Here is a 72,089-nt window from a genome sequence, read left to right on the forward strand (position 1 = left end):
GACGTTTTACCTCTGTAATTATCTTGTATCTAAGCCTCTATAAACTGCCCCCTTATTTCAGTTCTTTTGACAGACTTGCATTTTAGCCAATCAGTGCTCACTCCTAGGTAACTTCACGTGCGTGAACTCAATGTTATCTATATGAAACACATGAACTAATGCCCTCTAGTGGTGAAAAACTTTAAAAATGCATTTAGATTGGAGGCGGCCTTTAAGGTCTAAGAAATTAGCATATGAGCCTCCTAGGTTTAGCTTTCAACGAAGAATACCAAGAGAACAAAGCAAAATTGGTGATAAAAGTAAATTGGAAAGTTGTTAAAAATTAAATGTCCTATTTGAATCATGAACATTTTTTTTGGACTTGACTGTCCCTTTAAGTGTTCATAAATATATATGTTAATAACTATAAGGATTTCAACTAAGATTTCTACAAAAACATAATTGGCATTTCATTTTTTGAACAAGTTGTTTATATTTTACTGTTTTCTTTCATGTGGAAGTATATTGATAAAATCCTATAATATAAAAGGCCAAGTGTGTTTGTCCGAAGCTGTCATGCGCAGTAGAGACAACACGAGGACGAACACACCTGGCCTTAGAGTCCCTACCTTATCTGCGGTGCTGGCATAAATGGGCGTGACCGGGCGTGACCGGGGGCGTGGCCATGTATGAAGAGGAGGGGCTGGACATGAAGGGGCAGGGGCGGGGCCAGGCGCGGGCGCGCACTCGAGATAGAGGGGAGAGAGATAGACAGGGGGGAGAGATAGAAAGAGGGGGAGAGAACAAAAGAGAGGGGAAAGAACAAGAGAGGGGGGAGAGAGAGCAAAATAGAGGGGGAGAGAGAAAATAAGAGGGGGAAAGAGAGAGAGCAAAAGAGAGGGGAAGAGAGAGAGAGCAAAAGAAAAGGGGGAGATAGAGCAAAAGTAGAGAGGGGGAGAGAGAGAGGGGGGAGAGAGAGAGGGGGGGAGAGAGGGGGAGAGAGAGAGAGGGGGAGAGAGACGTGGGAGAGAGAGGGGGAGAGAGAGGGGGGAGAGATGGGGGGAGAGTGAGGGGGAGAGAGGGGGGAGAGAGAGAGGAAGGAGAGAGGGGGGAGAGAAAGAGGGGGGAGAGAGAGGGGGGGAGAGAAAGGGGGAGAGAGGGGGGGAGAGGGGGGAGAGAGAGAGAGAGAGGGGGAGAGAGGGGGAGAGAGAGAGGGAGGAGGGAGAGAGGGAGGAGGGAGAGAGGGGGGGAGAGAGAGAGAGGGAGAGAGAGAGGGGGGGGGGAGAGAGAAAGGGGGGAGAGAGAGGGGGGAGAGAGGAGGGGAGAGAGAGAGGGGGAGAGAGAGAGAGAGAGGGGAGAGAGAGAGGGGGAGAGAGAGGGGGGGGGGAGAGAGAGGGGGAGAGAGAGAGGGGGGAGAGAGAGAGGGGGGGGAGAGAGAGAGGGGGGAGAGAGAGGGGGAGAGAGAGGGGGGAGAGAGAGAGGGGGGGAGAGAGAGAGGAGGGGGAGAGAGAGAGGAGGGGGAGAGGGGGGGGAGAGAGAGCAAAAGAGAGGGGGGAGAGAGAGCGCAAAAGAGAGGGGGGGAGAGTGCAAAAGAAAGGGGGGAGAAAGAGCGCAATAGAGAGGGGGGAGAAAGAGTGCAAAAGAGAGGGGGGAGAGAGAGAGCGCAAAAGAGAGGGGGGAGAGGGAGAGCGCAAAAGAGAGGGGGAGAGAGAGAGCACAAAAGGGAGGGGGAGAGAGAGAGCACAAAAGAGAGGGGGAGAGAGAGCGCAAAAGAGAGGGGGAGAGAGAGAGCTCAAAAGAGAGGGGGGAGAGAGAGAGCTCAAAAGAGAGGGAGAGAGAGCGCAAAAGAGAGGGGGGAGAGAGAGAGCGCAAAAGAGAGGAGGGAGAGAGAGAGAGAGCGAAAGAGAGGGGGAGGGAGAGAGCGCAAGGGGTGGGACCGCTGTACTGCAAAAAATGGCCCGTGTGAACAGGCTTTAGGACTAGTATTATATAAAGGGATATCACAGTATTAACTAAAAATTTGCCTGAAATGCGATTCTACTTTTAAGGGACATTATTCAGAAACAGCATTCAATAAGAAGAAGAAAAAAAAATTACTTCTATTATCAAATATGATAAATAGGCTAAGCTAAGGAGTAGGGTTGCCACATCGGCTATGTTTTCCTGGACACTTATGAGTTATACATGCTGCAGGGTAAGCAGGGTGGAACATGTATTGTGCCACTGGATATCACATGAATAGTGCTGATGAACAGCACAATACATGTTCCTCCCTGCACACCCTACAGCATGTGTAACTCATAAGTGTCCAGGAAAACATGGCCGAGGTGGCAACCCTACTAAGTAGTGTACAGGTGTCTTGAGAACTAAATGGCAGCAATATTTACAGCAACGTCTGTAGCAATGTTATAAATTGTTGCAAACACTGCTGCCATATAGTGCTAATGACTAGTGCACACTTCTGAGCCTACTTAGGTATGCTAGTCAACAAAAGGATACCAAGAGAATAAAGAGCATTACATAATAGAAGTATATTAAAAATGTTTATTCCATGCTACATCTGAATCATTACAATTTTATTTTGACTTTCATGTCACGTTAAAAATATGTATGTTTTTTTATCACTTATAATATAAAATCAGTAATTTTGTTAGAATGTCTGGGTTTTGTTGTTTTTAATAAAGTTGTTTTAATTCAACATGTATTTAAATTGATAACTACAAATACTGAATATGTTAGCACTATATAAATGTTCTCTGGGATAGTGCTCGTTTACTGCTTAAAGGTTCCTAAGGTGTCTGGCCACAATGTCATGACTGCAATGTTTATAGCAAATTATCATGGCTGAAATATCAAGAACAATGATCTTACGGTAACAAGAACTGCGGCCTGCAGGAACAATGTAGATTTTGCAATTGGTGAAGGGGATTGTGAATTAGCATTAGGGTCTTGCCCTAAAGCAACATCTGCTTCCCCATGACTCCTCTCCAGTCATGACTCCCTGTCTATGATGACCAGTGAAAACTGCTCTGCTAAAACTGATTTACCAATCCTCCCCACTTGGTGTCAGAAAGATTAATTATGACCCCTTGGTTTGGCATCAGGCAGGTCTAGCTAGTGTATGATTTCAGACTCATTCATATCTTGCTGTCTCCATTTGTGCCAGAAATAACAAAAGATGAAAGGGGTCCACATAGAGTAATCAACTTTTAAAATAGAACACATTTTCAGCAAGAAAATGGAAACTTAAAGACAGATTTGTACCACAAAGGAGCTTTGAATGTACTGGAACCTCTCAGGTTCTTTGCTAGCTGACCCATGCTAATGATGAGGAAATCCCCTGGCGTAAACACCATTGGTATCCTCAAGGGACAATCTTCTTCCACAGCAATTCATCAGCCAGTAACAAGGATCACCTTTCTGAGTGTTAGGAAGTAAAGACTACAAGTCCCATAAATCAAAAGTGTTTAAATAGTGGAATATGATTTATTTATAATTTAAAACTTTATTGCAACATGTTTCTTGTCTATATCCTAAGCCATTTCCTCAGGCAGAGTCTCTTTTTCCTTGGTCAGGCACCTAGCTGTAAAGCCGTTGTGTTACAGGTATACTCTTGAATTCATATTGGTGCTTTTATTTCAGGTGATCAAGTGTTACATTATTGTTGACATTGCTATGCACACAGGCAGAGGACAGAATAAAGGATTAATATATTTATCTTAATTTGTGATGGTAAATTCAAAACATTTATTTCATGCATACAAAACAGAAGCAATTACAAAAAAAGAAGGAAGTGAATGTTTGTGCACAACTGATCCTTAGGGACAGACTACTCATTGGGGCATATTTATCAAGCTCTGTATGGAGCTTGATGCCCCGTGTTTCTGGCGAGCCTGCAGACTCGCCAGAAACAGCAGTTATGAAACAGCGGTCACAAAGACCGCTGCTCCATAACCTGTCCGCCTGCTCTGAGCAGGCGGACAGACATCGCCGGAAATCAACCCGATCGAGTACGATCAGGTTGATTGACACCCCCCTGCTGGTGGCCCATTGGCCACGAGTCTGCAGGGGGCGGCGTTGCACCTGCAGCTCTTGTTGTTAGCTGCTGGTGCAATGCTGAATACGGCGAGCGTATTGCTCGCCGTATTCAGCGATGTCTGTCGGACCTGATCCGCTCTGTCGGATCAGGTCCGACAGACATTGATAACTAGAGGCCAATGTCTCAACAGGTATCAAAACCAAAAGAAGCTTTCTTCAGTACAGGAACATTTAATTTATATTCCTTTACTCCATGCTGTCCTGCCTTAAAGGGACATGAGGTCATATTTTTGTAAATATCCATTAGAAATGAATCACTTCATTTAAAAAGATCCGATGTGAAAAAAAAAAATTATTTATAAACTTTTAAATCGCTAAACCCCTTGAAAAGCCTGTTGAGAATGGTTTATCTTTTCACCTTATAAATATAAATGAAGACCCATATTTTTTCATGCCACTTTTTTTATTTTTTTATAATTAAACAAAAAGTGAGAACTATATATTAACTATTCACAGAAAACAAGAAGCAGTACAGAATGGAAGTCAGAAAATATATTAGAGGGATTTAATGTGACCCTAGGGCCTTAGACTGGATAACTGTACTGTACAAAATACTATTCTCATGACATAACTGGATATGCAAATTAGTGCACACTACATTTGCGTATGTTACAAGTCTGCACGTATATATAGGTTTGTAGTATGCAAGTATACACATTTTCATATACTCTAATAAAGCATTTGAAGTGTATTTATATATACTGTATGTATTAATTTTATTCAAATAAAAATAATTTAAATATATACATCAGATCTTTCCAAACTTTTCATGTTGGTGACACACTTTTTAGACCTACATCATTTCGCGACACAGTAGTTCAGTTTTACTGGCAAACAGGAGGTTAAACTAACTTGTTTTAAGAGATACGGACACATACATAAATGATATAATAACAAAATGTATTTACAAGTAACAGTAAGTATGTGCAAGAATAAAAAAAAGTTTAATAACACCAATAGCTACTTACTATTTTAATGGGATGTATGAGGTTGATGGGATGAACACAATTTCAGAATATTTGGTGTAATATTAGATAAAGACACTCACATTTCATCATCAAGCATTTTTAAGCTTCCCCTTCCTATCCATATATCAAGAGCAGGAGCAGCAATGCACTACTGGGAGCTAGTTGCAAAAAAAAAAAAAACCCACTGACTTCTGACTTCAGCTCAGCATTTAAGCTGTCGCCCTCAGAGCTCGGTGAGTCCGACTGAATACTGCCCGCGCTGCAAACACACTGCTTTACCACTCACTAACTACACATGCAGTCACGAGCCAATTTAGGAGACTACACGTGCAGTCAGGAGCCAATGTGCCGCCAATGGGAATAGTTTCAGTTCCCACTGAGCTGCACCAATAGGTTAAGATGATCTGTGACCCCCTAGGTATCAATCACGTGTCAACCATGTGATATGCGTAGCAGGCAGGCGGAAAGTCAGAAACCAAAAAAAAAAAAAGTAAAAAAAAATTAAATTTTAAAAATTTTGTACTGAAGCAGGGACACACCTACACACTGCTGCCGACACACTAGTGTGTCCCGACACACAGTTTGGAAAGCACTGATATACATCAATGTCCTATTTTGAGATTGTGGGCACAAATTTAAAAAGCTTTCTAGTGTCCATGGTACCTTTTAAATTTAAAGGGACATTAAAGAAATATTAAAGCTATTTGTCTTATTGACAATTTAATCTTTATTGCTAATAAATAACATAAAAGTATAAGAAAAAAAAATAAAAAATTTATTACATACTACAATTGCAGCCAAAAAAGAAAAACAAGTAGTATAATGGTAGGCCAGTTGCAAAGTGCCAGCAAAGATATTTTCCATGCCACCTTGGGTACAAGTGTCATAGGCTTGTGCTTGTCACTACTGTACATAGCTACATACAAGTGTAGCTAATGGGAATGCAGGGAAATGATACAGCTGGCACAATTGTCATATTAAGAAGGAAATAATTTCATTTTTTTTCACAAGCTAGGAGAACTAGAGTCCACATAATAGTGATTATAGGGGCACTGCTACCTAATTTCCTACTGTGCATTTTAAAGGTCAGATTTTGTTCATACCTTGTGGGTGTTAAACTATTTACATTCCTGGCAAGGAGGGTGATGACCCTTTGGTACATTAGTAGCTATTAGTATGGTATCTTTTTCACATTGTTACCAATTAAAGGTCGCAGGAGGTGAATACATGTCCACATTAGTCATTTCTGGGGCGACATGCTCAATAGAAAGCAGGTCGGGCTGGCCTGAGGGGCATGGGGTCATTTGTCACCTGGGACAATTCAATTTGATGGATTTGGGTCTGTGCAACCTGTTAATAAAATAAAACAGCAGTACCAGATGTGACCAAAAGGGGGGTCGGTGAGTCAATTACAACAGGACCTTCTGCATGGGAGCCCTCCTCAGGTCAAGTGTGTTACTGTAAAGATCATTGTTTATGAGTTGGCACTTGGCAGTGGGTCTTGTGGGTCTGTGTATCTGCTTTTACAAGCTGCTGTTGTGTACTGGTCATGCTGTTGTTCACTGCATTCTTGTTGTAATGTGATGGTCTGGTGAGTGCTTGTGTGTATTATACAAGACATCATTATATGCTGTGTGTGTTTGTTAGTTTTGTGTGTGCTTTTTTTACATGTGTTGTGCTGATCAGAATTAAAAAAAACTGCGCGGTAAAATTTAATGAAGTACTTATGCAGAACGATAAAGTTAATTTGAAGTGCCAGAACTGCATGCTACTTAAACGGAGCCAAGGCTTATATGGAAAAAAAAAAGGAAGAAAAAAAACAATAAGACATTCTTGGCAAATACAAATCCCTATTGGAAACAGACAAAAAGTAAAATGTAACCTTTGACGTAAAGAAAACCATGAAAGAAGGTGAAGAAAGGTGATAAGGGAAGAATCACAATTCATAGCATTCTATCGTAATTTCAATAACGTTTTTGAACATGTACCAATCCCAATATTTTTAAGAGACTCAGCAGGTCGAAAGAATAAATGGAAAAATATTGTTGGTTAGGCAGGGCTGATCTACATTTTCATTTTGCCTCTTTATTTGATTTTGTTTCCCTTCTGTTAAAGGCCCACACCTTCAGATTCTAATATAACAAAGTTTTGGTTATTCATTAGTAAAACAATGTAAAAAAAAATGATATTATTATTTTTTATTTTTTTGCCTCATTTTAGTGAACTTTCGCCATTTTTGATGTTGACATGATTACAATCAGCCATTTTATCTGCAGCATTTTTTTTAATTACAGTTTTTAGTGAAAACACTTAAAGGGACAGTATACACCAATTTTCCGTTAACTGCATGTAATAGACACTACTATAAAGAATAATATGCGCAGATACTGATATAAAAATCCAGTATAAAACCGTTTAAAAACTTACTTAGAAGCTTCCAGTTTGGCTCTGTTAAAAAGGATAGCTGGAACACCCACTAAAAGTGGTTCAATAGCAAAAAAAACAGACACTCCCCCCTCCCCCTTTCTCTGCATATGAAAAGACCCTTTACACAAACAGGAGCAAGCTGGAGTAGGTATACATTAGTATTCTCCTTTACTTTGGGGCTTGGTTAGGAGTCTGAAAATCAGCACAATGTTAAGCAAAACTATACATTTAAAAAAAAAGCAAAAAAAAGCTGTATAGGCTATATAAATGGATCATCTACAAAACATTTATGCAAAGAAAAATCTAGTGTATAATGTCCCTTTAAAGGGATATGAAACACAACATTTTTATTTCAAGATTAAGATACAGCATATTGTTTTAAAAGAACTTTCCAATTTCTTTATATTATCAGTTTTGCTTAATTTTCTTAGTATCGTTTATTGAAGGAGCAGCAATGCATTACTGGGTGCTAGCTGAACACATCTGTAAGCCAATGGCAAGAGGCATATATGCGCAGCCAAACTACAAAAAGAGGGGGGAGGTGGCGCCCAAAGGCTATCTGACAATTAATTATAGATTGAAAGTTACGTATATAATAAAGTATATAAATAAATAAATAAATAAATAAATAAGGCAAATGGCTATAGGTGTGAATTTCAAAAATGAACAATTTAATAGCACTTTAAATAATATTCACAATAATATGCAAAATTAATAAATTATCTAAAACACCGGTGTCAATAACTTTAACCTAAAAAACACAAAGGACTATCTCTCTAGATAATTCAATCCTCTTACTTAAAAATTGTAATATTGTACAATGCACTGGCAATACTAAAAATGCAACATAAATACTTAAGCTATGATTATGATACATAACATTCTGTGATTTCAAGACTCGGCGGTCTGTCTGCTTTAATCAGCTTAAATTAGAATGACCGTGATAAATAAGGTCAGTTTTGAGCTTTGGAAAGATTATAGTGATGCAATCGATTCCCTTCTAAATACAAGCGGGTTTCTAACCAATCTGTAAAAAAGACGGCTTTCTGTTAAATCATTAGTACAGCCTCTTATAGCCGACAGTATCTTTGTGGTTGCTGACAGTGTCATAGGGTTAAAACAGGTCTCGGAGCCTGTTCGTATATCAGTTGTTGGTGGGGATCCTTCCGGTCACAACTATGGTAAGTTTTGAGGTAGTTCTCACTTACCCGGTGTTCCGGTGTTTGGGGCGGTCACTTTCAACAACTCGCCTGAGATCCTACAGGACTTTGCTGTGTTGGTTGTAACGAACTGGGATAACACTGTTCCGTTTCTTCTAAGTGTGCACACTTCCGTAAGTCTCTGCTCCTACCGTCTGCTCAGTGATGCAAGTATTCACTAATACTGGCTTAAAGGTCCTGGGAGCCAAGGGGGTCCGTGTCTTCTCTGAACAAGCTGGATACTGGTATGGTCTCTACGTGTTTCAGCTCTCCAGGGAGCCTTTGTCAAGATGAATCTTGACAAAGGCTCCTTGGAGAGCTGAAACTCGTAGAGACCATACCAGTATCCAGCTTGTTCGGAGAAGACACGGACCCCCTTGGCATCTTAAAATTTGTAATTATTAATAACCTTGTTTATTTACATACAAAAAATAGCCAAATCCATAACCAACAAATACACCTCCACTTTACAGATAATGTTCTATTCAAATCCCTTAGAGAGACATACACACATACCTCTATGGTTTTGGAGCACAACTGCTTAATTGCACACGTTACATATTAGCATCACTTCTTAAAGGGATCACTCTACATACAGGCCATTTAACCAGTGGTCACTAAACCAACAAAATTGCCATTTTGTTTGGCATAAATCATGCACACGGATTTTTGGATTATGAAATCAGGAGATTAACAACTCAGATAATGATTTTGTGATGTAACAATTCCAAGTTTCAGGGGCATTAACGGACAAAGTATATTGTGATTACGTCTGGAAAAACTCGCTGACAATAACGGCTGTCATTAAGGTATTGTTATGTTAGAAAGCAAGTCGAAGATTGTGATAAACTTATATGTGTTTATCCCTAACAAAGCAATTAAACACTTAGCTTATGTCCCCCTTGGGAGCAGACGCACATTGAATCTCCTGAGCAAGGCATTGTCGTTGAACCAATAAGGAGCTCATATTTTTTAAAAAGGCCAATCAGCAGCCATGTCCTGCATAGGAGTTGCAATGTTTTGTGGCACCCCGGAGGGACATTAGCTATCATTTTAACCCTTTTTAGGGGGTTAAATGTGCACGAAACCCAACATTTTAGATAGAGCATACAATTTTAACCAATTTTCCAATTTACTTATATTAACAAATTTGTATAATTTTCTTAGTATCATTTATAGAAGGAATAGCAATGCATTACTAGGAGTTTGCTGAACAAATTGAGTGAGCCAATGAAAAGAAGCATTTATGTGCAGTCACCAATCAGCAGTTAGCACCTAATAGAGCATTGCTGCTCCTGAGCCTACCTGGGTCTGTTTTTCAACAAAGGACACCAAGAGAATAAAGCAAATTAGATTACAGAAGTAAATTGGAAAATTGTTTAAAATTGCTCGTTGTATCTGAATCACGCATGTTTACTTTTGACTTTATTGACCCTTTAAACAAGTTTTTAATTTAATTAGAATGTTCCTTTAAGTTGGTCAGTGTGTATTCTTGCTCTAACCCCTGACTGAAAAAATATGTATAGGATCTCTGAGCATATGCATCCGCCTGTCAGTATTCTGTCTGCAGATGTTTGATTGACAGTCAATTGCCAGCTCATTGGACCCCGGGGACGGCACCAGGAAAGTAAACACAATGCTGATCTTGGGGTTAAAAAAAGGCTAAAGTTAACTTTTTAACAACAACATTTATTACAAAACTGAGTTACATAGCTCCAAAATACATTTAGCTAAAATGCCCATTTAAGGCTACATGTTTCATGCTTCACAATTCTCTTATAGCTATCTAGCTTTTGATATAGCATAGTACTTTTATTAGTATTCTTTTACCTTCCACTTATTTACTCCCTGTCATATCCATTAGGGTTTCAAGGGTGTCTAAGAATGCTCTAATCATTTTCTTTGGTTCTTAGTTTAACTTTTCAGGGAGTGCCTGCAGGTCAAGGAGGGTAAAAAAAAAAGTTTGAAGTGCCCACTCATGTCTTTCTCAAATAAACTCCAATTTGCTGCAAACAGTGCTTTGCATTCAGTTGTTGCCAACACTGCCACCATGCAAAATATATAATGTTTCTAAGTATCCTTATCATTGATTTGGCCTGGCATTGTGCACGGTTATTCAACCAAGATGTTGGGCCAAACCTATCGTTATGGATAATACACAGTGGATGCTCTGTAATGGGTGATTTAATTTGATATCTATCTATATCTACAGATGTGGACGAAAAGTATTGATACCCTTATATTTAAAAGTATTGTTATCCTTGCATTTTAATGAAAAGTATTGAAATTAAAATATGTTTGGTCATCCTTAAATTGTGCAATTGTGCACAATGTATGTAGAAAATTCTTGTTTACTCTATAAATACATTCTAAAATGACCTGGATCAGGGCCAACCTTAGCATTTGTGGGGGCCCTGGGCAGGAAAAAATTTGTGGGGTCCCTCTCCCCAGTGCTTTTATTCCCCTCCCTTGTATGCCATGGCCCTTCTATGACCGACTCCTGTGCCAACATTCAATGATACCTATATAAAGAATAACACAAAATGTTTGACCTCCTAATACCATAAACTCTTCTCATAAACTAAATACAACATATACATTGCACCATCTCATAGCCTCACCTCTCACATTGCAGGGGCCTGACGTGGATAATACTACTGATACCCTTTAGAAATTACAGTAAAGAATTGTTTTGTGGTGATACTTCAAGCAGACTATTCTCCTTTAATTAGTATCACAGGTCTCTTTAATCTTATAATCACTTATTCAGCCAGTTTAAATAGAGAAAAGTACTATGCTGTTGTGTGTATCGCACTGAACATGGAAAAGAGAAGGGAAAACAGAGAGTTATCTAAGGAGGTTATAAAGAAGGTAATAGCCAAACATGGTCTATTTAGGCTATAAGATCATTTCTAAAAAGTTTGATGTTCCTGTGAACACTGTTGTTGATATTATTAAGAAGTGTAAGGAACATGACACCGTAGCCAGGAGGAGAAAGAAACAAGGACAACTTAAAAACAGATCCAAGCCGACAAAGCTCAAGGTGCAACAGTTGAGAGTCATACCATCCATTGCTGTCTGATTGAAATGGGGCTCCATGAAGAAGACTTAGGAAGACCCGACTTCTAAGAATGAAACACATAAAATCTCAGTGATGTTTTTGGGTTGCTTTGCTTCCACTGGTACTAAGTGCCTAGAATCTGTACAGGACACAATGAAATCAGAAGACTATCAAGGTATCATAGAGCTAAACATCCTGCTCAATGTCAGAAAGCTGCGTCTCAGATGCACAGGGCCGCCATCAGGGGTTGACAGGGGTGACTCCTGTCAGGGGCCCAATGGGCTAGGGGGGCCCCATGAGGCAAGAACTAAAAAAAAAAAAATATATTTTTGTTTTACATTTTGGCAGCCACCAGTGGGTACTACAGCAGAGTGCTAATTGAGCATGGGAAATGTTATTACAAGGAGTAAAGTATTAGCATTTGAGAGGATTTCTGAGTGTGCACAAAACTACTATGCACAGTGTGAGACAAACTTGGCACTTTGTTTGTAGAGTGAGTCAGACACAAGGAGTAAAGTATTAGCATTTGAGAGGATTTCTGAGTGTGCACAAAACTACTATGCACAGTGTGAGACAAACTTGGCACTTTGTTTGTAGAGTGAGTCAGACGGCTGATCACTTTCATTTGCAGAGTAGATAGGAATTACTTAGCAAATGTTTTTTATGTCTTTGTGCAATTTAAGATTGTAACTTCAGTGTGGTAGTAGTTGTATGGTGGGGCAAGGGGTCCATAAAAACACATTTTTTTTAGCAGCAGTGTATTTATGATTATTTGACAATGCTGTAGAAATTCTATATTTAAAACCATGCAGAAATGTTTCCTCCTCAATACACAAATTATATGTATTACATTCAAGTTTACTGCCCCTTTATGCAAGGACATTCCAGATACAAGGAGGCATTTTATCTAAGATTTTTACATCTGCATAACATGTTATACTCTCAGACTAAGGCCTAGATTTAGAGTTTTGTCGGTAACGACCCGCGTAGCTAACGCCGGGTTTTTTCTGGCCGCACCATAAAAATAACTCTGGTATTGAGAGTCCACAAAAAGGCTGCGTTAGGCTCCAAAAAAGGAGCGTAGAGCATTTTTAACGCAGCTTCAACTCTCGATACCAGAGTTTCTTACGCAAGCGCCAGCCTCAAAAACGTGCTTGTGCACGATTCCCCCATAGGAAACAATGGGGCTGTTTGAGCTGAAAAAAAAACCTAACACCTGCAAAAAAGCCGCGTTCAGCTCCTAACACAGCCCCATTGTTTGCTATGGGGAAACACTTCCTACGTCTGCACCTAACACCCTAACATGTACCCCGAGTCTAAACACCCCTAGCCTTACACTTATTAACCCCTAATCTGCCGCCCCCGCTATCGCTGACCCCTGCATATTATTTTTAACCCCTAATCTGCCGCTCCGTAAACCGTCGGGAGAAGAGGATGTTCCGTGTCGGAGGTCTGCAAGATGGATCCGGAAGAAAGAAGATTGAAGATGCCGTTGATAGAAGACTTCATCCGGATCATGGACCTCTTCAGCTCCCGCTTGGATGAAGACTTCATCCGGATCATGGACCTCTTCAGCTCCCGCTTGGATAAAGACTTCAGCCGGATCATGGACCTCTTCAGCCCCCCGCTTGGGCTTGGATCAGGACATCGGAGGAGCTCTTCAGGACGGATCGGTGAACCTGGTAGGGTGAAGACAAGGTAGGAAGATCTTCAGGGGCTTAGTGTTAGGTTTATTTAAGGGGGGTTTGGGTTAGATTAGGGGTATGTGGGTGGTGGGTTGTAATGTTGGGGGGGGTGTATTGTATGTTTTTTTTTACAGGCAAAAGAGCTGAATTTCTTGGGGCATGCCCTGCAAAGGGCCCTGTTCAGGGCTGGTAAGGTAAAAGAGCTTTGAAATGTAGTAATTTAGAATAGGGTAGGGCATTTTGTTATTTTGGGGGTCTTTGTTATTTTATTAGGGGGCTTAGAGTAGGTGTAATTAGTTTAAAATTGTTGTAATATTTTTCTTATGTTTGTAAATATTTTTTTATTTTTGTAACTTAGTTCTTTTTTATTTTTGTACTTTAGATAGTTTATTTCATTGTAGTTATTTGTAGGTATTGTATTTAATTTATTAATCCTAAAATAGCTACAATGTAATTATTCGTTATATTGTAGCTATATTAGGGTTTATTTTACAGGTAAGTATTTAGCTTTAAATAGGAATAATTTATTTAATAAGAGTTAATTCATTTCGTTAGATTAAAATTATATTTAATTTAGGGGGGTGTTAGTGTTAGGGTTAGACTTAGCTTTAGGGGTTAATACATTTATTAGAATAGCGGTGAGCTCCGGTCGGCAGATTAGGGGTTAATAATTGAAGTTAGGTGTTGGCGATGTTAGGGAGGGCAGATTAGGGGTTAATACTATTTATTATAGGGTTAGTGATGCGGATTAGGGGTTAATAACTTTATTATAGTAGCGGTGCGGTCCGCTCGGCAGATTAGGGGTTAATAAGTGTAGGCAGGTGGAGGCGACGTTGTGGGGGGCAGATTAGGGGTTAATAAATATAATATAGGGGTCGGCGGTGTTAGGGGCAGCAGATTAGGGGTACATAGCTATAATGTAGGTGGCAGCGCTTTGCGGTCGGCAGATTAGGGGTTAATTATTGTAGGTAGCTGGCGGCGACGTTGTGGGGGGCAGATTAGAGGTTAATAAATATAATACAGGGGTCGGCGGTGTTAGGGGCAGCAGATTAGGGGTACATAAGTATAACGTAGGTGGCGGTCGGCAGATTAGGGGTTAAAAAAATTTAATCGAGTGGCGGCGATGTGGGGGGGCCTCAGTTTAGGGGTACATAGGTAGTTTATGGGAGTTAGTGTACTTTAGAGTACAGTAGTTAAGAGCTTTATGAACCGGCGTTAGCCCAGAAAGCTCTTAACTACTGACTTTTTTCCTGCGGCTGGAGTTTTGTCGTTAGATGTCTAACGCTCACTTCAGACACGACTCTAAATACCGGAGTTAGAAAGATCCCATTGAAAAGATAGGATACGCAAGTGACGTAAGGGGATCTGCGGTATGGAAAAGTCGCGGCTGAAAAGTGAGCGTTAGACCCTATTTTGAGTGACTCCAAATACCGGAGTTAGCCTAAAACCAGCGTTAGGAGCCTCTAACGCTGGTTTTCACGGCTAACGCCAAACTCCAAATCTAGGCCTTAGATTGCTCATTGTTGGAAATGAGACAGGTTAACTTAAAACTGTTCAGTTTACTCTACAGCTGACTTAATTTTGAAATGCATACCAACAAGCTTAAATCCTGCATTTAACCAGATCTAATGGTATGAGTACCACAGCTTATGGTTCCACCAAGACCATATAGAGTACAGCATTTTCAAAATCCATAAGTACATCTGACAGATGGGAACATTTGTACACTATATTTGAAGTGGTGCTTTTCTTCATCTAGCCATCTACCCAGATCATTAATGTACAATTTTGAATTCACAGAATTATTTTTGTTTGCACATTTACAAATATGATTCTTTAAAAAGTGATCTCTGCATTTTTTTTTATAATGCATGTCACACACTGTTGATTTAGGGGATGCAAGGTGCATAAATGTTTCTTCCTGTGAGTGTTTCTTTTGGTGTCTGTGTTTATGTCTTTGTGCTTTGGTTTGTGTCTCTATGAGTGTGTATGTATTTTTTTTATGTTGGTATCTCTGGGAGGGTGGGTGTTTATGTATTTGTGCATTTTCTGTGGATGTCTGTGAGGGTGTGTGCATATGTCTTTGAGCTTTTTCTATGGGTGTCTCTGTGAGGGTGGGCATGTGTTTGTCTTTGTGTATTTTCTCTGGATGCCTCTGTGAGGGTGGGTGTGTATGTCTGTGTTTTCTGTGGATGACTCTGTGAGGGTGTGTGTGTGTGTGTGTGTGTATGTCTGTGTTTTCTGTGGAGGTCTCTGTGAGGGTGTGTATTTTCTGTGGGTGTCTCTGTGAGGGTGTGTGTATGTCTTTGTGTTTTCTGTGGATGTCTCAGTGAGGGTGTGTATGTATGTCTTTATGTGTTTTCTGTGGGTGTCTCTCTGTGTGTGTGTATGTCTTTGTGGGTTTTCTGAGGCTGTCTCTGTTGGTGTTTCCTTGGGTGTATGTGCAAGTTTGAGTTTGTGTGTGTGTGTCCTTTGTCTGTTGCTTTTTAGGACATTTTGACCTTACTACTGATTATGCACATCTTTCTACAGACTTTGAGACTAATGAGACCTTTCCGGAAGTCACCAATCTACCATTTAACCTTTAAATTATTGTTTACGCAGTTCAGGGCCCTTCCTTTCAGCCACTGCATGCTGTTGTCATCATTTAGTTGGCATCTTCCTTTACAAAAAGATAATAAGAACTCCATATTTTGTTTTCTAAATCTCCTTTTTTTTTTACAAAACTGTAGTTTACCTCATTACTTTTCAGTTCAATGTAAACAAGTGCTAAGTGTCTGTTTGGGTGTATGTGTCTGAGTTTCTTTGCGAGTGTATATATGTGAATCCTTATGTGTGCATGTGTGTGTGTGTTTCAGTGTATGTTACTACCTTTACAACATTTCCAAGTTTAAATAGACACTTAAGAATAAAGTGCATATACGTTTTAGTCACTTGGTCAAAAATTGCACATGTCAAAGGAGGGGGGGGGCCCTGATCAATGGTTAAGTCAGGGGCCCCAAAATTTCTAGTGGCGGCCCTGCAGATGCAGGTCATGGGTCCTCCAGCATGATAAGGACCTGAAACATACCTCAAAAAGCACCCAAGAATGGATTAGAAGAAAACATTTGACTATTCACAAGTAGCTTTCTAAGAGTCCAGGGCCTAGATTTGGAGTTTGGCGTTAGCCGTGAAAACCAGCGTTAGAGGCTCCTAACGCTGGTTTTAGGCTACCGCCGGTATTTGGAGTCACTCAAAATAGGGTCTAACGCTCACTTTTCAGCCGCGACTTTTCCATACCGCAGATCCCCTTACGTCAATTGCGTATCCTATCTTTTCAATGGGATTTTTCTAACTCGGGTATTTAGAGTCGTTTCTGAAGTGAGCGTTAGACATCTAACGACAAAACTCCAGCCGCAGGAAAAAAGTCAGTAGTTAAGAGCTTTCTGGCTAACGCCGGTTTATAAAGCTCTTAACTACTGTGCTCTAAAGTACACTAACACCCATAAACTACCTATGTACCCCTAAACCGAGGTCCCCCCACATCGCCGACACTCGAATAATTTTTTTAACCCCTAATCTGCCGACCGCCACCTACGTTATCCTTATGTACCCCTAATCTGCTGCCCCTAACACCGCCGACCCCTGTATTATATTTATTAACCCCTAATCTGCCCCCCTCAACGTCGCCTCCACCTGCCTACACTTATTAACCCCTAATCTGCCGACCGGACCTGAGCGCTACTATAATAAAGTTATTAACCCCTAATCCGCCTCACTAACCCTATAATAAATAGTATTAACCCCTAATCTGCCCTCCCTAACATCGCCGACACCTAACTTCAATTATTAACCCCTAATCTGCCGACCGGAGCTCACCGCTATTCTAATAAATGGATTAACCCCTAAAGCTAAGTCTAACCCTAACACTAACACCCCCCTAAGTTAAATATAATTTTAATCTAACGAAATTAATTAACTCTTATTAAATAAATTATTCCTAATTAAAGCTAAATACTTACCTGTAAAATAAATCCTAATATAGCTACAATATAAATTATAATTATATTATAGCTATTTTAGGATTAATATTTATTTTACAGGTAACTTTGTATTTATTTTAACCAGGTACAATAGCTAAAATAGTTAAAATAATTACAAATTTACCTGTAAAAGAAATCCTAACCTAAGTTACAATTAAACCTAACACTATACTATCAATAAATTAATTAAATAAACTACCTACAATTAACCTAGCACTACACTATCAATACATTAATTAAATACAATTCCTACAAATAAATACAATTAAATAAACTTGCTAAAGTACAAAAAATAAAAAAGAACTAAGTTACAAAAAATAAAAAAATATTTACAAACATAAGAAAAATATTACAACAATTTTAAACTAATTACACCTACTCTAAGCCCCCTAATAAAATAACAAAGCCCCCCAAAATAAAAAAATGCCCTACCCTATTCTAAATAACTAAAGTTCAAAGCTCTTTTACCTTACCAGCCCTGAACAGGGCCCTTTGCGGGGCATGCCCCAAGAAGTTCAGCTCTTTTGCCTGTTAAAAAAAACATACAATACCCAAGCCCCCCAACATTACAACCCACCACCCACATACCCCTAATCTAACCCAAACCCCCCTTAAATAAACCTAACACTAAGCCCCTGAAGATCTTCCTACCTTATCTTCACCATACCAGGTTCACCGATCCGTCCTGAAGATCTCCTCCGATGTCCTGATCCAAGCCCAAGCGGGGGGCTGAAGAGGTCCATGATCCGGATGAAGTCTTCATCCAAGCGGGAGCTGAAGAGGTCCATGATCCGGATGAAGTCTTCTATCAACGGCATCTTCAATCTTCTTTCTTCCAGATCCATCTTGCAGACCTCCGACGCGGAACATCCTGCTGGCCCGACGGACTAACGACGAATGACGGTTCCTTTAAGGGACGTCATCCAAGATGGCGTCCCTCGAATTCCGATTGGCTGATAGGATTCTATCAGCCAATCGGAATTAAGGTAGGAATATTCTGATTGGCTGATGGAATCAGCCAATCAGAATCAAGTTCAATCCGATTGGCTGATCCAATCAGCCAATCAGATTGAGCTCGCATTCTATTGGCTGATCGGAACAGCCAATAGATTGCGAGCTCAATCTGATTGGCTGATTGAATCAGCCAATCGGATTGAACTTGAATCTGATTGGCTGATTCCATCAGCCAATCAAAATTTTCCTACCTTAATTCTGATTGGCTGATAGAATCCTATCAGCCAAACGGAATTCGAGGGATGCCATCTTGGATGACGTCCCTTAAAGGAACCGTCATTCGTCGTTAGTCCGTCGGGCCAGCAGGATGTTCCGCGTCGGAGGTCTGCAAGATGGATCCGGAAGAAAGAAGATTGAAGATGAGGTGATAGAAGACTTCATCCGGATCATGGACCTCTTCAGCTCCCGCTTGGATGAAGACTTCATCCGGATCATGGACCTCTTCAGCTCCCGCTTGGATGAAGACTTCATCTGGATCATGGACCTCTTCAGCCCAGCGCTTGGGCTTGGATCAGGACATCGGAGGAGCTCTTCAGGACGGATCGGTGAACCTGGTATGGTGAAGATAAGGTAGGAAGATCTTCAGGGGCTTAGTGTTAGGTTTATTTAAGGGGGGTTTGGGTTAGATTAGGGGTATGTGGGTGGTGGGTTGTAATGTTGGGGGGCTTGGGTATTGCATGTTTTTTTTTACAGGCAAAAGAGCTGAACTTCTTGGGGCATGCCCCGCAAAGGGCCCTGTTCAGGGCTGGTAAGGTAAAAGAGCTTTGAACTTTAGTTATTTAGAATAGGGTAGGGCATTTTTTTATTTTGGGGGGCTTTGTTATTTTATTAGGGGGCTTAGAGTAGGTGTAATTAGTTTAGAATTGTTGTAATATTTTTCTTATGTTTGTAAATATTTTTTTATTTTTTGTAACTTAGTTCTTTTTTATTTTTTGTACTTTAGCAAGTTTATTTAATTGTATTTATTTGTAGGAATTGTATTTAATTAATTTATTGATAGTGTAGTGTTAGGTTAATTGTAGGTAGTTTATTTAATTAATTTATTGATAGTATAGTGTTAGGTTTAATTGTAACTTAGGTTAGGATTTCTTTTACAGGTAAATTTGTAATTTTTTTAACTATTTAATAGCTATTGTACCTGGTTAAAATAAATACAAAGTTACCTGTGAAATAAATATTAATCCTAAAATAGCTATAATATAATTATAATTTATATTGTAGCTATATTAGGATTTATTTTACAGGTAAGTATTTAGCTTTAATTAGGAATAATTTATTTAATAAGAGTTAATTAATTTCGTTAGATTACAATTATATTTAATTTAGGGGGGTGTTAGTGTTAGGGTTAGACTTAGCTTTAGGGGTTAATCCATTTATTAGAATAGCGGTGAGCTCCAGTCGGCAGATTAGGGGTTAATAATTGAAGTTAGGTGTCGGCGATGTTAGGGAGGGCAGATTAGGGGTTAATACTATTTATTATAGGGTTAGTGAGGCGGATTAGGGGTTAATAACTTTATTATAGTAGCGCTCAGGTCCGGTCGGCAGATTAGGGGTTAATAAGTGTAGGCAGGTGGAGGCGACGTTGTGGGGGGCAGATTAGGGGTTAATAAATATAATATAGGGGTCGGCGATGTTAGGGCAGCAGATTAGGCGTACATAGGGATAATGTAAGTAGCGGCGGTTTACGGAGCGGCAGATTAGGGGTTAATAATAATATGCAGGGGTCGGCAATAGCGGGGCGGCAGATTAGGGGTTAATAAGTGTAAGGTTAGGGGTGTTTAGACTCGGGGTACATGTTAGAGTGTTAGGTGCAGACGTAGGAAGTGTTACCGCATAGCAAACAATGGGGCTGCGTTAGGAGCTGAACGCAGCTTTTTTGCAGGTGTTAGGTTTTTTTTCAGCTCAAACAGCCCCATTGTTTCCTATGGGAGAATCGTGCACGAGCACGTTTTTGAGGCTGGCCGCGTCCGTAAGCAACTCTGGTATCGAGAGTTGAAGCTGCGTTAAAAATGCTCTACGCTCCTTTTTTGGAGCCTAACACAGCCTTTATGTGGACTCTCAATACCAGAGTTATTTTTATGGTGCGGCTAGAAAAAAGCCGGCGTTAGTTTTTCGGGTCGTTACCGACAAAACTCCAAATCTACGCGCAGGTCTGAATCCCATCAAACATCTGTGGAAAGAGCTGAAACTCGCAGATGGGAAAAGGCACCCATCAAACCTAAGTGAACTGGAGCAGTTTGCTTGAGAAGAGTGAGGCAAAACCCTAGTCGCAAAGTGTAGAAATCTTATTCAGAGATACAGAAAGCACTTGATTGCAGTTATTGTCTCCAAGGCTGTGCTACAAAATTTTTGTCCGTGGCATTTTCATTTGTTTTACTGTTTAAAGTAATATGTGAAATCATAAATCAAAAGTGAACTTTTGGTTCTATTACATTTGAAATAAAGAATGGTGGATACCAAATACATTTGTCAATTTCTACTTAGTTCAGAGAAAAATATGCATTTTCCTAAAAAAGTTGAAGGGTACCAACACTTTTGGCCACATCTAAATATATCCTCCAATGGAAAACACTGGTAGTTCATGTTTTGTGTATAATGGTATACAGATAATATATGTCACTAAACTCACATCAAAGGCAATTTTTATGTATTTGTTTTTATATAAAATAAAATACAGATGCTGTAAAATTATCAGTTAAGTCCTGTTCTTCAGGTTATTTAAGAATATGTACACATTTTTAAACTTGGAGGCTTTTTTTAATGGGACGCTTTGTCATATTGCTGATATATATTTTATATTATTTCATTATTATCTTATATTATTACATAATTAGAGACCTTTCAATATAACTGGTATCTGGTAAAATCCATTATGATTATTAGATGGATTTGAAAAAGAAGCTTAAAAACAAAACAGAAATGCACTGATAAGGACAGTTAGTGCTCTCAGTGCCACATCATGTGCCATAGGCACTTTGTTTCTTATGCCCCCTCCCCCTTTGTATACATGAGAAGAGAAGGCGCCACTTAACAGCAGTTACCTTTCTTACCATTGGACTCGCTCCAACTTAAGTTATTTTGGTCTGGATCATGTGACCTCTCTGACCAATAAGAGCAGAGTGCTGTCATTGAGGTTGGAGCAAATGTCCTTAGAAGAGAAGTCAGTAATTATTTTTGCACCAGTCCAAATGAACTTACAACAATTTTTTCTTATTTATTAAAAATACATTCTTCAACCTCAAAATTATTTTATTCTTTTGATTTATGTGGGCCCCTTAAGGTTTGTGAGCTCTATGCCCTATAAATGTACATTCAGTAGTTTTGTGAGGTCATGAATGGGGAAGATAGCGGCTGCCAGCAGCATTTGGCTATTTACGGCACTTTCACATGAAGAAATCCAGCTCTGAAAACAGCCAACTGCCACTGGTGGCCACTATCTTCACCATTTGTGACCTCACAAAACTGCTGAATGCACATCCCTACTAGGCACTGTGCATAAGTAGATCCTGAGTGCTCTATCTGAATATGTGTGGAATTAGGTTCTACTGAGTTAGACATCATTCAGAATGGGATAATCACATATCAGAAAGGTCTTTTTTTTGTAATTAAAATACAGTTACCAGCTCCTTATAGTCTTACTTCATTCCCACACTTCCTACAATGTCACCTTTCTATAGACTCCTGCATTAAGGGGTGGAACTTTCCACTAATATAATAGTCCTGTAGTAAAGAAAATGGACTTTTCCCTCTATTTCAAAATAAGTGGAAAATATATTTTTAAGGTTTCAATGAGTTGCCCAGTAGATGCCTATGACCCCTATATAGGCTATACATTATGCCTTATCTAAATAAATAATTCAATACAACACAAGGATGGGTGTAAAGGCCGCAGCCCGCATTTATTTAAATAATTTTAAATAACATTCATAAATTCAACAATTATATTAATCATAAACTTCTAACTTTAAAACATAAGGTGCAAGAGCACCGAGATGTACCTTCCCCCGGTTTACAACCAGGTACATCCCCCCAAAACTCTCCCGCCTCTTTAGGGAGGTACCAGCTTACTTAACCTCCAGATCTAAATCACCCCGCCATACCAACAAAACCCCAGCCTGCTGCGACAAATTCAACAAACAGGGAGGGAGGGAGGGAAATTTTCCCTTGCGTTTGTATAAGCTTGTTATAATTATATTTCTTGTTTGTTTGTTCACTATGGGAAGTGAAACATACAGGATTTCTTATAGCAATTATTATAGGAATTGACAAAAAATATGTATAGTGTTACAGGTTGGTTAACAGAATAAGACTTTTGCTAGGTTAACCTATCTGTGTTAATATTTGCCAGCTAGATAGTTTTATCCTACAAACACTGTAGTCTGCAGTAAACTAATTAGGCAGGGTTAAAGTTCAGGTTCATGCAATAATACTGTCCAGATAATCAGTGAGATATTGATCAAAGTAGATACTGAAGCGAATGTAATATAAGGTATCAAGTAATAGTATTGGTAAACATACGACCTGATAATCAGTTCTGGAAACAGAGGTGTGCAAAGTTATATGAGAGACCGCGGAGGTTTGCGGCTTGCAGCGTGGAGCTGTGTGAGAATGGCTCCAGGCGGTAGCTGATGACGTCAGCGGGTAGCAGCCGATACTGGTCTGAGACAAGCCGAAAGTACAAGCTGCGGTTAGTAGCGAGAGCGAGAGTGCCGCTCTGAGATGCTGGGGAAATTTAGGTGGAGCCGGATTGGCTCAGTTTCACACACAGTTCACTGAGAATTGCAGATAATCCAGCATAGAAGAGAGGCAAAGGTGTGTCTTAAATAGGCAGGTGCATTCATTAAAGGGGCAGTGAGCAGAGAAAAAAGGAAGGATCTGACATATCCCCCCCCCAAGAACACCCACAGCGAGGGTTCTAAGGACAAGGTCTTTCCGGATTTCTACGGTGGAAAAGTGAAACACACCTGGGGGCCGTGACTGAAGTAGCAGGTTCCCATGAGTCTTCAGAATGATCATACCCTTTCCATCGTACTAGATATTCCAAAACACCCCTTCGCCTCCTGGAGTCAAGAATAGCTTCTATCTCATATTCCAAATCCTGGGAAAGAACATGTGTAACGGAATCCACGGTAAATCTGTCGGAAAGACAGGGTTTAACCAGGGAGACATGGAAAGTCGGGTGCAACTTATATGAGTGAGGCAGTTGTAGAGTGACAGTAGCTGGATTCCTAACGGCAATTATAGGAAAAGGACCTATAAATAGCTTACTCATTTTCTTGGAGGGTGTATGTAAGCGCAAATTTTTTGTTGACAACCAGACTAGTTGTCCAACCTGGTAGACAGGTTGAGGCTTATGCCGCAAGTCATAATAACGTTTATGGGATGCTTGTGCATGTTTTATGTTGTCTCGAGCAACTGACAAGGTCTGGGAGATGTCATTCACAGTGTCGTTGACTTTAGGACAGGGAGATGGTGTATAAGGAAGGAAGCTGATTCTGGGATGGAGTCCATGATTGAGAAAGAAAGGGCTAAAGCCAGTTGAAGAATTCTTAGCGTTGTTGTAGGCGAATTCTGCCAGAGCTAGATGGTCAGCCCATTGATCCTGTTGGTTGGAGCAAAAGCAGCGAAGGTACTGCTCCAACCACTGATTGGTGCGCTCTGCCTGTCCATTCGTTTGTGGATGATATGAAGTTGTGAGCTTTTGAGTTACTTGTAGAGTATTACATAAATGTCTCCAAAAGCGAGAGGTGAATTGTGATCCTCTGTCCGAAAGGAGTACCATAGGCAACCCATGTAATCTAACAACGTTCCTGATAAACAAGTCGCAAGTTTGTTGTGCAGTGGGTACTCCTATAGCTGGTATGAAATGCGCCATCTTTGTTAGTAAATCAACTACTACAAAAATGGAGGTGTAGGACAAAGATTTTGGTAGATCGACAATAAAATCCATTGCGAGATGAGTCCAAGGAGTTTCTGGAACTGGATATGGTTGTAGAAGTCCCATTGGAGATTGATGTGATGGTTTACACGTGGCACAAATACCACAATTTGAAATATAGTCTTCTACAGAGGAAAGCATAGTTGGCCACCAGTAATTACGCTTAAGTAGCTCTAGAGTTTTTTGTATGCCTAAGTGTCCCGTGAGTGGGGAATCATGATGAGCTCGTAAAAGAGAAATTCTATACTGAGGTGGTATGTATAGATGTTTACCATGGTAATATAAACCATCTGGATTTCTTTGCAGAAGATGAGTTGGTTTTGTGGAATCCTGATTTTGAGCTTTCTGGAACTGAGGATCTTTATGAACGAGTAGACCTAAAAAGTTTGATGAGGGTATAACTGTAGACGGGGTTTCCACATTGAGCGGTCTAATGTCTTTGCGGGAGAGGGCGTCAGCTTTGCCGTTTCGACTACCAGGTCTGTAGGTGATGAGATAATTGAATCGTGAGAAATAGAGATTCCAGCGGAGTTGTCTGGAGGAGAGAGTCCTACTTTGTTGTAAATATTGTAAATTTTTGTGATCTGTAATAACGATAATAGGGTGTAAAGCTCCCTCTAATAGATGTCGCCATTGCTCAAATGCAGTTTTGATGGCCAGTAATTCCTTTTCCCCTATGGGGTAATTTCGTTCAGCTGGTAGCATGAGCCTGGAAAGATAGGCGACAGGATGCATCACATCAGTAAGTGATTGTTTCTGTGACAACACTGCCCCCAGAGCATAATCTGACGCATCAACCTCTACAATAAATTGTAAATCTGGGTCTGGGAATTTAAGAATAGGTGCCGTGGTGAAGTCAGTTTTCAACTGTTGGAAGACTCTCTGACAGTCAGATGTCCAGTTAAAAGTGTTTGTGTGTTTTGTTAAATCAGTAAGTGGTTTAGCAGTCTGGGCGAAATTACGAATAAACTTTCGATAGAAATTCGCAAAACCAAGGAATCTTTGTACTTGTTTGCGATTTTTTGGGGTAGGCCACTGAGTGATAGCATGGATTTTAGAGTCATCCATCTTAATACCAGTGTTCGATATAATGTAACCCAAGAAAGTGACTTGACTGCAATGAAATTCACACTTTTCTAGTTTAGCGTATAACTTATGTTGACGAAGTCTTGCTAACACTGTTCTCACGTGGGTCACATGTTGTTGTATAGTATCAGAATAGATCAAGATGTCGTCAAGATAAACTACTATAAAGGTGTCCAAGATGTCTTTAAAAATGTCATTTATGAAACATTGGAATGTAGCTGGAGCGTTACATAACCCAAAAGGCATAACGGTATATTCATACAAGCCATAACGAGTTCTGAAAGCTGTTAACCATTCGTCTCCAGCTCTCATTCTTATAAGATTGTAAGCACCCCTGAGGTCCAATTTTGTGAAGACTTTGGCAGTGCGCAATCTTTCTATCAATTCAGGGATGAGGGGTAATGGGTAGCGATTTTTCTTGGTACGTTTGTTTAACTCCCTGTAGTCAATAATTGGTCTGAGTGACTGATCTTTGTTTTTAACAAAAAATATACCTGCGCCAGCAGGTGAGGTGGAAGGTCTAATAAACCCTTTTGCTAGATTTTCCTGTAGATATAATTTTAGGTGATCTAATTCGGGTTTAGATAGGGGGTATATGTGACCCACTGGTATTGTGGAGCCAGGTAAGAGGTCTATAGGACAGTCGTAGGTCCTGTGTGGCGGAAGTGTCTGTGCATCAGTCTTGTTAAATACGTCTTGGAAATCAGTATATTCGGATGGCAACTGAGAAGTAGATGAGAGAAGAATGTTATTGAGAGGGAAACAAGTTTGAGAGCAGTAGGAAGACGTTAGGTCTACAGTCAATTTGTGCCAGTCAAAGATAGGTTTATGGAGTTGTAACCAAGTAAGACCTAATATAACAGGATATAGAGGACTAGGTATAATGTCAAAGCTGATAGATTCTCTATGTCCTGTGGAGGTGCACATAAGTAAGGGAGTGGTTTCAAGAGTTACTGGACCATAGGATAATGAAGACCCATCAACCAAATTTATAGAAACAGGAGACATTTTTGCTTGTGAGGGTATTTTATTTCTATTTACAAAATCACAATCAATGTAATTTCCTGAAGCGCCTGTATCAATAATCGCATCAATCTTTAGGCAATGTAGATCCCACTGTAAAGTAAAAGACATAGAAATATGTGGTTGTTTTGGTCTGTTTAGTGAAAGACTAAGAAATGTTGAAGAAGTCTTACCGTTTTTTGTCTTTTTTAAGAGAGGACAAGCTGTCAGGTCATGCTCAGGGGCAGCGCAGTACATACACAGACGATGAGTGCGTCTTCTGCCCTTCTCCTCAGGTGATAAAGGACCTCTGATAAATCCAATATCCATTGGAGTCTCATTATCCCTAGAGGGTACTGGTGGAGTATTCTGTCTCTTGTATGAGGTTGGGGTGTTTGCCCTCTCTTGTTTGCGTTCCCTTATACGCCTATCAATTGTAGTACAATGTGTGAAGAGATCCTCCAAATGCTCTGGTACACCAGTACGGGAGAGCTCATCTTTGATGTCTTCTGAAAGCCCAATCCTGAACTGATGTCTAAGCGAGGGTTCATTCCACTTTGATTCAATTGCATAGATTTTAAATTGTGATATATAATTTTCTACAGGTTGTCTGCCCTGTCTCAAGGCCCTGAGAGAGGATTCGGCAGATTCCTGTTTAAAAGGATCTTCATATAGTGAGGATAGAGCCTTTAGAAAATCCTGTATAGAGTTTAGAATGGGATTCTGATTTTCAAACAAACTATCCGCCCAGACACGGGGTTCACCCCTTAAATAAGAGATAGTAGTCAACACCTTAATTCTATCAGTGCTATAAGTTCTGGGTTTTAGTTCAAACATCAAAAGACAAGCATTTCTAAATTCCTTAAACATTGCTCTATTACCACTAAATTTGTCAGGAAAAGACACCTGTGGTTCAGGATGTGCTTCTGAATGTGCAGTTTTAGCAGTATACATATCTCTAAGGCAATCTTTGAGCACCTGATTTTCAGTTTGCACATCTCTGAGAGTTAAATTTACAGAATCCATACGTTGAGTTAAAGTGGCAATTTGGTTTGCAATTTCTGTCATATCCATAGTGCTATACCTGTATTTAGAGGCTGGATTATACTGTTATAATTATATTTCTTGTTTGTTTGTTCACTATGGGAAGTGAAACATACAGGATTTCTTATAGCAATTATTATAGGAATTGACAAAAAATATGTATAGTGTTACAGGTTGGTTAACAGAATAAGACTTTTGCTAGGTTAACCTATCTGTGTTAATATTTGCCAGCTAGATAGTTTTATCCTACAAACACTGTAGTCTGCAGTAAACTAATTAGGCAGGGTTAAAGTTCAGGTTCATGCAATAATACTGTCCAGATAATCAGTGAGATATTGATCAAAGTAGATACTGAAGCGAATGTAATATAAGGTATCAAGTAATAGTATTGGTAAACATACGACCTGATAATCAGTTCTGGAAACAGAGGTGTGCAAAGTTATATGAGAGACCGCGGAGGTTTGCGGCTTGCAGCGTGGAGCTGTGTGAGAATGGCTCCAGGCGGTAGCTGATGACGTCAGCGGGTAGCAGCCGATACTGGTCTGAGACAAGCCGAAAGTACAAGCTGCGGTTAGTAGCGAGAGCGAGAGTGCCGCTCTGAGATGCTGGGGAAATTTAGGTGGAGCCGGATTGGCTCAGTTTCACACACAGTTCACTGAGAATTGCAGATAATCCAGCATAGAAGAGAGGCAAAGGTGTGTCTTAAATAGGCAGGTGCATTCATTAAAGGGGCAGTGAGCAGAGAAAAAAGGAAGGATCTGACAAAGCTACAGAGGACTGGAATATTCCCGCCCAAGCACCAAGTAACCGTTACTTGGCTCCGCCCCCAACATTAGACGGCTCCATTCGCCAGAATAGGGGTCACATTCCCCTCCGTCAAATTCTTTCCTCCAGGGAGTCCTGACCCCTATATAGGCTATACATTATGCCTTATCCAAATAAATAATTCAATACAACACAAGGATGGGTGTAAAGGCCGCAGCCCGCATTTATTTAAATAATTTTAAATAACATTCATAAATTCAACAATTATATTAATCATAAACTTCTAACTTTAAAACATAAGGTGCAAGAGCACCGAGATGTACCTTCCCCCGGTTTACAACCAGGTACATCCCCCCAAAACTCTCCCGCCTCTTTAGGGAGGTACCAGCTTACTTAACCTCCAGATCTAAATCACCCCGCCACAGCACACCACTGCGTGCCTACCCCACACGGGCTAAGGCCTTTAACACTGCTTCTTTGATGTTAAAGTTAAAGAGGTGGAGCCCCACCTCATTCAAATGCACACCATCCTTTAAAAAGAAACAACGCCCAGTCTCCCCTTCGAATTCAACATGGCGAATGCCAAACCCCCCAATCCTACAAACAAAACTACTAATTGATCTATTCACCTTTTTTCTAGAGGCCTCCAGCTTCTTCACATCCCATGCTGCTCTCCAGACTGACCTGGGTTCAATGTCAGACCATACTATTACCATATCAGGGAACAACTCCCGCAACCTAACCAAATCCCTCTTAATTCTGTCCAGCAAATCCTTCTGTGATAGAAAACCTAAATCGTTCCCACCTGCATGTACAATTAGAATCGCTGGAGGCCGAAATAGCCTAGCATAATCAACAATCTTTTTTAACAATTGGTCCCACCTCAATCCTCTAGTCCCAAACCACCTCAACTTCACTGTCTCCTCATTCATCTTCAGCTGTGTTCCCTGATCTGTACTTGCCGCTGCCTTCCGGGCCCAATAAATGTAAGAATGCCCCACAATCCAACAATGTACTGGACCTGTCAAGACAAAATAAAAAACCTAAACTCTCATATCAGGCCTGACATAAGACTTAAAACAACCAGACTTCCAGCCACCAATTCTCTTAATCACACTCTCACCCAAACCTAAATTGGCCGCCTCCGTCGCCGCCCCAATTCGAAAAGAATGAGTACCAAACTCCTCAGCCACATAGCCCAAACTTGTCAACACCTTTCTAAACACAGCCAAAAACTGAAAGCGCGAGAGACTTGAACCATCTTGATGCACAAATAAAGGCAAAAAACCAACTGGGCGCACCTCCAAAAAGGCCTCCAATACCAACACTGGACAACAACTCCCTTTAGTCTCATTAATCCGGATCCACCTCCCCACCCCTTTTTGATCCGTCTTCGATTTCCTCAACCACACCCACAACACCTTATCCTTGATAGATACATCTCGTGCCCACAAACCTCCTTAATCATGCCTATTAGCTCCAACTAATTCTGATATACGAAAAGCACCAAAAAAGGCCAACACAAAAGCAGCCCGAAATAAAAGAAATTCAAACTTAGATGAACATACAACTCTTAGAGAACCTAATATCTGTCTTAAGGTATCAAATACCACCGGACGTCTCCTATCATTACACACCTGACCTTTACATAAACCTCTTACAGCCAACCGAATGACAAACAACTTTGTCAAATCCTGCATTCTCAACAACTTAAAAAGGAAACTCATAGCTGCAATAGACTTTTGAACTTTTGACTTAGACCATCCCGAATTTCCCCATTCACCCACCCATGCTAAGAAATCACTATCCCACCCCTCATTGGCAGACCTCATTCTTCTTCCAGACACATATTGAAACCAATGCCTCCACACAGATATATATGCCACCCAGGTACCTTGAGCTAGTGCTCCCCTGGCAAAACGGATTAGATCCAGGATTTCAGATCCCACAGCTCTGGCGGACATCCAACACCCTCCTTCTCCGCATCTGGAGCCACTTCCCAGAACCTTTCCCACTGAAAGCGAGAAAGAGCATCAGCAATGACATTCTGGTAACCTGGAACATGAACAGCACGAAATAAAACATTCATTTGCATACAGTCCAACACAAACAACCTCAAAAGTCGCACCACAGGCAACGAGCTAGATGTAAGTCTATTAATTGCGAATACAACTCCCAAGTTATCTGTGTGGAAAACCACCTTTTTGTTCCTAAGCAGATCTTTCCACACTTTTACTGCGACCACCAACGGGAACAATTCAAGAAAGACCAAATTCTTATTGAGGCCAGCTTGTTTCCACTCCACCGGCCATAAACCTGCAGACCAATGCCCCTGAAAAAAGGCGCCATACCCCACGGAGCCAGCTGCATCAGTATACAAATGAAGATCATAATTCGAGACTGCCAAACCTTGCATTATCTCGCAGCCATTAAATTTTTCCAGAAAAACCAACCAGATTTTTAAATCCTCTTTTAGCTCCTTACCCAACCGAATCCAATGGGATGGGTTCTTCACACCAACTGTCGCTAAAGACAACTTCCTACAGAAAACTCTCCCAACCGGAATAATCCTGCAGGCAAAATTTAGCTTGCCTACTAGGGATTGAACTTCTTTAAGCATGAGTTTTTTCTTTTTAAAACAGCTCTGAATGCAATTTTTTAAGTCAAACACCTTGTCCAAAGGCAAACGGCATTCCATACTTACAGAATCAATTTCAATGCCCAAAAAACTCAAAACTGTCTGAGGGCCTTCAGTCTTTTCATGAGCTATAGGAATGCCAAAATCAGATGCCACATTAAAGAAGTGTTCCATCAGTTGCGCACAATCTTCAACCCCTGCCTTGCCTACAAAAAGGAAGTCGTCAAGGTAATGCACCACTGACTTCAAACCTGAAACTTGCCTAACGACCCATTCCACAAAAGTGCTAAACTTTTCAAAATACGCACATGATATGGAACAACCCATTGGCAGACACAAGTCCACGTAAAAGGCCCCATCAAAATAACAGCCCAATAAGTGATGACAAACCGGATGTACAGGTAAAAGCCGAAAGGCTGCTTCCACGTCCACCTTCCCCAACAAAGCACCCACACCCGCTGCCGACACCAATCTAACCGCCTGATCAAATGATGCATACCTAACCGCAGACTCATCAGGATCAATACCGTCATTTACCGACGAACCTTTCGGGAAAGACAGATGGTGGATCAGACGAAACTGACCAGCCACTTTTTTGGGGACCACCCCCAGTGGAGAAACCCTCAAATTCTTAAATGGCGGGTGACTGAAAGGCCCTGCCATTCTACCCAATGCAACTTCCTTGACCAATTTACCTCGGACAACCTCCGGAAATTCTTTAGCAGACTTTAAATTCCCCGAAATTTGACAAGCCACCCTTTCCTCAAAAGGAATCCAAAAACCAGAACTGAACCCCGTTAATAACAACTCTGCATCCCTCTCTTTCCCCCTCACCTTAGCGTAACGCTCTAGCCAAGGAACCATCCTTCTTACCTTCACCGGGGTCTTGGCCCTTAAAAGCAACCTCTCCTGCCTTTCCACTGCCACCTTTCTTGAAACATTTGGTCCAAGGGTGGGTTCCCTCACAACCGGAACAAGCATGCTTGTATTTGCATCCGGTACCGAACTTACATACTCCTTCATTGTACTGAAAGCACAATCCTTTCCTAATGGCCACTGCCGCACCTCCTCCAGAGACTCCCCCGGATGGGCTGTTACCCCCAGCATTTCCTCCCCCGAAACCACGAAAGGACCCACGCATCGGAGTCATCAACTCTAACCATATCCCCATATCCCGGTCATCCCAACGCATCTCCGGTCTTACAGCCAGGCGCTGACGAAATTGTTCATCATACCGCCACCACGCCAATCCCCCGTAAGTGCGGTAAGCCCCTGATATCTCGTCATAATAGCAAAAAAGAGCTGAACACTGATCTGAAAATTTTTCACCAATTACAGCCGCTAAAATACAAAATGCTCTCGACCAATTTGAAAGTGTTTTGGGTATTTTACGGTAACGTTTCTTGCGTTCATCCTCTTCTTTTTTCTCCTTATCCTTTGTGTCCTCCTTGATCTCCATCATCTGTTCAAGTGGTAATAATGAAAACAGCTCTAAATATTCCCGTTTCCATATTTTTTCTTTTATATCTTGCGTCAAATGAATCCCCAGCGGACCGATTGAGCATAAGCATGGTCTTCTCATCGCGCTCTCTGGAACTTTCACGATGTCCCCCGAAGAAGTCATGTCTTTTTTCTGCCCTTTGGTCCCTTCAATTACTTGACCGCTGTCACCCGAACCCGACACCCCTACTGCAGCAAGAACCACACTTCCCGTCTCTGGAACCACTCCTGGTACAGGAGCCCCACTTCCCGAACCCCCACTCCATGCTAACGCAACATTCCCTCCCTGAGCTTCCGGTTGCTTCTCAAATTTTGCCAATAAATCCTTTAAACCGCTCACCAAAGCCTGCTGCGCATTTCCTCCAACATGCTCACTACCATGCACACTCACAATTCTTGTAGCACCCTCACCTGTGGGCCTGGGCGCCGTAGCTGGCTGAGCTGCTCCAGATTCCCTCGCCTGTTCTGCTCCAATCACCGCTGGTTGAGGCCTAATTACATGTTCCCGAGTCCTCTGCGCCCTCCGTCTGTGCGAAGATGACCTAGATCTTCTCCTCCTCCCATTCCTTTCCGCAGTTCTTTCCAACCTTCCCCATGTAGGAGAACGCCTTTCCTGACGATGCCGCACTCTCTCTTTAGGCGACCGGGATCTACCACGACGCCGTACATCACCAGACCTCCTAGGACTGTGGCGCTCACGGGTATCCCTACCGTGAGGCCGTATCTGTGGAGAGGAGACAGTGAAAGGCCTATTATGACATCCCTCCCTATCACTCCTAACACTCGCTACCCCAGACATAGCCACTGAGTCTCCCACACCTTGTTTCCCCATCAAACCTGGTGATAAAGCCCTTATTAACTGTTCCAAAGTGGCCAGGTCCCCTACCTGCCGTTGAACCACCGGTCCCGCTGAGGTGCCTTCCCCGGGATCTTCCATATCCAAATCACTGTATGTATAATCAAAACACAATGCATCTCCCTCCATGTCATGCCCTGACGGAACAACAGAAATATCTGTCCCACCGCCCACCTGGGCCCTTCCTTCCTGAACTAAACCTGCAGGAGATAAACACAATACATCAATTCCCCTATTTTCCTTTTTTCCCTTACCTTTACCAGATTGCTTTCCCCCCCTCAAATTGCTTTTACCCTTTCCCCTCATGCAAACCCCTTTTACATTATAACTTTTTCCTTCACTGTTTAATTGCCCCACACTACCTCTCCCCACCCCACAGCCCGCTTCAATTTGAACCTTACCTGATCTATTACCTTTTACTGACTTCCTCACACTTTTTAACCCCCTCCTAGAAACTCCCTGTACAGACTGACTCTCCTTAATACTCCCTATAACCCCTTCATTAACATCCAAACCTTTAAAAACAGCCTTTTTTGCAGCCCCCACTTTATCCCTCTCCAAAGCTAATATTGTGCCTTCACTATCCCCTTCAACCAGCTCCCGCATTTCATGTGAGGCAACAGGATTTAAGTCCTTTGCCGCAGACCTCTCCTGACAAGTGCGAATGGTTAAAGGATCCCTAACCAATTCAAATACTCCTGATGTTCCTAAATTCTGCCCTGACAACGACATTTCACCCATATGATCAAGGCCCAGCCCACTCCCTTCAATTGTCCTACCTGCCGTAGAACCGGTCCGGTTAGCCGCCTCCTCAGATTGCACTCCTTCCAACGACCTCCGTACCGGCCTTTCACGACTTCTCCTCTGTTCAACCGCCACAGCTTTGGACCCTCCCCCCCGCCGGGGGGCACCGACACTGCTGTTCCCGATTTCTGGTGACAAGCGAACCGGAGGCCTAGACCGCCTCCGCGACCTGCCGTCACTGGTCCCTTCTGAAGTGGCTCCCGGGAGATTGGCCGCCACCAAATAATCCCGGAGCCATGCTGTCCCGCGTGCTGCCGCCATCCTGTTCACCTCTTCCAATAGTAATTCCATTCTCTAAGGCCTATCCAAACGCAAGGTACAAAATTTTCCCTTGCGTTTGTATAAGCTACAGAGGACTGGAATATTCCCGCCCAAGCACCAAGTAACCGTTACTTGGCTCCGCCCCCAACATTAGACGGCTCCATTCGCCAGAATAGGGGTCACATTCCCCTCCGTCAAATTCTTTCCTCCAGGGAGTCCGGATTAAGTTAACTTTGGGTAACTATGGGTTAAAAAAAACACATACAACTTGTTTTATCAAATGCTTTTGTTAGCATAGAATAAAGTTTCCTAATTTTAAATTTCCCAGAGTGCTACTCTTCAGTTTCCCATTTTGTGTCCCAAGATATTTATTTAATGTGACTGACCCAAAAGAACACATTGACAGCAGATGAAAAGGATGTGAGAAAGTTAAATAAGTAGGAGGAACAAAAAAGTTAATAGGGAAGCATAGCAAAAGTGAAAGAAAGAAGAGGAAATACTACAAAGCTGTCCAACCTTTTCACATGAGAAGCTGCATAATTATTCTTTTTTTGTCCACTTGTTGGGTCTGACAAACAAATTTATTTTAGTGTGTACTACTTGTATGTAAATATGCTTCAAATGAACAATTATTTAGTTAGCTACTTACCATTGTTTTGGTTTGCACAAACACTAGTACTTGCCAGCCAACGTTGGTACAATTATCCTTCTTATTGTACTGATCTACAATGACCTGCACACAGAATCCCCTCCCCTCAAGTTGAGGGCCAGATCAGTGGCGTCACTAGGGTTGGTGTCACCCGGTTCGGTAAGTTATGGTGTCACCCCCCCCCCCCCCAGAAAGCAGACACACACAAAAACACAGGCAAACACACATACAAACACTCAGACACACTTAAAAACATACTCAGATGCACACACAAACACTCGGAAACACACTCAGACACACACACAAAAACACACACACAAAAACACTGAGACACACACACACACAAAAACACACACACAAAAACACTGAGACACACACACACACACAAAAACTCAGACACACACATACAAAATATGTAAACTGCACTGCATTAATTATAAAGCGCATGCCTAGAGCTGCTCTCTGGCTCATCAAATGAAAGATAAACAGAGCACTCTAAAAATAAATCACTAAAGAAAAGTTTTAGGTGCAAACTATGAAAATTCTGCTCTCTGACTCTGTTCCAAGTCTGTCAGTGCACAGCCCCGGGCCGCGTGCCTACCGCTTCTTATGGCCAATCACCTCTGCACTCTGCCCACCCCCAGACCCCCGCCCGCCCTCCTACCTGTTCAGTGTGCACTTAGTGTACTGTAACCGTAATGGTCTGGTGGGCATCATACGTGGCTCCTTCACTTTAAAGACAGTGTCAAACAGTCATGCGCCAGATACTAAAGCTTGGGCATATATACCCCCCCCCTCCTTAGGTTGGACAATTCTAATGTAAAGGAACATGAGAAAATATTGATGATGATTCTGTGTCTTTCTTCATTCCTGCACAGAGACAGAAGACAGGGGTTTGACAGTGACTGACTTAGTCAATAAAGTGCTGCCCCTTGTCAAGTACTGCCTGGGTCCCTTGGACCCACTTGGTCCCATGGTTGAGCCGGCCCTGCTTAGGGGTTAAGAGATTCACAATGAAAATGAAAACTAAACTGTTCTTTTTAAAAGGATATTCCAATGCAAAAATTATATTTGCATTATTAACACTAGCTAACTATATAACATCCTGCTCACGAGCCACAGTGATAACCAGTGATTGATGAATCTGGAAACTGCCACTCATGATTGGTTCACGGTCTATGTTCTGCTCAGGTACTGCAATGTTTGCAGCTACTAATTGGGACTTTACCTATGTGTTTAACCAATATATATATATATATATATATATATATATATATATTTTTTTTTTAAATTGGAATGTCCCTTTAAAAATGTAGGTGCTTTTTTCTTTTCAATTGTAGCTTTGTAAAACATTATAAGATTATAGTAATCTGATTAGGGCACGTGCAGAACTTCGGATCATTTACCTATACATTTACTTGTAAGTCTACAGTCAATGTTCTCTTGTGAAGAGGTTGTTTTATCTGCATGGAGGACTAATGCTTGGTAAGTATTTCTATCACTTGTGTGCTCTGAGATAGTACTAACTTCAGAAGCTGTTATCATTACTTCTTCTCAGATCTTCTGCTTTTCCCTTTTATGGCTTCATTGTCCTCTGAATTAACTGGAGGGCAATTATGAAGCACTTGGAGACAACGTATACAAACATAGTTCCCTTTCTCACATAAGAGTTTATTCTAATACATTAGAAGAGGCGTGTGACGTTTTTTGAATGGGTTTTTATGGTATTTTCAAATGCAAGACAATAAAATCCAACAGAAAAACGTTTATTGTTTTGTTTTGTTTTTTGCATAACTGTGCACCAGTTGTCTCATGCTTTGAGACACCTTGATAGCACCATTAGAAACAAGCTTTTTGGAGCATATATTTGCATGACTTTTTGACTTTTCTATTTCAGGAGCCTTAGCCTATTGAAAGCTAATTTGGGCCTCTTTAAAAAGTTATATTTTTCAATTTTTGTTTATGAAACAATTAAACATTGTGGTAAATCTTTTTTTTTTTTAAAGTATTTTTTATTGAGGTTGTATGCAGAATACAGAATGAATGCAGTCTCATAACACAAAAAATAACAGAAGTAGATAATACTTACAAATATCTTTTTTAACCAAAGTACAGTATTGCGATGCATTTTGAAGAACCTCTATTTTATATTATTTCTACTCTTGATTCCTCTTATGATATTAGAGGTCACTTTTGGACCTATGAAAAGTAGAAAAAACTAAAAAGAGAGGATTGGCTTATGGAATGGTCACTTTTGAACCTAGGAATGGGGAGTGTCAGCAGGCAAAAGCTGCTCTGTAAGAGAGTAGGGAAGGGGGTCGGGCTCTGATAATCTAATAATACTTTACTCAATATTAGAGGCAGGATGGAGTATTTACCCATATTATTCCTAAGTAGAGGGCATATGCATATATAGGACCATGCCCAATTATGTGGGTAAGTAGGAAGTTTAAATGGGAGGTTAATAGGGCAGAGGGGTATGCAAACTATTAAAACTCTTAATGAGAATAAGTAGTAGTTGTGTCATTGTGTAAAGAGAGATACGCTTCTTCAACCTCCGCTGAGCCTGGATCGCCCTGGTCTTCCATATAGTGTCGTCGCCATCAAGAAATTTCTTCGGTATCCTACGATTCCTGGTTGACATCTTCTGCTCGATACAAACACGTCCTCCTGTGGAAACAAGAAAAAGCCGAGACCTGCTGCCTGTGCCCGAAGCGGTATACCTGACATTTTCTGTGACAGTGTTCGGGTTTGTTTGGAGACACACGAGGCCAACAGAGGTGCTTACCGATTGGTGGACAGGGAGTGACGTTCGTTCACGGAGGTGTGTCAGTCGGGCTACTCACAATAGTCCCGACCTGTGTTTTGAGGCACGTCATCCGTGCCGCCAGTCTTGTGAGTATCTGGATCAGCGGGGTTATCTGGCAGTGAGGGGTTCCTATTTTTACATCACGATACTGTTTTATGGTTTGGGCGCCTCTCTTCTCTTCCTCTCTTAATGAGAATAAGTCTTTCTTTATGGTTGTGTGTAGTATATAACATTAAAAAAACCATAAATAGCAGATCATAGAATTCACTAGGGGCTTCTAAGGGGAGTTACCGTATTGCAGCAGATTGCAAGAGATATATGTCTCAAACTTCTAAATCTATATTATCAAACTTACAAGGAAGGGGACCTTTAATGTAAGGAGTATTAACAGCTGCATGGCACAAAGACATCTCGATGTTACCACTGAGGGTTAAATTTACCAAATGAGATACTCATCCAGGGTATACGAAGCATACATTGGGCAATGTTAGTCTTAAATTAGGTGCTGAAATCCAGGGACTGTGGGGTAATATATAATTGCGGACATTTCCTTAAATAATAATAGCCTCATGCTGGAACGCAAGCACCACAACCCATAGAGGGTGGGACCCCTCTAAATACATACCAAGGTATAAACCACCATTTTAACACCATAAATCAAAAACATATGGAGATTACATACATAACAAATTTTGCCTGTAAAGGACAGTGAAGGGCTAATGTACAAAAGGCATGACACAGCACAACAGAGTTTGTATCTACGGTTCCCACAATCTTAGGGCACGTGTGTGATATCTCTTAGTTATTAATATGAGCCATGTATCATCCCACTGTAAGAGTTCCCCTAAAATAAAGAGACCGATTAGTAGCTGGGATCTAAGGGAGTCTCAGCAAGTTAGTTTTAATGATGCGTCATAAAAATAATGGATTTGTGAAGGGATTTGGAGAAGATATCTGTAAACTCCGAAACTTTATAAATGTTGTATGCCGTATATTCAACTATAGTTATGTATACCCTTTACAGTTACCACAATATTCCCTTCATGAAAGATTTATATGAGGAAACATATCTTTATGGTATGCGGTTGTCTGCATTGCCGCCATATAACAAAAACAAGTCAGACTTATAAACTTAAAAGTTAACGTTCAAAAGTTCAGTTAATTGTATATTTGTTTTATACAGTAAAGTCCCCTCTGGAGTTAACCTATACCAGAACGATTCAGGTCTGAACCTCTGCAATGACGGTCCTCCATATTGCTGTTATCCAGCCTTAACCTACTGCAAGACAGATCGTCATCTCCGTTAACATTAGCGTCCATAATCCACAAAGGCATCAGGGAGATCTTCGCCGTGGACAGACCCATGTGGACAAATGCTATAGTCTCTTCTCGCTCATCTGAAGACTCCGGTCCTGAGCCATTCTGAAGCTCCGTGTGCCCCGCGAGGGAGCCGGCCGCATCCCCGACCAGGACAGATCTGCACCACATAGCATACTCTGTCGAGCTTGAGTGAGCTGAAGGAGATAATGCAGGTTCCAGTGAAGATGCCGGCCAAATGAATTAATACTGGCTAATTCAGGTCCTGAGTGCTATCATAAGCTCATCTTGACACAGTTCATGACTACTAGAAAAATAATAGTAGATTTCCGTAGGTAGATTGTAAAATAGAAGCTGTATATCTAGCAAAATAAAGGAATAGCCCCAGGAGCTTCATGAAAAGCGATCGATCATGGCTTTTTTATTATGAATACATTAATACGGTTGGAGAGGGACACACAACTACAAACATGACAAGAAAATGTTGATTTATTTGGGACAGAGATGCAAACTGTTGAAAAAAAAGAAGAAAATTTACTACAAAAAAAAATAAAAACGACAAAATATGACTGAATTCATCATTTTAAACCATGAAAGTTGTACACAATTTTTAATATGATTATTAGATAGTTTATTTATGATTGTGATGAAGCGTACGTATGTTTAAAAACGTGTGCACAATAATTCAGCCTTCTATAAAACTATTCAGTTGTACATATCACTGGGGTTTACCAGTTATGCAAGAAGTTACTAGTCAGGTAACAAATGTACTAGTCCTCTCATTGTTAAATACAGGGAAAAGACAAATCATCTGACAACATTTCTTATAAAAATGTGGAAATTTCAAGCCCTGTCACACGTTTTTTTAGTTTTTCGCTTGTTTACCCAGTCCAGCTGTAAGATATCTAGCTTATACCATATAAACATAAATACCATTCCAAGTAGCCAGAAAGGTCACAATATTAGCATGACATTCCCATCAGTAAACATAATCTAGAAGCAATGAATATGTGCCAAAACTTCTGTATATGCTATCTCTTATATATTAGAAAAGGAAAAACAGAAGTGTGTTTGTGGAGAATACAGTGGATATTATATGAGTACAGTTAAAGGAGGCCATACTAGCAAGTGTATGAAAAAATAATAATATGAATCACCTGTTCTTGACAGGATTGCTTAGATTTTTGGATTCCTTACATCTAGGGAAGTATCTATATGTTGACTTTTCATGCATTTACCTGCATTTTATTGTACAGCAAACACACTACTGAGTGATCACCTTTGCATCAGTAGAAACAACACACACGTGGAGAAATGCAGTAGGTTGCTCTCTATGTTTTTTGCGAGAGTGGGATTTTCCATTAAAAGTTCTCATCCCTTTACTTAGTTATGTGGCAAAAAGAGACAATCTGATATTCTTTTAAAAGAGGGAGAGTTCAGAGACTGTGTACATATAAATGTGTGGCTAAAAAAAATAGGTTTCTTCCTGCTTTGATATTTTGTTTTTTCCTATGAAGTGATTACCCTCTGCTGGTCACTGTGTGTATTGCAAAATGTGTGCGTATTGTTTAAATAGTATGCATGTGAATATGTCCTGGACATTGAAGAATCGTGAATCAGAACTTTGTGTGTGTGTGTGTGTGTGTGTGTGTATATATATATATATATATATATAGTGAAGTTATATATCAAAATAACAAGAGTATTGCATTGAGCAATGATACTTTTTTATTGGACTAACTATATACATTAAGGTGACCACCCAGCAGGTATTTTACAGACATGGGTGGCTGGTATTTTTAAAGTTTAGGTGAAAGTTAAAAATAAAGAATAAATATAGAAATAAATATGTATCCAGAAAAAAATCATACCTTTATTCGATTCACTGCCTGAGGAGTGCCTTTGAACTAGCATCTTGTATTAGTACTATCTGAGCAGGACTTACTCTTTGCTGACTGTGCAGTATATGCTTAAAGGGACATCAAACACTTCAAGATATTAAAGGGACATTAAATCCAAAAAAATTCTTTCATGATTCAGATAGAGGATACAATTTTTAAAAAATTTCCAATTTACTTCTATTATCATTTTTTTTTCATTCTCATGTTATTCTTTGTTGAAGAGATACCTAGGTAGCGTGCACATGCCTGAATCCCTTCTCAACAGGAAATAGTGCTGCCATCTAGTGCCCCTGCTAATGTATAACATTGTTGCAAAACTGCTGCTATATAGTGCTGCAGACACGTGCACTCGAGCTTACATTTCTGCTTTTCCACAAAGGATAACAAGAAAACTAAGAACATTTCATAAAAGAAGTAAATTAGAAAGTTTTTTAAAATGTTATGTTCTATTTGAATCATGAAAGAAAAAAAAATGTTTTTTGTCCCTTTAATATAAATTCTTTAACTACATGTAGCAAAACAACTTTGCAATATATTTTCATTATTTTTACTTTGATTTAATTCTGAAATTGTATAAGTTCAGACACAGCGATATTCCAAAAAGTCATTGGTTGCACACTCTAGTAAGCCATTTATAACCATTCCTAATTGGTCTCAGCAGAAAAGGTAACCTAAGTTACAATATGGCGACATCCACTGATTTATGAACATTAGAATGTTATCTTATTTGAACAAACATATTTTTTTAAAAATATATGTACAAAATATTCTCAGGCTAATCTTTGCTTTGAATAAAACATTCAAGCAATGGTTTATTTAGTGTTCAATGTCCCTTTAAGTGAAAATTTAAAGCACTTATATTTTATGATTCAATTTTAGGCTGCATATGGTGTTATATCTTTTTTTGTTTGTTTGTTTTTTTAAGCTTTTCTGTGTAATTCAGGTATTTGGAATTGTGAGATGCACACTGTTCATCTATATTTTTGTAGCAATAAGAAATTTTTATTTTTGTTTTAAAAGAGTGCTGAAGCCCCTGTCTTTTTTTTGAGAAATTAGATAATTGAAGACTTTTCTCTCTTTTATTTTCTAAGAGAATTAAATAAAGATGCTATCATGGTCATACTTCTTCAAAGTGTATTGGAATTTATTTATAAACAATTGGTAATTTAAACCCTTGACGCCGTTAGGACGTTCCATGCATGCAGTCCTTAAAGCGCTGTGCTTAAACGCTTTTAGAATACAGAAAAGATCTGACAGCGCTCAACCTGCTTCCTCACTTCTCCTGGATAAAAGGGTATCTAGCTTACCCTGATAAGACTACAGAAAATATTAATAAATAATCCGAGAGCGTCAACTAGAGGCAGAGGAAAATTCTAACAGAAAATTCTAACAGAAAATTTATTAACAGTCAAACATTTATTTAAACATATAGTAAAAACATGGATCCATGTAACATATACTGAAATCAAATACAGTTAAAAAATACAATAATCAATACAGTTAAAAAATATAGTTAAAAAACAATGGTCAACGAATTTGTATCACCAATTACGGGGATAATAAAATAAGAGTCACAATAAATGATCTCTTAAGGAGAAAGAGAAAGTTCTGAAAAAAAGTCCAAAGGAATAATTGTGCAATTCCCAGGTGTAAATATCAAATCCAAAAAATCCAGTGAAAAAAGGGAAGGTGATAAAAAATCCAATAAATAATCCAATAAAAAAAAAAAAAAAAAAAATTATATATTTATGTACACATTTCAATATTGCTCATCATATTATTTATACACCCCAATATGACAACCCCGCATGAACCTTATATTTGTTGAACATGTTTATGTGGGATTTCCGGTATTATATACAGCACCAATGCCCCTATTACGAATATCGCTATCTGTCAAACCACTATAGTAATACCGTAACCGGAAGTGCAAATAACCGGAAGTAAACAAATATGACGTCACTTCCGGTCCTACGCTCACGAGTTGAGAAACAGAGCGATCGACAATATACATCTTTAAGGATTTAGCGTGATAGGACTTTTCTTTCCTAAACAACGGAATAATTTTGACCAGTAAGAAAAATACTGATCAACTAGGTAGGTAGAAATATCACCCTAAAACGGAAGCATAACAGTTAGAGAACTTCCGGTTCCTTTGGCGCCAAAATTGACTTTCGGCGCCAAAACGACGATAATTCATTTGCTGTTGACATATACAAATAGAGCCACCAATACTCACCTTAAGTTAGTCTTGAGAAAGGCCTTTTATAGAGGCCGAAACGCGTTGACAAATCTGGTGAGCATTATTTCATTATTTTTCATATGCTAAAACGTTATTGCACTATGTTGTTTTTTAAATTACAGGGATAATCGAAGTTTACATTGAAAAGACAAAGCAAAGTCATCTAGCACACAAAAGTCTATTACCATCACCTATATGGAGACATTCATAAGGAGGATCATTCACTAGTAACCACTATTTTATTAACTCAGTTTCACTTGGATTTTACTTAATTAAGACTTTATATTGAATTTTTTACACATATAACTTTTTTATATATATATTTTTTACCTTTTCCCATTTTTTTGGATTTTTTACACACATTTTTTTCACACTCTTTTACACAGTTTTAGGGGATCCCCAGTTCATATTACACTTTTTTATATATACACTTGGAGTATAACATTTTTTTTATTGGATTATTTATTGGATTTTTTATCATCTTCCCTTTTTTCACTGGATTTTTTGGATTTGATACTTAAAACGCTTTTAGGACAGCATGGAAAGTCCTAACTTTTGCGGCGTCCTGCTTTATTCTGGAAACAAATGGCGGTTGATCCAACTGGGGGAAGTGCCTAACAACGTAGGTAGTCCCCCAGGAGCCAATCAGCGGGGTTTTAGAAGCACAGCATCACAGTAACAATCATGTGCTTCATTTTTTTTTATTACTACTCAAATTTAGACGGATGGGTCTATGCTGTTTAATTATTTATGCTACTTTATATATATATATATATATATATATTTATTTTTACTATTTTTTTATTAGGAAACTTTATTAGGAAACTATCCCTTTAAGAGGAGACTCTTAAAGGGATAGTCAAGTCCAAAAAAACTTTCATGTTTCAAATAGGGCATGTAATTTTAAACAACTTTCCAATTTACTTTTATCACCATTTTTGCTTCGTACTCTTTGTATTCTTAGTTGAAAGCTAAACCTAGGAAGGCTCATATGATCACATTTCTAAGCCCTTGAAGGCCGCCTCTTATCGCATGCTTTTTTATTTGCTTTTCACAACAGGGGAGAGCTAGTTTATGTAAACCATATAGATAACATTGTGATCACGCCCGTGGATTGTGCCAGACACTGCACTAATTGGCTAAAATGAAAGTCAATAGATAATAAATAAAACATCATGTGATCAGGGGGCTGTCAGAAGAGGCTTAGATACAAGTTAATCACAGAGGTAAAAAGTGTATTATTATAACTGTGTTGGTTATGCAAAACAGGATTGGCTAATAAAGGGATTATCTATCTTTTAAAACAACAAACATTCTGGTGTTGACTGTCCCTTTAAAGTTCGTATTTTAGAAATTTTAAATAATGCAAAATGAGGAACCCTAAAATGTGTGTTTGAGATCTTTATCTGTATAGAAAATTACAAAATGTGTATCCCCCCCCCCCAATATTTTGGCAGTCTTTTTATATTTACACTTTTTGAGTCACCAGCTTCTACTGAGCTTTTGCAAGAATTCACAGAATATACGTATATGCATTTGTGATTGGCTGATCTACTACTCAATTGCAAGCCAGACTAAGTGCTTTTGCATTGCCTATTTATCAAGCATGTTTTGATTATGCAAATCTACTGTATTGACTGGTCCTTTAAATACTTTTAAAATGTTACATATCCATAATAGAATTTTATTTTTAGTAAAATGCCCCTTTAATAAAATGGATGAAGCAAAAATGGGACAACCTTTTTATAATTTATTCTCATATTTTGTGGTTAAGAGGATGTATTATTTAAAATGGAATAGGGGTTATTATCACTATACAATTTCTGTGTTTTATTATTGTTAAATAATTCCTGGTAGTGTTTGTGTTATAATTATTTCCATGGTAATTTGAGACATAATTCATGTAATTTTCTTTTCTTTTGATTTAGGAATAGTTATGTTTGTACCCGTATTCTTATAAAGAAAATAAAAATGAAAGCTTAGTAAGGAATTACTGTTTAAATGGAGGTTATTTGAACTATTTGATTTTTGACCTTCTTAAGTGTGAGAATGCTTACCCAAAATGGGTCTGGAGAAGTTAACACAAATAGTGTGTCACATCTGATAGTGTAATTTGATGTTTCTACATGGTGGCACTATGCCCTTTGCTGTTTAGCATGGTGTGAATGTGCTTTGTCTAAAGCAAAAACATCATAGCGAGACTGGATTTTATTGATACACCCTGGTGAATTTTACAAGTTTCTCCTCACCACCGACACTAACTTTGCCTTTTTTGTGAATGTGAACAAGTGTACAGGAGAGCAAAATGCAGTAAAAAAGAAACAACATTTCCTCAGTTAGTACCTTAATGTGACCATAGAGAATTACTGTTAATCTGTTTTGGAACAGATGTGAGTTAATATATAAACAAAGTCTATGACCACTGTGGTAGGTTTCTTATGTTAAAGGGCAGTGTTGTTATTTCGTAGCTCACTATTTTCACAGATGTTATTCGTAAACAAAGTCCATAACTGCTGTTGTCGGTCTCTAGTGCTCAAAATCAGCATTGCATTTTGACAGCTCATCTTTATATAAACATATAGGGCTAGGTTACAAGTGGCACGCTAACGTTTGCGCACAAGATTTTTTTTTTTCTCTAATTATCATCTCTCCCTTCTCGCTCTTAACTCTAAAGTCTGTCTCTGCCCCTGTTTACCTTCTCAGAAGTAACAGTCTAAGTACTAATGGGGTCCCTAACAGCCCCAGAGGAATAACATATCCTTGCATTTTCATGTATATAATATCTCTTTAGATAAGAGTTTTAGCACATAGCCTAAAATGTATGTTTGTCAGTGCTGCAATAGGAATGTACATTCTGCAAATACAATGTGCCAACTTTGCTACTTACAACATGCCACCAGACTTCAGACTCAACATTCACTAACTAACTTTCACTCGCCACCATTAAATTTCCACTCGCCAATGGCTAGTGGAAATTTTGAGCCTTGTGCTTATATATATATATATATATATATATATATATATATGTTAATATGTGTATATACACATATGAACACATAAATATATATGTATATACATATATATTTATATTTGCTGCCCATCACTACGCTACTTTCTCCCTTCGCTGCTCTAGTTCTCATGTTCGCAAAAAGGGGCCAATTTATCATGGCCCGAATGGGGCCAAATACCTCTGTTTCCGCGCAAGCCTTTAGGCTCGCCGGAAACAGGAGTTAAGAAGCAGTGGTTTAAGACTGCTGCTCTTTAACTCGCCCGCTGCCTCTGAGGCTACGGACATCAATTTGCCCGATCCCATACGATCGGGTTGATTGACACCCCCTGCTAGCGGCCGCGAGTCTGCAGGGGGAGGCATTGCACAAGCAGTTCACCAGAACCGCTTGTACAATGTTAAAGGCATTCAGCAATGTCTGGCGGACATGATACGCTACAGCATATAATTAAATAAATTAGTACTGCCTTTCTACTAGATGTGTGCAATAGAAAATGAGCATTGGAAGGACTGTAAAATTAAGCTTAGATCACATTTGCTAGTGATTAGGACATAAGGAAAACATGTCTCTGATTAAGCTGCTGTATGCCAGGAAAACTCAGCAGTGAGGAGGATGTGGCAATTCTGAGATTTGGAAGGTGAGAAACATAACTTGTCTATTATATAATTTGATTAATTTTCTTGGTATCCTTTGTTAAATAAGTAGTAATGCACTACTGGTAGCTAGCTGAATACACTGGGTGAGCTAATGGGTGAGCTAATAAGGTGTGCCACAGATATGTGCATCCACCAATCAGCAGCTCCTGAGTCGCATTTGGCGGTGAAATGGTGGCATGAAATATACCAAAATGGGCCTAGATCAATACTTAGGTTGGCTACTACACTTCACTAACTAATAATAATATATTAAAACTTAATGAAGTAAATATGGCACCTAGTTAGAGCCGTCACCCATCCTAGTATGGCCAGGGCAGTCATGGAATCAGAAGGTAAAATTAAACTTAAAAGTAATTTTAACTTATTTTCAGTCACTATGCAGATATATTATTTTCAATGTTTAAAATACACAGTATATTGCAGATGCTTTTCTTTACAGTTTAACCTAAACCTTTAATATCATTATGTGTTTATGCATATTTAAACCTGTGTAAAATAAAATATTTTAGTACAAACATGTGAAGTACCAAAATTGATGGGCAAAAGGTAGCAACCCTACAAATAGTACACCTATTGTTATGTCACCTTATAAACACTTTACCTTTTGCCCATTCTTTGCCAAATGTCAGACTGTTCATTATGACATAAGTGTCAGGGTATAAAGGCCAGAGTTTAGTGAGACAAGAAAGAGTACCGAGGAGAACAAGGAGAAGGAGAGGCCAAACACAGAGAACAATCAGCAGGAGTCAGTCTCTCTTATGATCGCTCCCAGCATCTCCAGGCCACCCAAAGAGAGCAACAGAGACGCTTAGGTTCCATGCAAAAGAGGAATCAGTAAAGGCAAAATCTTTCTTCTGGTGGTAGTGAAGACACCCAGCTTCTTTCAAGCAGTGACCCTCAAGAAAGTCCATCTGAGCCTCTGCAAGAGAATAGTTCCAGGAAGACATATGCTCCAATTGCATAATGGAATAAGATATTGGAGACCTGCAGATGGGCACTCCCTGTTTCCAATGACTTTGTCCCACAGGAAGGCGTTGAAGGTAGAATATATTCGAGACCCCCTCACATGGAATGGCAATATTTATATACTCATTTTATAGGTTGAACTTAATGGACTTTTGTCTTCTTTCAACCTCATCTACAATGTTATGAATTATAATGAGTCTTGTCATACCCGAGGACACATCACTCCCTGTCGCCATGTATTTGATACTTCCTGCAGTTCAAGATGGGTGTAAAAGAATCAGACTTGTCCGCTTTGAGGTAGAATAATTCCTCGGAACAATGACTTTGTCCCACGGGAAGACGTAGAAGGAAGATTTATATATTCTGGACCATCGTAACCCTCACACAGTATGGCAATATTTATATACTCATTTTATAGATTGAACAATAGACTTCTGTCTTCTTTTAACATTATCTTCTATGTTATGTATTATAATGAGTCTTGTCATACCCGAGGACACAGATGAAGTTAATAAGGCAACAGTTTCCAGGATTTATTTGCTTTCTTTGGACCATTGGATGTTCTCACTGCAGCCCCTGCCCTCAGTGTGATAAGAACAGAGACTTTTTATAAACTTAAAGGGACATGAAACCCAATTTTTTTCTTTCATCATTTAGAAAGAGCATGCAATTTTAAACTAATTTCTAATTTACTTCTATTATCTAATTTGCTTCATTATCTTGATATCCTTTGCTGAAAAGCATATCTAGATAGGCTCAGTAGCTGCTGATTGGCGGCTGCACATAGATGCCGCCTGTGATTGGTGCATTGATATTTCTTCTACAAAGGATATCTAAAGACTGAAGCAAATTAGATAATAGAAGTAAATGAGAATGTTGTATAAATTGGAATTCTCTATCTGAATTATGAAAGAAGCATTTTGGGTTGAATGTCACTTTAAGTTTCATTCTGCCAGTTCTGAGCATGAGCAAATCTGACTCCCTTGTTTAGTCTTTTTAGTCTAAACCCACTCTGGAAGTTTTATGACATAATGCTAGATAAGACAACAGCCTCCTTGTAGGGGTGTGACAAGAAGTAATGGGCACTGCACAAATGAAATGTAAAAAACAAATTAAAGGTAAAATACCTTTATTTTGATGCATAATACATATTGCAATGATTTATATTAAGACATAAGCCACTGCTTAGTGCTGTTTTATTACCACCATGAAACAGACGTTGCTTTTGTGTAAAATTGAGACCAAAAAGCTAATTCTACAACCTTCAATTGCTGTAAATCAGACAGCTGGTTTAGGCAATTTGCAGCATAGTGATAACATAGGTTACCGATTTTGAGCTAGATTACAAGTGGAGCGGTATTTAGTGCTCACGTTCGAGCACTAATACCGATGAAAATAAACTTGTAACATGCACAGAATCACATACGTATTACAAGTTGAAAGCAATTTTTTTTAGCGTAATTAAAAAACCTGAAGTGTGCTAACCGCTGAACTTTGAATACTGCAACAAATTTTCTTCTACCTAGACTTCAATGAGGCTCTATAAAGGAATACAAACTAACACCTATCACTTGTGCGCTAACCTGATCGCATTTGAAGGGACACTAAACACTAAATGCATTTCATGCACCTCACTTTATTCTTCGGTGCCGCCATTATGGAACTTAGGTTACACTGCAGGAATCTGAAGGAGAGTTTCTGCACCTGTAGTGTGCTAACCGCACTGAAATGGAGGGAAAACTCAATATGGCAGCACCCATGACTGGAGGGAGGCGGGGGAATAGCCTCAATACTAAGCTTATAAAATGTGTTTAGTGTTTAATTTCCTTTATTTTACATTCTAATCCTCTTCACATAGAACTTTTCTACTTATTGTTAGATATTTCTATATGTATTTGATGTTTTGCTGTGAAATAAATACTTATATATCTATATGAATATATAGATGATGTATAGGTGTATACAGAAATATATATTACAGGGCTCAAAATTTCGAGGCCTAAGTTACTTGCCAGGACAAATTGTTATTCGCCACTTCTAATCCCACCCCCACCCATTACTTCACCTCCTCTTTGCATATGTTCAGCCGTTGTGAAACATTTTGCAATATTGTTTTTATTTTATACCATAACAAATTAAATAACGCTACATACAGTAATACATTAACAAAAATAAGTAGGGGTTCTTGGGAAGACAACAGCTGGATAGAAAAAGGAAGTTGTTGAACTAAGAGAATGCAGAGAGTGCTGACAGTTATGGAAGGTTATAGCAGACATGGAGATATTTTTTTTTAATATAATTATTTACTCTCCCTTCTCGCTCTTAACTATCTTAACGCCCTCCTCTCTTCCATCTCTCTTTTTAACCTCTCCCTTCTTTCTCATGCCATATCTTCTCTTTACCCACTTTCTTTCCTCTCTCTCATATCTTTTCACTCTTTTTTTCTCCATTCTCTCTTAAAGGTACAGTAAACACCAGAATTTTTGTTCTTTTAAAAGATAGATAATCCCTTTATTATCCATTCCCTAGTTTCGCATAACCAACATAGTTATATTTAGATATTTTTTTCCTCTGTGATTATCTTGTATCTAAGCCTCTGCAAACTGCCCCTTTATTTCAGTTCTTTTGACAGACTTGCAGTTTAGCCAATCAGTGCTGGCTCCCAGGTAACTTCACGTGCAGGAGCACAGTGTTATCTATATGAAACACATGAACTAACACCCTCTAGTGGTGAAAAACTGTTAAAATGCATTCTGAAAAGAGGTGGCCTTCAAGGTCTAAGAAATTAGCATATGGACCTCCTAGATTAAGCTTTCAACTAAGAATACCAAGAGAACAAAGCAAAATTGGTGATAAAAGTAAATTGGAAAATTGTTTAAAATGACATGCCCTATCTGAATAGACTGTCCCTTTAACTCTACCTGCTTCTCAACTTTCACTTTTTCTCTACAGTCTCTCTCTGCCCCTGTTTACCTTCTCAGAAGTAACAGTCTAAGTACTAATGGGGTCCCTACAGTCCTAGAGCAATAACATATCCTTGCATTTTCATGTATATAATATCCCTACAGATAAAAAAAAAAAAAAAAAAAAAAAAATATTTTGTCGTGGTCTCCGCAATGTATTTCCACTTGTCTTCGGAAACCAGTTAAAGTCTTGTGCACTTCTTCAGTATCTCAATTGCCAGAGGAGTACCGAGAGTTCCAAGACATTTTTGACAAGGTGCGTGCCGGTACGTTGCCTCCTCACCGGTCTTACGATTGTGCCATAGACCTGCAACATGGAGCCATTCCTCCTCGGGGCCGGGTTTACCCTTTGTCTGTTGTGGAGAATTGTGCTATGGAGGAGTATGTTGCTGATGCTCTGTAACGGGGGATCATCCACAAATCATACTCTCCTGCAGGGGCTGGCTTCTTCTTTGTAAAGAAGAAGGGTGGCGAGTTAAGACCATGCATCGATTATAGGGGTCTTAATCATCTTAACATTAAGAATTCTTACCCTATTCCGCTCATTACGGAACTCTTTGACCGCCTTAAGGGAGCTATGGTCTTTACTAAACTTGTTTTGAGAGGAGCGTACAATCTCGTTAGGATCAAGGAGGGCCACGAATGGAAAACAGCATTTAACACCAGGAGCTGGCATTATGAGTATCTTGTAATGCCCTTTGGCCTATGTAATGCTCCTGCTGTTTTCCAGGAATTTATAAATGATGTCCTACGAGATATGTTGCAACAGTGTGTTGTGGTGTACTTAGACGACATCCTCATACACTCACCCACACTTGAGGCTCATCGTTCTGATGTTACACGGGTTCTTCAGAGACTATGTGAGAACGGACTGTTTTGTAAACTCGAGAAGTGTGAGTTCCATCAGACTCAAGTAACCTTCCTAGGTTATGTTATCTCAGTTGCAGGGTTCTCCATGGATCCTGACAAGTTATCTGCAGTTCTGCAGTGGCCTCGCCCAGTTGGTCTTCGGTCTATTCAACGTTTTTTGGGGTTCGCCAATTACAATATAAAGTTTATTAAAAACTTTTCTTCCTTGGTCAAACCTATTACAGATATGACCCGTAAAGAGAATGATCCACTCCATTGGTCACCTACTGCTATTAAGGCCTTTGATAGTCTTAAAACTGCCTTTGCTGCCGCTCCAGTTCTGGCTCATCCTAACTCTGTCCTGCCTTTCGTTCTTGAGGTCGATGCATCTGAGACTGGAGTAGGTGCCCTCTTGTCTCAACGTCCTACGCCTGACGGTTCCTTGCATCCGTGTGGTTTCTTCTCTAAGAAAGTGTCTCCAGCGGAGAGCAATTATGAAATTGGCAACAGGGAATTACTGGCTATAATTTTGGCACTCAAGGAATGGAGGCATCTTCTCGAGGGTACTAGCGTGCCAGTGCTCATTCTTACTGACCACAAGAATTTAACTTATCTTTCTGAAGCAAAACGTTTGTCACCCCGACAGGCCAGGTGGGCGCTATTTTTGTCTCGATTTAATTTTGTGGTCTCCTACCTGCCTGGTAGTAAGAATGTTAGGGCTGATGCCCTCTCTCGACAATTTTCGCCTCTGTCCAAGGAGGAGTCTGTACCTACTCCAGTTATACCTTCTGAACATATTTTGGCTACCATACGTATTAATTTGACTTCTCCATGGGGGAGGAGATCCTGGCTGCACAAAACCAATGCACCTCCTGAGAAACCTAGTGTTAAGTATTTTGTTGCTGAGAATCTTCAAACTAAACTTTTTCACACTTACCACTATCCTAAAGCCACAGGTCACCCATGCAAGAACCAAATAATTTGGTCTGTCACTTAACAATTCTGGTGGCCAGGTCTTCGTTCTGATATTGCTGCGTATGTTGTCTCCTGCTCAGTTTGTGCACAGAATAAGACTCCTCTACGTCTTCCTGTGGGTCTTCTTCAACCTATTGCTAATGGTGAGCATACTTGGACACATCTTTCCATGGACTTCATTGTCGAGTTCCCTGTTTCCAATGGCAATACTGTTATCTTTATGGTGGTTGACCGTTTTTCTAAAATGTCACATTGCATTCCCTTGAAGAAGTTGCCTACCGCTCAGGAGCTTGCTTTAATTTTTGCCCAGGAGGTCTTCCATTTACATAGGTTACCCAAGGAGATAGTGTTGGACCGGGGTAGCCAGTTTGTCTACAGATTTTGGCATTCCTTTTGTGCTCAAATGGGGATCCAGCTTTCCTTCTCCTCGGCATATCACCCTCAATCCAATGGGGCTGCGGAACGGTCTAATCAAGCTCTGGAACAGTTCCTCCGTTGCTATGTCTCAGATCACCACAATAATTGGTCTGAACTGTTAGCTTGGGCCAAGTTTGCTTGTAATAGTGCTATTAATGCTTCCTCCAAGTTATCCCCGTTCATGGGGAATTATGGGTTTCAACCATCCTTGTTGCCCGATTCATTCATGTCTCAGGGTATTCCGGCATTGGAGGAGCATCTCTGGCAACTCCGTTCCACGTGGGTGCAGATTCAGGATTGCCTTCATCATTCTATGCAGCGCCAAAAGTTCCAGGCTGATCGTAGGCGTCTGCCCGCGCCTTCCTACCAGGTTGGTGAGAGAGTTTGGTTGTCCTCCCGCAACTTGAACCTTCGTGTGCCTTCCAATAAACTGGCTCCCCGTTATGTTGGTCCTTTTCGAATACTCTGACGGGTCAATCCTGTGGCTTACGCTCTTGACCTTCCTCCTGCAATGCGCATCTCCAATGTTTTTCATGTCTCCCTCTTGAAACCATTGGTTTGTAATTGGTTTACCACTGTGTTGCCTTGTCCCCATCCAATCTTTGTTGACAACCATGAGGAGTATGAGGTCAGCAGCATTATTGACTCTCATATGTCCAGGGGCCGCATACAGTATTTTGTTCACTGGAGGGGCTACGGTCCGGAGGAGCGTTCATGGGTTCCCTCCTCTGATGTTCATGCTCCCACCCTCCTCCATGCCCGTTTCCCCAATAAGCCTTTTGTCCTCCTGCGGGGGAGGGGTCGTTGAGGGGAGGGTACTGTCAGGGTTTTTACCTGTTATGTCATTTTACTCACCTCTCTTGCAGACTATGGTGCATTGTGGGGGATGCTGCTCATTTCCTGCACTTCCTTTTATGACCAGACTGGTGTGCATCATCCATGTGAGACAGGATGCAGTCTCAGAATTGTGATGTCATCACTTATTATTTAAAGGGCCTCTGTTCAGTATGCTTTGCCTTTGTGTTGTCTCAGACCTGTTTGTGAGAGCTCCTGTATATTACCTGACTATCTGATGTCCCTCCGGGTTCCCTGATCCCTGGCTTGTTCCTGACTCTGCTGTTTTCCTTGTTCCTGATTCCGACTCGTCTGACTACTTGCTTTGTCTCCTGACTCGGCTCATCTGACTACCAGCTCTGGTTTTTGATTCCTGGCTTGTTATTTGACTTATGGACTTTTTATTATTTTTTGTTATTAATAAAGGTGTGATTATTTTTGCACTTCTCGTCTCAGTCTGATTCCTGGCACCCTGACAACCACAAGAGGTTGCTGTGTCCAGGTGTCAGTTGCCGGTTAGAACCAAACACAACGGCTACGCTTCTTGCCGTTCCTGCGTCTGAGTAACAGTCACATGAAATTTCACAAAATACGGATCCTCAAATGGACCACAATTAGAGCAACGCGCTTCTGCTATTACGCCTTTCTCAAGCTCTATCTCACACTCGCATCCCAAAGCCTTTTATAGGGCTATTCGTTGTTCAATTATTTAATTGAAGTTTATGTAATTTAGTTTTGGGGTTCAAGATTTATAGGTTTGGATATGTCAACACAATCACTTTAAATTAAATGCATAAATAATCGTTATAATAGATGTGAAACAGTTAACAAATTGTTTTAACCTTATATAAGGAAATGGTAGCGGTATGTTCACAATTTTAATTGAAGAATACAAAGTTGAGTTCAATTTATACTTTAAAGGGATATACTGGGTTATTATACTTAGACAGTTTATTTGTGTATTATAATTTGCTTATCCCATTGTGGTTTATTTTACCCATTTCATCATATTTCATTAATACCTATGATAGCTAGTATAGGGTGTTTGAACTTATTGTGATATATTGTATATATTTCCTTTACACATATTTTTATGTTTTTTCAATAGTTGGTGTTGACCAGAGGCTGCAACAATATATAGGGGCTGATAATACAAATATTGCTAGTGTTAATTTTGGATAATGTAACTTCGCATTAAACCTCCAATAGTTATCGTTTTTGTTATTCGCTTACACCTAGATTTAGAGTCCTGCGTTAGCTGTCAAAAGCAGCGTTAAGGGGTCCTAACGCTGCTTTTTACCGGCCGCTGGTATTTAGAGTCAGGCAGTAAAGGGTCTACCGCTCACTTCCCTACCGCGATTCCAGGCTACCGCAGATCCCCTTACGCAAATTGCGTATCCTATCTTTTCAATGGGATCTGCCTAACGCCAGTATTTGGAGTCTTGGGAGAAGTGAGCGGTAGAGCCTCTACCGACAAGACTCCTAATGACAAAAAAGTCAGTAGTTAAGAGCTTTATGGGCTAACGCGTGAATATAAAGCTCTTAACTACTGTGCTCTAAAGTACACTAACACCCATAAACTACCTATGTACCCCTAAACCGAGGCCCCCCCCACATCGCTGCCATTATAAAAAAAATTCTTAACCCCTAATCTGCTGACCGGACGCCGCCGCCACCTACATTATCCCTATGAACCCCTAACCTGCTGCCCCTAACACCGCTGACCCCTATATTATATTTATTAACCCCTAATCTGCCCCCCCCAACGTCACTGCTACTTTACCTACACTTATTAACCCCTAATATGCCGACCGGACCTTGCTGACACTATAATAAATGTATTAACCCCTAAACCGCCGCACTCCTGCCTCACAAACACTATAATAAATAGTATTAACCCCTAATCTGCCCTCCCTAACATCGCCGCCACCTACCTACAATTATTAACCCCTAATCTCTCGCCCGCAACGTCGCCGCTACTATAATAAATTTATTAACCCCTAAACCTAAGTCTAACCCTAACCCTAACACCCCCCTAAGTTAAATGTAATTTAAACGAAACGAAATAATATTCCTATTAATAACTAATTTAATCCTATTTAAAACTAAATACTTACATATAAAATAAACCCTAATATAGCTACAATATAAATAATAATTACATTGTAGCTATTTTAGGATTTATATTTATTTTACAGGCAACTTTGTATTTATTTTAACTAGGTACAATAGCTATTAAATAGTTAAGAACTATTTAATAGCTACCTAGTTAAAATAAATACAAAATTACCTGTAAAATAAATCCTAACCTAAGTTACAATTAAACCTAACACTACACTATCATTAAATTAATTAAATAAATTACCTACAATTACCTAAAATAAAATACAATAAAATAAACTATTCTATAATACAAAAAGACAAAAACTAAATTGCAAAAAATAAAAAAAGAATTACAAGCAGTTTAAACTAATTACACCTAATCTAAGCCCCCTAATAAAATAAAAAAGCCCCCCAAAATAAAAAATTCCCTACCCTATTCTAAAATACAAAAGTAATCAGCTCTTTTACCAGCCCTTAAAAAGGTTTTTTGCGGGGCATTGCCCCAAAGTAATCAGCTCTTTTACCTGAAAATAAAAATACAATAGCCCCCCAACATTACAACCCACCACCCACATACCCCTACTCTAACCCACCCAAACCCCCTTAAATAAACCTATTGCTAACCCCCTGAAGATCATCCTACCTTGAGTCGTCTTCACTCAGCCGAGCCAAATTCTTCATCCCAGGTGCGCAGAAGAGGTCCTTCATCCGGTAGAAGTCTTCATCCAAGTGGGGCAAGAAGAGGTACTCCATCCGGTAGAAGTGTTCATCCAGGCGGCGTCTTCAATCTTCATCCATCCGGAGCGGAGTGGAGCCATCCTCTTCAACCGACGGACTAACGACGAATGAAGGTTCCTTTAAGGGACGTCATCCAAGATGGCATCCCTTCAATTCCGATTGGCTGATAGAATTCTATCAGCCAATCGGAATTAAGGTAATCTAATTGGCTGATGCAATCAGCCAATCAGATTGGATCAGCCAATCGGATTGAACTTCAATCAGCCAATCGTATTGAACTCGCATTCTATTGGCTGTTCCGATCAGCCAATCAGAATTGAAGGGACGCCATCTTGGATGACGTCCCTTAAAGGAACCTTCATTTGTCGTTAGTCCGTCGGTTGAAGAGGATGGCTCCGCATCGGCTCCTTTGAAGATGGCTCCGCTCCACTCCGGATGGATGAAGATTGAAGACACCGCCTGGATGAACACTTCTACCAGATGGAGGACCTCTTCTTGCCCCGCTTGGATGAAGACTTCTACCGGATGAAGGACCTCCTCTGCGCACCTTGGATGAAGAATTTGGCTCGGCTGAGTGAAGACGACTCAAGGTAGGATGATCTTCAGGGGGTTAGCGATAGGTTTATTTAAGGGGGGTTTGGGTGGGTTAGAGTAGGGGTATGTGGGTGGTAGGTTGTAATGTTGGGGGGTATTGTATTTTTATTTTCAGGTAAAAGAGCTGATTACTTTGGGGCAATGCCTCGCAAAAAGCCCTTTTAAGGGATGGTAAAAGAGCTGATTACTTTTGTATTTTAGAATAGGGTAGGGAATTTTTTATTTTGGGGGGCTTTTTTATTTTATTAGGGGGCTTAGATTAGGTGTAATTAGTTTAAACTGCTTGTAATTCTTTTTTTATTTTTTGTAATTTAGTTTTTGTTTTTTTGTATTATAGAATAGTTTATTTTATTGTATTTTATTTTAGGTAATTGTAGGCAATTTATTTAATTAATTCAATGATAGTGTAGTGTTAGGTTAAATTGTAAATTTGGTTAGGATTTATTTTACAGGTAATTTTGTATTTATTTTAACTAGGTAGCTATTAAATAGTTCTTAACTATTTAATAGCTATTGTACCTAGTTAAAATAAATACAAAGTTGCCTGTAAAATAAATATAAATCCTAAAATAGCTACAATGTAATTATTATTTATATTGTAGCTATATTAGGGTTTATTTTATAGGTGAGTATTTAGTTTTAAATAGGATTGATTTAATTATTAATAGGAATATTATTTCATTTCATTTAAATTATATTTAACTTAGGGGGGTGTTAGGGTTAGGGTTAGACTTAGGTTTAGGGGTTAATAAATTTATTATAGTAGCGGCGACGTTGCGGGCAGGAGATTAGGGGTTAATAATTGTAGGTAGGTGGCTGCGATGTTAGAGAGGGCAGATTAGGGGTTAATACTATTTATTATAGTGTTTGCGAGGCGGGAGTGTGGCGGTTTAGGGGTTAATACATTATTATAGTGGCGGCGAGGTCCGGTCGACAGATTAGGGGTTAATAAGTGTAGGTAAGGTAGCGGCGACGTTGGGGGGGGGCAGATTAGGGGTTAATAAATATAATATAGGGGTCGGCGGTGTTAGGGGAAGCAGATTAGGGGTTCATAGGGATAATGTAGGTTGTGGCGGTGTCCGGAGCGGCAGATTAGGGGTTAATAATATAATTCAGGTGTCAGCGATAGCGGGGCGGCAGATTAGGGTTAATAAGTGTAACGTTAGGGGTGTTTAGACTCGGGGTTCCTGTTAGAGTGTTAGGTGCAGACATAAAATGTATTTCCCCATAGGAAACAATGGGGCTGCGTTAGGAGCTGAACGCTGCTTTTTTGCAGGTGTTAGGTTTTTTTCAGCCCAAACTGCCCCATTGTTTCCTATGGGGATATCGTGCACGAGCACGTTTTCCCAGCTTACTGCTACCGTAAGCAACGCTGGTATTGAGGGTTGAAGTGGAGCTAAATTAGGCTCAACGCACCCTTTTTTGAGCCTAATGCAGCCCCTCAGACAACTCTAAATACCAGCGTTGTTTGAAGGGTGCGCTGGGAAAAAACCAGCGTTAGCTACACGGGTTTTTACCGACAAAACTCTAAATCTAGCGGTTAATATTTTTATTTTTAGTTCTTCTAACTTTTTTAATGATATTTCATTAGATATTTTATAACTTAAATTAACTATACATTATATCCTTAGTTCAAAGAAAATCTATTCAACAATATATAAATAATTATGGATGACTGAAACCTAAAAATATTCAGAATTAGACTATTAGAGATGTTATTTTATTTTGAATGTTTTTTTTACAGATATTTATTTTAAATTAAATAATTACTCTGTAAGGAAGCAGTTTAGCTCAAACTCTTGATTGAGTCATTTAGGAGTAAGGGTCTTCATTTCAAAAATCCATTTACTTTCTAATTTAAGCAAACTATTATGTATATCTATACCCCTCCAATTTTGTGTCACCTTAGCAATTCCGGTGTATTTTAAATGTTTGGTTTTGCTTTATTGCAACTTACAAAATGTCTTGGAATTGGGAGTTCCCTATATCTTTCCTGGTCATGATTTTCAATTGACAGAAGATGTTCCCTAATTCTATCCCTAAGGGGCCTTTCCGACTCATCTATATATTGCAGGCCACATTTACATTCTAAAAGATAGACTACATTTTTATCCGAGCATCTGATTTGTTGTTTAATTTTGTAACCTTTTCTTGTAACACTAGACCTTATTTATTTTGTTTTTTTCTGCGTGTTTACACGCTTTGCATGTAAGGCATGGGAAAAAACCTTTTATAGCTTTACCCATAATGTCTTGGTCTTTCCTTAGTTTCTTTCTGATCTCTGTAGGGGCCAGAATAGATTTTAGGTGCTGAGATTTCTTATAAATTATATTAGGGTATTAAGGCAATAGTTCCCCTATCCTTTCATCGCTTTTTAGGATTGGCCAATGTTTTCTTATGATTTTTTTCTATTAGATAGTTGTTTTGACTATATTTAGTGATGAAGGGGATAAAGAGTTCTTTATTCTCAAATCTTTTTGATGGCTCCCTCTTTTTGGTTAAAAGTTCTGTTCTATCTTTTAATTTTATTTCATCTCTAATGGTTATAATTTCATTTTCTTTATACCCTCTGGCTAAAAATGTATTCATCAAAACTTCAGATTGTATATCAAAATCCTGATCATTACTATAATTTTTTCGAATCCGCAATAACTGTCCTTTAGGTATATTATTTTTCCACTTTTGGTGGTGGCAGCTAGTCTGATGTATATAGTTATTGACGTCTACGGCCTTAAAGTGTGTTCTGGTATTAATAGTATTATTGGAGATGTATAATTCTAAATCCAAGAAGTTTATTTTCTCATTGCTGATTTCGCTAGTAAATTTTAAATTTTTATTATTGGTATTCATTTCTGTTAAAAATTCTGTAAAATCTGATTGACTTCCTTTCCAAACAAATACTATATCATCGATATAGCGTCTGTAAAGGACCAGATTTGCCGCAAGTATGCTAGATTCTAAAAAATCTTTTTCCCACAGTCCCAAAAAAAGGTTTGCATAACTTGGGGCAAATCTGGTCCCCATTGCTGTTCCACAGTTCTGTATATAAAATTCATTACTATAACTGAAGTAATTGTGTGTTAATATAAAATTAATACACTCTAAAAAAAATAATCTCAGGCATCTAAGCAGCTACAGCCCCCCCCCCCCTCGAAACCCACTGTTGGAAAGGTTCTAAAAAAAATTCTACTGTCTCTAGTCCATCTTTATGTAATATGCACGTATATAAAGATGCTATGTCACAGGTTGCAAACCAATAATTTTCTTCCCATTTTATATTCTTTATCAATTTTAATAATTCCGTAGAGTCTTTTAAAAATGAAGGTAAATTCTTAACATATTTCTTTAAATATACATCGATATATTCGGAGATATTTGAAGTAATGGAATTGATTCCTGATACTATTGGTCTTCCTGGTGGTGCAACTACTGATTTATGAATCTTCGGAAGCCAATATAGTAATGGTATTTTAGGTGTTGCTATTAGTAAATAGTCTCTTTCTTTCTTGTGTAATATGCCCTCTGTACTTGCTTTATCTAAAATCTATTTTAATTGTGCATTAAATTGTGTTGTAGGGTTTTTTGTTAATTTACTATAAGTATCAATATCCCCCAGTATGGTTTCACACATATTGTTATAGTCTACATGATTGAGAACGACTATACCCCCCCTTTGTCCGCTGGCTTCAGCACTATATTTTCATTTTGTTCATATTTGTTCCAAATAGTTTTGAGTTGGTTTCCTGTTAGATTATTACGTACATTATTGATTTTTCATCTTTAATATTTTCTATGTCCCTAGTTATTAGCCTTTCGAATGTTTAAATTCCATGACCCTTATCATGTTTTGGATAACTCAACTTTGTATTCTGCAATTAAGATTGTGAACATACCGCTACCATTTCCTTTTATAAGGTTAAAACAATTTGTTAACTGTTTCACATCTATTATAACGATTATTTATGCATTTAATTTAAAGTGATTGTGTTGACATATCCAAACCTATAAATCTTGAACCCCAACACTAAATTACATAAACTTCAATTAAATAATTGAACAACGAATAGCCCTATAAAAGGCTTTGGGATGCGAGTGTGAGATAGAGCTTGAGAAAGGCGTAATAGCCGAAACGCGTTGCTCTAATTGTGGTCCATTTGAGGATCCGTATTTGTGAAATTTCACGTGACTGTTACTCAGACGCAGGAACAGCAAGAAGCATGGCCATTAATGCTCTCACTTCCCAGGACCTGCACTAACTTTAGTGCAGGTCCTAGGCACCGGAACTCAGGCAAGAAGAGGATTAGGTTAGAGTGCTCTCCAGAGCACGTTATGGTAAGTAACCCCTGAAAAAAATTAAAGCAAATTAATACAGCCGTTTTTTGTCAGTATTTTTATTTTCTTTCATTTTTTTGTAAATGAATGTGTATTCGTTTCGTCATAAATACACATCTCTAATATATATATATATTTATATAGTTGGTACAGTCTCATAAAATGGGACATTTGACTTTTGGCTTCCTGTCCCTGCCTTTGAAGTCTGTCCCTTGTTCATTGCTAACAGTATGCTTACTCTGTAGTTTTGTTTATTTGTTATATTCTGTTACATTAAAATGTAGAAGTGTGTTTATAGGTGTAAGGAAAGGGGAAGCCATTAGATGTGATATATTATACCAGGGAGGGCAGGAGGCTAGGGGTGAGGAAACAAATCATCTCAATAGTGTAGCAGTTATTATTATTATCAGTTATTTGTAGAGCGCTAATAGATTCCGTAACGCTATAAACATAGGCAACATGCAAGGTAACATTTATAGGGATCAAGAGGGTAGAGGGCCTTGCTGAGAGTTGCCCTGTTGTAGTCAGCTCTCATGAAGGTGATCTACAAACAGCTGGGCTCATAGGCTTACATGCCAAGGGGGTTCAGGGGGATAACAAAGGAGGAGAGTAATAATAACAATTTAGAACATATTTAATTTCCCCATGTATATATTGAGGCTTTGCTTGTATATACATGGGGGCTTAACCCCTTAACGACCGTCATACCCTGTACGACTTTGTTCGTTATGCCCTTAAGGACCAGCGACTGTACGTCGCTGCAGTCCTGGGCTTCTTGCTGCTCTGAGTGGGGCACTGCAGAAATAGATGTGCAGATGCAGAGAGGGCCACTCTGTGGCCCTCTCTGCATCGGCCAGTGGTGGTGCCGATCGTTGGTGGGTAGGAGCAATTGTACGGAGGCGGGTGGGCGGCCCATCGCTGGCAAACTTCCGTCCAGCTGTGTGGAAACACTTGCTGGTGGGTGGGGGGCATGTGCGCCCGCCCGCGATCTGCACATATGTGCATTAAAATGTAATGGGAGAGGGTGGTTGGAGAGGGAGGGGGAAAATAATGTTGGGAAAGGGATCTGGGAGGGGGGGTAGGCAGCTACACTACAGAAAAAAATATATAGATAAAAAAATTGGGCACAATTTATTGAAAAGCAGGTACTGGCAGACAGCTGCCAGTACCCAAAATGGCAGGAAATAGTGAGAGGGGGGAGAGTTAGAGAGCTCTTTGGGGGGGATCAGGGAGGTTGGGGGCTAAGGGGGGATCCTACACAGCAGAATGTATTTTGTTTTTTAAAAAAATAAAAAAGTAGAAAAAGCCTTTTATTTTAGTACTGGCAGACTTTCTGCCAGTACTTAAGATGGCGGGGACAATTGTGGGGTGGGGGGTATGGAAGAGAGTAGTTTGGGAAAGATCAGGGGGTGGGATGTGTCAGGTGGGAGGCTGATCTCTACACTAAAATTAATCCCACACGCTCCCTACAAAATCCCTAATTAACCCCTTCACTGCTGGGCATAATACACGTGTGGTGCGCAGTGGCATTTAGCGGCCTTCTAATTAACAAAAAGCAACGCCAGATCCAGATATTTCTGAACAAAGGGGATCCCAGAGAAACATTTACAACCATTTGTGCCATAATTGCTCAAGCTGTTTGTAAATAATTACAGTGAGAAACCTAAAGTTTGTGAAAAAATAAATGATTTTTTTCATTTGATCGCATTTGGCGGTGAAATGGTGGCATGAAATATACCAAAATGGGCCTAGATCAATACTTTGGGTTGTCTACTACACTACACTAAGCTAAAATTAGCCCTACAAGCTCCCTAATTAACCCCTTCACTGGTGGGCATAATACACGTGTGGTGCGCAGCGGAATTTAGCGGCCTTCTAATTACCAAAAAGCAATGCCAGATCCAGATATTTCTGAACAAAGGGGATCCCAGAGAAGCATTTACAACCATTTGTGCCATAATTGCTCAAGCTGTTTGTAAATAATTACAGTGAGAAACCTTAAGTTTGTAAAAAAATTAACGATTTTTTTTATTTGATCGCATTTGGCAGTAAAATTGTGGCATGAAAAATACCAAAATGGGCCTAGATCAATACTTTGGGTTGTCTACTAAAAATATATATATATATGTGAAGGGATATTCAGGAATTCCTGACAGATATTAGTGTTCCAATGTAACTATCGCTAATTTTGAAAAAAAAAAAATGGTTTGGAAATAGCAAAGTGCTACTTGTACTTATTGCCCTATAACTTGCAAAAAAAAAAACAAAGAACATGCCCTTGTTCCTAAAGGGACATTCCAGTCAAAATTTAAATGTACATATATTTATTACATCTTTGAATAGAAACATATTTGCAATATACATGTATTGGCAAAAATGCTTCTAGTAAAAGTTATCACTGTTTTAGTGTTAACATTTTATTCTGCATAGATAGATATTGTCACTGCACCCACATTTTAAAAAATGCAGCTGTGCAGATCATCAGTGGGGATTGTATCATGTCAGCAATTAACAAATTGAGTCATTACCAGATGGTACAAGCACCTTAGGCTCTCTCAGCAAGTGCTGTGTTTAAAATGCTGGTGCACGGTGCATACTTAAATACACTTTTGGAACAGCTATAGCTTTTATTAGAAGCATTTTTGCTAATGCATGTATATTACATAAATGCTTCTGTTCAATACCGTAATAATACCTATGTGGTTTCTATTTTGGCTGGAATATCCCTTTAAGCAGACATCCCAACCTGCAAAAACTAATTTCAGGGAGGTGGCTTCACTCGCTACTGCGCCGCCACCCCCCCCCTCCCAGTTATATATTGGACACTTTGAAACCTAAATAAGATAGAGACTTATCATTAAAGTAGCTTCCCACTAAAGTCACATTAAAAAAAACAGTAGCTTTATTGCACAACCACATACAACAAACCTATTTTCCAGTGATTGTATGCTTGTTGAATGCTTAAATATTTTAGAATACGAAGTTTAATTACGTGCAGTAAATAAGGTAGTATTTGTGTTTTTATTTTATTAAAATCAGTGGAGGCTTTTTGGTTACTGATGCTTTGAGGGTTCTATAACATCCCAGCAACTAAAGGTTTTCCTTAAAGAAACACTTTTCCAGATTTGGGCCACATTGGATCATGGTACTTGGAGTTTCAGGGAGATTGCATTCCATTTGCTGGCATCAGGGAGCTGCTATTACAATCAGGGAGACTCCCTGAACTTCAGGGAGAGTTGGAATGTCTGCCTTAAGGGAAGGAAATTGAAAAATGGTTTGGTCCCTAAGGGGTTAATACATCAGGCTCTTTATGTGCTGGTGCTGGAATTCACAAAACATACAACAAATTCAAAATTATTGAGGCATTTCTGGGTCTATTAACGTACTGCCCACACAGCAGCAGATATAAAAACATGAATAGTTATCTCATAAAATGTCACCTACTTGTGCAGACCTTCAAACATTTGTGGCTTGGTATCAGGGACTCAGGAGGTTGATGGGGGCCAGTTGCTGTTTTATGGGATTAGCTATGTTGGGATGGGATGGGATAGTGGGTGGTTAGGAATGGGATTGTGGGTGTATCTGGATGGTCGGTGGGTGTGTCTGGGTAGTTTGTGGTTACTTGTGGGTGCTTCATGGGTGGGGCTAAGTGACATTCTGCAAATAGGGACATATGACTGTCTCAGAGGGACAGCGGGATATATGACTGTCTCAAAGGGACAGCGGGACATATGACTGTCTCAGAGGGACAGCAGGACAGAGCTCAGAATTAGGGACTGTCCCTCTCAAGTAGGAACAGTTGTGAGGTCTTTGTTATTGCAGGTTGTGACAGGATTTAGCAGGATTGGGGAAGTCCACACTATAGCACCCCTTATTTATTTTACTTCTTCACTAAAAGTATTATAATGCAGATACTGACCACTGGGCACATTATATATAAAGAGGGCAAAATAATAGTATACTGTGTAAGCTGAATAAAAATATAAAACTAATAATAATATATTAAAATTTACTGAAGCAAATATGGCACCTAGTTAGAGCCGTCACCCATCCTAGTATGGCCAGGACAGTCATGGAATCAGAAGGTAAAATGAAACTTAAAAGTAATTTTAACTTATTTTCAATCACTATGCAGATATATTATTTTCAATGTTTAAAATGCACAGTATATTGCAGATGTTTTTCTTTACAGTTTAACTTAAACCTTTAATATGTTTATGTGTTTATGCATATTTCAAACTGTGTAACATAAAATATTTTAGTACAAACATGTGAAGTACCAAAATTGATGGGCAAAAGGTAGCAACCCTACAAATAGTACACCTATTGTTATGTCACCTTATAAACACTTTACCTTTTGCCCATTCTTTGCCAAATGTCAGTCTGTTCATTATGACATAAGTGTCAGGGTATAAAGGCCAGAGTTTAGTGAGGCAAGAAAGAGTACCGAGGAGAACAAGGAGAAGGAGAGGCCAAACACAGAGAACAATCAGCAGGAGTCAGTCTCTCTTATGATCGCTCCCAGCATCTCCAGGCCACCCAAAGAGAGCAACAGAGACGCATAAGTTCCATGCAAAAGAGGAATCAGTAAAGGCGAAATCTTTCTTCTGGTGGTAGTGAAGACACCCAGCTTCTATCAAGCAGTGACCCTCAAGAAAGTCCATCTGAGCCTCTGCAGGAGAATAGTTCCAGGAAGACATATGCTCCAATTGCTTAATGGAATGAGATATTGAAGACCTGCAGATGGGCATTCCCTGTTTCCAATGACTTTGTCCCACAGGAAGGCGTTGAAGGGAGAATATATTCTAGACCCCCTCACATGGTATGGCAATATTTATATACTCATTTTATAGGTTGAACTTAATGGACTTCTGTCTTCTTTCAACCTCATCTACTATGTTATGAATTATAATGAGTCTTGTCATACCTAAGGACACATCACTCCCTGTCGCCATGTATTTGATTCTTCCTGCAGTTCAAGATGAGTGTAAAAGAATCAGACTTGTCCGCTTTGCTGTAGAATAATTCCTCTGAACAATGACTTTGTCCCATGGGAAGACGTAGAAGGAAGATTTATATATTCTGGACCATCGTAACCCTCACACAGTATGGCAATATTTATATACTCATTTTATAGATTGAACTCAATAGACTTCTGTCTTCTTTTAACATTATCTTCTATGTTATGTATTATAATGAGTCTTGTCATACCTGAGGATACAGATGAAGTTAATAAGGCAACAGTTTCCAGGATTTATTTGCTTTCTTTGGACCAACTAACTGAATGAAAATGAATGAATAAATAAATAGAGCATGAGTTTAAAATCAGCTGTGAGTGTTGCTTTTCATTTCTTAAACAAAATATTACTTGCATTGTACTTGTTGGTTTGTTAAAAAGAGGTAAATATATTTACAAATACATAATGTATATCTCAGGGGTAATGAGACACTGATCTTATATGTAGAATATCTATTTAAGAAATATGTACCAGTTCACCCACTCAGCACAGATAGTAAATGATAAATCCATTGTATAAGGGTATTAATGGGATATTAAACAGTGTTCCATTTGGTAAAAACAAATATGTTCCATCAAAGTAAATATAACAAGAAACTGATTGTGTAAAAAAAAACAAAGAAAAGAAAACAACTTGTTTTCTTGCAAAAGTAGCACTTAGATTTTCTTACTGTAGCCCCTGCCCTCAGTGTGATAAGAGCAGAGACTTTTTAGAAACTTAAGTTTCATTCTGCCAGTTCTGAGTATGAGCAAATCTGATTATGATACAGGATACTTTCAGTATTGCCACCCCTAATGCCACATTTAACTTGTAGGAGTGGCAATACTGAAAGTATCCTGTTACAAAAAGAAACATAATGGGTTGTTTAATGAATACAGTATTCCTGACTTCTGACTTCTCTATCCCTGTTGACGGCATCACCGTTTCCCCATCGCCCCAAGTCCGCTGCCTCGGAGTCACACTTGACTCAAATCTATCCTTCGTCCCCCATATCCAATCGCTTTCTACATACTGCTGCAACCATCTACGCAATATTTCCAAAATTCGCCCTTTTCTGAGCGCTGACACCACAAAGCAAATAATCCACTCCCTTGTTATCTCCCGACTTGACTACTGCAATAACCTACTCACTGGCCTTCCTCTTTCCTGCCTCTCCCCCCTTCAATCCATCCTAAATGCCTCTGCCAGGCTGATCCACCTTTCCCGTCGATCTGTATCTGCTGCACCTCTCTACGAGTCCCTTCATTGGCTCCCCATTCAGAGCAGAATTAATCCTACTTGCTGATTGCATCAGCTAATAGGATTTTTTATACCTTAATTCCGATTGGCTGATAGAATTCTAGCAGCCAATAGGAATCTAAGGGACGCCATCTTGGATGACGTCACTTAAAGGTACCTTCATTCAGCTTTAGTCGTCGGATGAAAAGGATGCTCCACGTCGGATGTCTTGAAGATGGACCCACTCCGCACCGGATGGATGAAGATAGAAGATGCCGTCTGGATGAAGATTTCTGCCCGTCTGGAGGACCACTTCGTCCGGCTTGGATGAAGACTTCTCCCGGCTTCGTTGAGGACTTCGGCCCTGCTTGGATGAAGACGTCTCCCGGTAAGTCGATCTTCAGGGGGTTAGAGTTAGGTTTTTTTAAGGGTGTATTGTGTGGGTTTTATTTGTAGGTTAGGGTTTGGGCTGCAAAAGAGCTAACTGCCCTTTAAAGGGCAATGCCCATCCAAATGCCCTTTTCAGGGCAATGGGAGCTTAGGTTTTTTTATATAGTATTTTATTTGGGGGGTTGGTTGTGTGGGTGGTGGGTTTTACTGTTGGGGGGGTTGTTTTTATTTTTTTTTACAGGTAAAAGAGCTGATTACTTTGGGGCAATGCCCCGCAAAAGGCCCTTTTAAGGGCTATTGGTAGTTTAGTTTAAGCTAGGGTTTTTTTTTTATTTTGGTGGGGGCTTTTCTTATTTTAATAGGGCTATTAGATTAGGTGTAATTAGTTTAAATATCTGTAATTTGTTTATTATTTTCTATAATTTAGTGTTTTTTGTTTTTTTTACTTTAACTAATTTAATTTAATTTAGGTAATTGTATTTAATTTAGTTAATTTATTTAATTATATTGTAGTGTTAGGTGTTAGTGTAACTTAGGTTAGGTTTTATTTTGCAGGTACTTTTGTATTTATTTTAGCTAGGTAGTTATTAAATAGTTAATAACTATTTAATAACTATTGTACCTAGTTAAAATAAATACAAACTTGCCTGTAAAATAGAAATAAACCCTAATAGCTACAATGTAACTATTAGTTATATTGTAGCTAGCTTAGGGTTTATTTTATAGGTAAGTATTTAGTTTTAAATAGGAATAATGTAGTTAATGATAGGAATATTTATTTAGATTTATTTAAATTATATTTAAGTTAGTGGGTGTTAGGTTTAGGGTTAGACTTAGGTTTAGGGGTTAATATATTTAATATAGTGGCGGCGATGTTGGGGTGGCAGATTAGGGGTTAAAAAGTGTAGGTAGGTTGCGGCGACATTGGGGGCGGCAGATTAGGGGTTAATAAATATAATGTAGGTGGCGGCAATGTTGGGGGCAGCAGATTAGGGGTTCATAAATATAATGTAGGTGGCGGCGATGTCCGGAGAGGCAGATTAGGGGTTAATAATTTCATTTTAGTGTTTGCGATGCGGGAGGGCCTCGGTTTAGGGGTTAATAGGTAGTTTATGGGTGTTAGTGTACTTTTTAGCACTTTAGTTATGAGTTTTATGTTACGGCGTTGTACCATAAACTCTTAAAGGGATAGTATAGTCAAAAATTAACTTTCATGATTCAGATAGAGCATGCAATTTAAAGCAACTTTCTAATTTACTCCTATTGTCAACGTTTCTTTGTTCTCTTGGTATCTTTATTTTAAAAAGCTGGAAAGTAAGCTTACGAGCCGGCCCATTTTTGGTTCAGCACCTGGGTAGAGCTTGCTGACTAGATGGCTACATTAAGACACAAATCAGGAAGCGCTACCCAGGTGCTGAATCAAAAATGGGCCAGCTTCTAAGGTTACATTCCAGCTTTTTAAATATAAAGATACCAAGAGAACGAAGGAAAATTGAACATAGGAGTAAATTAGAAAGTTGCTTAAAATTGCATGCTCTATCTGAATCAAGAAAGTTTAATTTTGACTACACTATCCCTTTAACTACTGACTTTTAAATGCGGTAGGACTCTTGACAGGAGAGGGTGTACCGCTCACTTTCTGGCCTCCCAGGACAGACTCGTAATACCGGCGCTATGGAAGTCCCATAGAAAAAAAGACTTTACGAAGTTTGCGCAAGACCTCTTAACGCTGCTTTTTTACCCTTACTCACAACTCGTATTCTAGCCGTTAGTTTCTTCTAATAACATATTCACAGTGCCAGTTAAAATCATAATAATAAATGCTAGAAAAGACAACAGCCTCCTTGTAGGGGTGTAACAAGAAGTAATGGACACTGCACAAATGAAATTTAAAAACAAAAACAAATAAAAGGTCAAATACATTTATTTTGATGCATAATACATATTTCAATGATTAATATTAAGATATAAGCCACTGCTTAGTGCTGTTTTATTACCACAATGAAACAGACAGTAAAATATTCCTTTAAACAGTTCTTGCTTTTGTGTAAAATTGAGACCAAAAAAGCTAATTCTACAACCTGCAATTGCTGTAAATCAGACAGGAGCGGTATTTAGTGCTCACGTTCGAGCGCTAATACCGCTGAAAATAAACTTGTAACATGCGCAGAATAACATACGTATTACAAGTTGAAAGTAATTTTTTGCACACAATTAAAAAACCTGAAGTGCGCTAACTGCTGAACTTTGAATACTGAAACAAACTTTTCTCTACCTAAACTTCAATGGGGATCTATAAAGGAATACAAACTAACACCTATCACTTGTGTGCTAACCTGATCGCATTTGATGGGACACTAAACACTAAATGCATTTCATGCACCTCACTTTATTCTTCGGTGCCGCCATTATGGAACTTAGGTTACACTGCAGGAATCTGCCCCCTTTTCCTGTAATTTAAATGGACAGTAAACTGCTGGAGATTTTTGTATGCAAAATGATTAGTTATGTATAATGAAAGAATATAATTCCATTATTTGTGCCCCTTTTTTATGTTATTAAGCTCTGAAAATTGAGTATTTTCTAATTCTCAGAATTTGAAATGCACCCTGCTAACTTATCAAGGCTATCACTGCTACATATCTGTCCCTAATTGTTTTTATCTGATAGAAACGGCAAAACAATTCACTTTATACTAACTTTACCAAAGCTATCCTTGTTGTCTGTGGACTAAAGTCCAGATTGACTACTCCAAATAAGGCAAACTGTGGGTGGAGTTTGGCTATTGAAAAACAATTGCAGTAAATACACTTGGAACTTGTTTTAAAAACATTTAGACTTGGCTGATATGTTATTCTATAGTAACACAGCAGATATTTCTTGTAATTACAAGCTGTTTACTGTCCTTTCAACTATGAAAATTGCTATTTTGGGGCGCGATCCGATATCGATCGCAGTTTGCGGCGCAAGCGAGGGAACCGGCGTCGCCCGCAGTTTCAGCTCGCAACTCGAGCTATCCCATATAAGTCGCCGTCAGATGCTAACGTGCCGTAAGTCTCACAAACCAGCGATGTCCAGAAATCTGCGTAAGTACAAATTTCTGGCGTCGCCAGTGACTTGCGCCACGTTAGAATCTGCCGGCGCCTATAAAACCTGACTAAAGTCTAAAACACCCGCACTGTCTAACACGCCTCCCTAACATAGCCCGTACTGTCTAACACGCCTCCCTAACATAGCCCGCACTGTCTAACCCTCTATCCGCTATCCCCCCTCACTATCCTAACAATAAAAATGCTATTAACCCCTAAACCGCCGCTCCTTTACCCCGCCGCAACCTAATAAAATTATTAACCCCTAAACCGCCGCTCCCGTACCCCGCCGCCAGCTATATTATATCTATAACCCCCTAAAGTGAGCCCCTAACACCGCCGCCATCTATATTAAAATGATTAACCCCTAATGTAAGCCCCTTACACCGCCGCCATCTCTATTAAAATGATTAACCCCTAATTTAATCTACCTACCCCGCCGCCAGCTATATTATCTATATTAACCCTAAGTATATTATAGTTAATATAGGTATTACATTATATATATTAACTATATTAACCCTAATTATATTAGGGTTAATATAGTTAATATAGTTACTATAGTATTTATATTAACTATATTAACTCTATCTAACCCTAACTAAATTTATATTAAATTAATCTAATTCATTTATAAACTAAAATGTTCCTATTTAAATCTAAATACTTACCTA

General features: G+C 39.4%; 1 protein-coding gene across 1 annotated transcript; it reads right to left on the reverse strand.

Annotated features, from left to right (window-relative positions):
- Window positions 1-6,305: 6,305 nt before the first annotated feature.
- Window positions 6,306-34,347, reverse strand: LOC128664760 (uncharacterized). Its single transcript, XM_053719568.1, has 5 exons — window positions 33,313-34,347; window positions 32,838-33,150; window positions 30,183-30,302; window positions 28,918-29,309; window positions 6,306-6,395 (listed from the first exon to the last, which is right to left on the reverse strand). The coding sequence occupies exons 1-5, from the start codon at window positions 34,345-34,347 to the stop codon at window positions 6,306-6,308; spliced, it is 1,950 nt and encodes a 649-aa protein (XP_053575543.1).
- Between the last annotated feature and the right edge of the window lie 37,742 nt (window positions 34,348-72,089).

Source organism: Bombina bombina, chromosome 6 (genome assembly GCF_027579735.1).
Source record: "Bombina bombina isolate aBomBom1 chromosome 6, aBomBom1.pri, whole genome shotgun sequence".
NCBI classification, from domain to species: domain Eukaryota; kingdom Metazoa; phylum Chordata; class Amphibia; order Anura; family Bombinatoridae; genus Bombina; species Bombina bombina.

Coding starts and splice junctions, on each gene's coding strand:
- LOC128664760 (XM_053719568.1), bottom strand. CDS start 34,347: ATGGCGGCAGCACGCGGGACAGCATGGCTCCGGGATTATTTGGTGGCG. Junction 30,303..32,837: donor TACGGCGCCCAGGCCCACAG/GTGAGGGTGCTA, acceptor TCTCGCTTTCAG/TGGGAAAGGTTCTGGGAAGT. Junction 29,310..30,182: donor CAGGGGAGCACTAGCTCAAG/GTACCTGGGTGG, acceptor TTGTCTTGACAG/GTCCAGTACATTGTTGGATT.